The sequence below is a fragment of the Acartia tonsa genome, chromosome 4 (genome assembly GCF_053477335.1).
Source record: "Acartia tonsa isolate MP-2025a chromosome 4, ASM5347733v1, whole genome shotgun sequence".
Classification (NCBI taxonomy): domain Eukaryota; kingdom Metazoa; phylum Arthropoda; class Copepoda; order Calanoida; family Acartiidae; genus Acartia; species Acartia tonsa.
In genome coordinates this window covers 12,942,389-13,003,336 of record NC_137263.1, presented here as the reverse complement: position 1 = coordinate 13,003,336, position 60,948 = coordinate 12,942,389, and the positions used below count along the sequence as shown (strand labels likewise).

Sequence of the window (60,948 nt, the reverse complement as noted above, 5' to 3'; positions counted from 1 at the left end):
AAGTTTCAAATCGATAAGACAATTCGATCATGTTTAAATTAACAAAAAGGGATAACCGTTAAGGACGGACTTACGGACCGACCTTAATTACAGATAAGCTTCGCTTTTAAAAACAAACTAAAACATACACTCTTTGTTTTCTCTATTATGACATATGCTAGATTTAGAATATTAGAAATATTTTGAGCATGTTTTTGTTTAGTCATCAGTCTTGTTTTAATCATCTTAAAGTTGACACTTCATTTTTAGAATTATTTTTTATACAAAAAAAGTTACACAAAACGTTTAACAAATGAGGTAAGAGGAAAATCAGCCCGTGGTCCTAATCGTCTAAGGAAGCATTTAAATTGGTTTCATAGCTATAAATTTTGTTAGGGTATCACTTCAAAACTGATTAATATCCGCAGGATTAGAATCGGTTCTGAAAATACATGTATAGTATCGTATTACAGGCAATTTTCCAAAGAATATTAAAATTAAGATCATAACATTAATACCAGTCTTGTTAACAAGGGACTTCGGCCCCATGGAGCAAACAAAATATTAAATCTTATAATTTTTTAATTCAATATCCGCGAAAAGCTGTCTATAGTACGATGCGATCATGGGTAGCTATTCTGACAATCAATTCTAAAAAAAATCACGAAACCTTTTGGTGGAAGTATATTTTGTTTTTTCATATTACTGAAAGGGTGGGTAAGAAGGGGATGAAAAGGGGAAGGAGGCTGTGAGGAAATTTTCCTTTAGAGTTGTTTGTCAGTTTCCCTGGATGCGATAAAAAAAAACTATTTATTTGTAGGTTGTATCTAATATGGATGCTGGGGAGTTTATCTCTGCTGGCTATTTTAGGAAATTTATTCTTCATTTCAATAATAGATTTATTATTACTTGGATCTTACACCAGATTATCATGTACTTATTTACTCCTACTGAATGCACGAACTAACCAACAAATGACAAGGGAAACAGCAAACTAAATTGACGACAATTTTTCCCTTGTCATAATAACCAAGTATATTCTACATCCATTTTCATTTCATACGATACAATCCCAGTCAAAGCTTGAAGTTTTTTATTTACTTACATTTCAATCGTGTACATCGACTTTACAGCATTCATATGAAGTGGTCTGGGCTGACATATTACCGAATACAAAGGCAAATAAAAGGGTAGCACCAAGGAAGTTGATGAAATATTACAGAAAAGCAATCAATAATCTTTAGAAATGAAATTATATTGAAACAGTTTTTGTGTCTGGAGCTGAACAAACTCGAAGACGGCGCCAGGATTTTATAAATTTCAATAATATTCTGTATTTATTAAAATTTTAATTGTTATCCTTATACTAAAGTAACAGGGTGTTTGTCTGTACCGAAGGATCTCGCTAACCGCTGAACCGATCGGGCTCTTCTTAACAGGGTATGTTCTCATAGGTTTCAGGAAGGTTTTTAACTATTTTGGGAGAGAATTTTTTTTACGTTTCTTGATTTTAGAAAAGAGTTCAACGCAAACATAAACGTCAAACGCAACATAGACATCCTTATACTAAAGTAACAGGATGTTTGTTTGTCTGTGTGTGTATCTGTGTGTTTGTACCGAAGGATCTCGCTAACCGCTGAACCGATTGGGTTCTCCTTAACAGGGTAGATTTTCATATGTCCCGGGATGGTTTTAAACTATTTCAGGGGAGGGTACCACCACCCTCCCAAGAGAAATCACAATAAAATCGAAAAAATTTTAAATATTTTCGCCGCATAGTGTCGCTACCGTAGTCTCGCTAGCTTAGTCGCGCTGCGTAGAAGGATGAATTTAAGAGCTGATAACATAGACAAATTATTCTCAAATTAGATATTTAAAATAAATTAAAAACATTTAAATGCCACTAGAGGGCTCTAGGGGCGTAGCCGCTAGTATTTTAAATATAAAAAAAATTGCCACTAGTCCTATTATAAAGCAGTAAGGTATTTTTGTCTGTAGCTTAAGATTTCAATAAATACTAAATGGACTGAGTTCTCTAATTTAAGAAAGCTTCGCATAGGTTCCAGGAAGGTTTAGGCCAATTTAAATTTAGGTCTTAGGATGGTTTTATGATATTTTTTGCCCCTTACTACCCCTTCCAACACAGAGCCCCTAGATGCTAGAGGAGCATCCGCTAGTCCTATATTATAAAGTAGTAAGGTACTTTTGTCTCTAGCTTAAGATTTTGATAACTAATGAATGGATTGAGTTCTTACTTGATTTTCAGATGTTGTTGCGGGGCAACACTTAGTAGAATTTACCCATATATTACTTAAATTTATTTCGCTTGTTGGCTAAACCTTATTCCTGGGTAAAAGTATAACCAATTCGGACCAGCAATCTCCGAGATTTTAAGCTGCAGACAAAAAAAATACCTTACTTCTTTATATGATAGGATATTGGAATTGAAACTATAATGCCACATGGTAGGATCAGTTTGATAGAGGACAACCAGACAGTGAACAGCCTCAGGAAATTTGTCACATCAAATATTAAAATTATCCTTATAATAAAGTATCAGGATGTTTAGTGTTAGGATGTTAGTGTGTACCGAAAGATCTTGTTAACCGCTAAACCGATATTGATCTCCTTTACAGGGTAGCTTATGATAGGCCCTGGGAAGGTTTACAACAATTTAATGTTTATTTTATGGAAGGGTACCACCACCCTCCAAAGAAATCGCTCCTAGAAAAAAATTACTATCCCCCCCCCCAAAAAAAAAAACAAACTAAGATTTAAAAATGGGGTGATGGTCGAGTCCTCCCCCCCCCCCCCTTCTAAAAAAATTGGTGATTTCTCTTGGCAGGGTAGAGGTAACCTAATACAGAAAATAAATTCAGCAATTAGCAAGATCCTTCACTACAGACACATAGTCAACCTGTTACTTTAAACATATTAAATCTAAAAAAATATCCAACTCTATCATTAAATTTTAAGTGAATGTGTATAATAACTGCGTTGTTATCAGCCGATATCTCCGTACATATTGTACGGCCCCCATGGTTACAGAACATTCCCTCATGCCAGATGTCAAGAGGTTTTTAATAGTGAAGCTTCTCTTAAAGTCTTTAAAAAGTCGGTCATTGATGTAACTAGTAAAAAATTGTGAAAATATTACATTAGTATGCTGTTCTTAAAGTTGTTATTTTTTATGATACATGAGCTAAATAAAAATGAATTATGAATAACATGTTAATTTTGATTGGATCCTCTTCATGAAGACATTCCTTAAATCATTTAAACCTGTTCAGGTTCCAACAGTTGATGTATCTCTGGACGAAATAGAAGGGGACTGGTTTCTTATTGAATATGTAAACAGTCATGATGGTAAACCTACAGGTAAGTAGTAAGTATAGAGTAGGTATGCATGTGGTAAGTATACAGTAGGTTTCATAGTGAATATGTAAACAGTCATGATGGCAATCATACAGGTAAGTAGTAAGTATGCATGTAGTAAGTATAAAGGTGATCTCTATTCAAGGCAATAAGGCAGAAAATTTAATTTTGACACTATTAACCACGAAACAAAACGGGACTATGCACGAACAATTTGAAGCACCTTCCAGCAGTGAAATATTTTTGGTAAATTTACTAGGTTTATATTTAATAGAGTTATATCGACTAAAAAAATTAAGTTTATCCATGATTGTATGTAAAAAAATGTTAAGCATATTTGGATTAAATATTATCAAATGTTTTGATGAGTTCAAACTGCTTTAACACAAAACTATATTTAGAATAAAATCTTTAAATATGGCTTTTAAATGATCTTTAAATTTCTAACACATGTGATATTCAGGAGCGCACACGCCCTACCTGTGTCCAGAGGCCAGGATCACCATCGACCCGGAGACGACGGACAAGCGGATGAACGTGAGCCAGATGTCGTACGAGTGGCCAGCCCTGTTCCTGGACACAGTGGAGTGGGTACAACATCATAACAAGACTGGAGTTTTCTTTCACGAAGAAAATATTTTCTCACTGTGGACAATGAAGGTAAATTAAAAGTTATTTATCGCATTGTATTATAAACAGCTTTATCCGGATATAGAATGTACAATTATAAGATCAAAACCAGCTTTTTAGCCCCAAGATGCCGAAGGCACGGGCTAAAAAAACTGGTTTTAATTTAACATTACTATATTCGTAGAAAACTGGATATAATACGAGGCTAGACATAATATTTTTCGTATGGGTTAGAGCCGGTTCTCATCTACCGGTTTCGAATGAATACGAGAAAAATTATTTATCGCATCGTATTATAGACAGCTTTTCCCGGATATTAAAAGGAAAAATTTAAATATCCGTGGTGATAACAAAACTGCTGAAAATTTTATGATTTTTACTTTATTATTTGTAGAAAATGTCTGTCATACGATACTATACATGATTTTTCAGTATGGATAAGAACCGGTTTTAATTCAGTGGATATTATTTCCTTTTTCTACTTTAATAATACAATAATCGATTTATTATTATTTTGTATGTTGCACCAGATTTTTATGTATTCTGATAAAGTATGCTCGCAGCTTGCTAAATAAAAATACCCCCATCTGCATCTCCCACTGTTGAATGAACTGACCAATAAATGAGGTCCATTTTATTAAGCTAAATTGACGACAAATTTTCCCTTGTCAATATATCCACTTATTTTAAATATACACAAGGGGAGGGAATTACTTACACAAAGTGCTTGGAAACATTCCAGAAAAGCTGAAAAATAACATTTGTTACCAATAAATATGTGTGTTGACATAAAACTCGTATTATTTTTCGAATTCCATTTTAATTTAAATTCAAAAATAAATTATGATATTACAGGCGGCTACGCCCCTAGAAGAATCTAGGTAGAAGGGGAAAAGTTTTAAAAAGAAAAAGTGGCGGTCATTTTTTATTGGGAGGGTTGAGATACCCTCCCCCAGAATAGTTAAAAACCTTTCCTGTACTTATAATAAGCTTCATTGTAAAGCAGAACCATATCGGTTGAGCGGTTATCGAGATCCTTCGCTACAGACAAAAAAAACTTATTACTTTATATAAAAGGATTACTAAAATGCAATATAATTTGATTGTTTTTCTTTAACATTAATTCATAATTAATTTAAAGGTGATGGAATTAGACTCTCGGAACCATATGATAATCTTCCTGTGTATTGACTATACAATTTGGCCAGGATGGAATCACAGAGGAGTTTATGTCCTATCAAGACATACTAAACTTCAGGTATTATCAATAGAAAATAAAAAGGGTTATTCTTTTAAACTTTAAAATCTGAGTAGAACGCTAAAATTTGGCATAGCAAAAAAGTTTGTCTGAGATGATTCAAAATATTCCTATTTGGTGGGAAAAAGTAAAAAATTCGGCTGCCGGTTTTCACAAATCCGCGTTATACCCCTTTAAATTAAATTCACTGCCAAATTTGAGAGTTATACTTCTGTTTACATTGTCTTGGAACACATACATTTTATCTTGAAATGTGTGAAATTATTTTCTCTGCTGGCTTAAACCTTTAAGTAAAACAATAGAGGGGGAAGGATTAAATAAATTTATGTCCCCGTCTCGTGGACCGGGCCGACTTTCAATGGGGCCTTTGAATATCAGCCAATAGCGGCATAAATACCAACACAACCAACTCTCTACAATAAAGCAGAAAGCAGACAAAAAAGTTCCCAAACACTGGTACCAGGCAATTATCTTTATTATATATACATTTATTCTTAGAACAAGCTTAAAAGAATAAACAACAGATTTTTTTGGACAAATGAAGTTTTCCCTATAACCTATTTTTTTACATGGATAAAAAAAATATTTTAGAACAAACTAAGAAGTTGAAAATTTGAAATTGATTAAGGAGAAAATCAAGAGGAAGTTATCTGACAAGGCCCACAGAAGAATGAGAATGACATTTGACAGGTATATTCAATTCATTCATATAACTATTGAAAAAGCAAAAACACCTTCAGAGTTCCAATACAAGTAGTGGTTATTGTCAAGAGCCCCCCTAACCCCTTCATCAAGATTTCTATTTTTACTGGCTGTTCTACCAGAATGAATTTATTATTACTTGAATCTTAAATTAGATTATCAGAACTTGGAGCTGGCTAAAATAAGGATTTCCCCATACCATCCTGCTGGATGAACAAACTGACCAATAAATGATGTCCATGTTAGCAACCTAAATTGATGACACATTTTCCCCTGTCATAATACCCACGTATATTAAATATCCATTACTGCCAGCCATTTCAATATTAGCAGCCTTCAAAATTATCAAAATATAAAAATTAAAATCAAAATCAAAATCAAAATCAAAATTTGCTATGTCAGGCGTGTGAACACCACAAGCTGTGACCCGGACGAATGGTTACCCAACGCCAGGCTCAGGTGGCATCCACACAAGAAAATTAACAAGTAAGTTTTAGGGACATACATCTCATCATCTGACTGACAAACAACATTCATCATGCGAATCGTAGCAACTCTATAATCGTTAACCGAATGTTCTTACGTCCATTTTATTCATGTCAGGAGTAGCTATTCTAACAATCACTTCTAGAAAAAAAAATCACAAAACCTTTTAAAGTTAGAAGTATATTTTTTTCTTCATGTAATTGAATAGGGGTGGGCAAGAAGGGGAGGAAAATGGGATTGTGGATTAATTTTTAAGAATTGTTTGTCAGAATATCATTCCCTTTTCCCTGAATTCATGTTGATTAATACTTAAACTTTGAAAAAAATTTCATGCGATATAAAAATTCTGATTCGTATTACAACATGGTACAAAAGTTCTAAAAATGAAAAATATCCTTAAATATATCCCGTATTTAAAAAGTTTTGTAACAAATTTAACTACAATTTTGATTCGACTTATACATATATATTGTGACTGATTATTCAATTCTGACACTCTACACACGTTTAGTCTACCATTTCAGATCTTAACTTTTATAGATGTTATCATCATAGTTTTATCTAGGGATCTATACAGAGCTCCCATCCACCCCTACATGAGCAGGAAACACAGAAGAAATCTTAAAGGACTTGATTAAACAAAAACAGCCACTGAATAAAAGAAAAACCATGTATAAAAGAATAAAAGATGAATAAAAATAAAACCATGTATGTTCATTATACTTTAACCGTCCATTATCCAAGCAGACTAATGAAATAATTGTAGATTAGCTTCGTTAATAAAAAGTTAAACAGATATATTGCAAAAAAACTATATTCAGATTTTACAACAAAAATATATAACAAAAACTGTTTTTTCGACACAAAAAATATGACGATTTTCGACTACAAATACTATAACAAAAATTGGATTTATGACACAAAAATATGACGATTTTCGACTACAAATACTATAACAAAAATTGGATTTATGACACAAAAATATGACGATTTTCGACTACAAATACTATAACAAAAATTGGATTTATGACACAAAAATATGACGATTTTCGACATATACTATAACAGAAAAATATATGTTATATCATGTGAGAAATTAAAAAAAGGATTGTTCAAACAAGTTTAAAAAAAAAAATAACAAAAATTGTTTTTTTTGACACAAAAATATGATGATTTTTCGACTACAAATACTAAACAAACAATGATGACAACATCCATAAGTAGCGAAGCACAAAAAATATTTATAATAATTTAAAGATTAGTTGTCAAAACATGTATATCGGACCATAAACACCAAAGTTATGGAGAAAAATGTGAAAATACAAAAATAGCCTAAAACCTGCTTAAAGGCAGTGTGACCGTCATAGTTGTTTTCTTGAAACGACAAGAAATTTAATTCTGATACTATAACTGAAAAAATTTTGGAAATCGGACCATAAACACCAGAGATATGGAGAAAAATGTGAAAAATACAAAAATAGCCTAAAACCTGCTAAAAAGGGGTCCTATCGCCATTGATGTTTTATTGTTAATTGTGCTCCTTTATAATGGGAATGTTGTCAAAAATTTCAGCCTTTTATATTTTATAGGAGCCGATAAAATCACGTTTCCCCCAAACTAAGACATACGGACATTTCAAATTATAGAGTAGCTTCGCTACTAAAATGGGTTTTTGACACAAAAATATGATGAGTTTTCGACTACAAATATTTTAACAAAAATGTTTCATGTTAGAAACTTTAAAAAAGGATTATTCCAGACAAGTTTTTAAAAATATACAAAGCACTTAATTTAGTGGCGACTGTTTTATTGAAAAATCTATAATTCAGTTTTTACGGCTCATTTTAAAGAAATTCGAATTTAGAGAAGGTACGTAATTTATACAAATAAAGTTAACAAGGGTTAAATAAGGTACACTAAATTTTTCAGTATGTACAAGAAACGTTAGTCAAAGGTACATAATTACTTACATTATAACTAAAAAGCCTGGTTTGTTTCAAAAGTCACAAAAGTCCCTTTACTTCTTTGCTGGAAATCTTTCTGCTTGCTGAAACAAAACCATATTATATAATAATATTATTGCTTCGCCTCTAAACTCTAGGGAAGGAAATAGAAAGTAAAGAATAATTTGTGCAAACAACCCAAGACACATAAAAAGCCTTCTTTTATACTACTTTATATTAGACTACACGCTACTCCCCTAAAAGCGACTATGTTTTAAATATATATTAAGATCAGCTGTTTACCAAAACAATCCAAAATCCGAAAAGTTTCTTAGCACTAGTGATGGCAATCCGTCGAATTTTTGGGCCGGATTCGGATTCCGGATTCTTAAAAGAATCCGTCAAAAAAAGTGGCGAATTCCTTGCGGATTCCGGATTCTTATTTTCAACGGATTCCGGATTCTAGCAATATTTTAAAACGTTTTTTTTAAATTAAAAAATTTAGGTGCTACTTATGTCCTAAAAATTATTTTTTTTGTTTTTTTTTCTGTAATTCACTTCCGAGAATTAAACCAGATTTTAAAAGATATTATATATAATGATGATAATCTTTGCCTTCAAACAGGGGAAGTTGAAAGAAAAAACTCAAGACGCTAATTTTAGCCTACAAATTCAGAATCCGGAATCCGCTTTTAAGAAACGGATTCCGGATCCGGATTTGGATTCCAAAATTGGCCTAAAAATTGGGCGGATTCCGGATCTCGGATCCGGATTGCCAACCCTACTTAGCACATTTTTTTTTGTAGAATTGTCTTGGGAAGGTGGTGGTACCCTCCCCAAAAATAGATATCATCCTGCCCAGGACCTATAAGAAGTGCACTGTTAAGGAGAACCGATCGGTTCAGCGGTTAGCGTGATCCTTCCGTACAAACAGACAGACAGAGATCTGGTTACTTTCATAAAAGGATTACTTTTAACCAGAGAGGGACAATGGACTTATAATTACTTTAGTATAGAAAGCCCCGTTATCTTATTTGTTAGCTAAAAGCTATGGATACTTCTATAAAATTTGATTGATTAGTTACTAACTAGTAGTGTCCAAACTTTTCAACCTATAATTTCAACTTACAGAAGAAGTAATTTTGTTTATCATAATTTGGGAAGTATATAAGGAGGGTATTTTTCTCTCGTAATTCCGTAAAGTTGTATGCAAGCTTCATTATGCGTTTAATTATACTATGCACTTGGTCAATATTACGAACAGTTTGACCTAATAAGCGCATTTGACTGGAAGCTTGCACTCAACTTTACGGAATTACGCAAAAATTACCCTCTTTTCGTGCCCAATCATATCCATAAAAAATTTACCTATGTATGTCTTAGCAGAATTCAAGTTGTTGTCGTTCTTGTTCAGAAATGTAGGAGATCTTTCTTTCTCTGACCAGCCTCTTCCTTCTCTAACAATAACATTCATTAAAGGGGACTATACACGAATGGAAGCAAGTGATGTTTTATTGGTGAATATAATAGATTTCTGTTAAATAAAGTTATATCAATGATAAAAAAAAGTTCTACCACGGTTTTATTAAAAAAAAACTTTGAAATGTAAGGCGATTTTTGACGAAATGTCACCAAACGTTCCATAAAAAGCAGAAGTAGTAAATATTTTCAATTTTTCTTATATTCGTTTATCTCTCTGATTTCTTCGGCCCATAAAGACAGAGATAGAGAGGCTTGCTATCAATCCGAAACCGATTTTAAAATAAAAAGCAAATAACAAGAGTCCTGAAAAACGCAGGAACTCTAGAAAATAATTTGTTTGATTGATTGATTAGCCATAGTTTCTTAGGGTTTGGACCTAAGTAGTCATGGAGTAGGCTGAGACACTTTTGTATGGCCACTAGGGCTATCAAGCTCCACGTTCAAGCACATTATGACTTGACCCGCTATCTCATGAGAGCTACTCATTATTACCTCACCCTCGCCGAGTATGGCAGATGTCCCAAATTAAGTCACCGTAATGAATGACGCTCACCGCGGAGGAGCTAGGGAATGTATTCAACTGAGAAATTCGAGTTGCCACATGGGGACTAGAACTCGAACTCTCATCACCGTAACTCAGTGCGTTACCACTGAGCTACGACGCCCCTAGAAAATAATTTGTCGCTGGTTATGGTCATTCATGTTTGTTGATTAACAACAAGTTTAAATTCTAATTACCTGCTCTCTAATCCTCTCCTCTTTCTCCAGATTATTCTGGGTCCGAAGGGCAGCTTCCTCCTCAGCCTGTGCCCGTCTGGCCATCTCCTGTTCTTCACAAAGCATGCGTTCTCTCTGGGCGCGTGACACCATCTGTTTTTGCCTCTTTGAGTTACTGTCAACTTTCTGAGTAAAAATAATTCAATTAGTGATTTGTTCAATTTAAACAGTTTTTAAATGAGGGCAAAGAATCGCTATTCTAGAAAGACGGCTAAAGCTGTACATTAAAGTAAAAGGATAGAGGGAGCATGAGCTGTAGGCATCTCTGCCTAAAAGGCGGGGACACTGTCCCGATTTTGTTTTGGATCTTTGAAATAAGATAATAACGTCGAAGATATGAAAGTCCATTACCAACGCATCAGACTAACCCAAATTAATTGTAAAATCTCCTATATAATAAAACAACATGGATTACAAGATCCATAAAAGCGAAGCAAAATTTATAAAAATTATAAGTAAATTGGTTGCAAAACTGCACAAATACAGGATACTGTTTATGTTTAAGGACAAACTTACATTTTTAGGACTTGATTAGAGAGATGCGTCGCTTTAACGTTGTAATTTGTTGTAATGCGAATCGGTATTCCAAAAATCAGATGAATTGGATTAACAAAAAGTTAAAAATAATCATGTTTAATTGGACGTACGGACTTTCTGGTAACGAATATGGAATTGCTACGCTTTCTTAATCGTTACAGGAACCAGCATGCAAAGTTTAAAATCTATAGGATAGTACTTTCATGTCTAAAATAACGAAAAGAGCTTAGCATTACGGACGGACAAATCTTAATTATATAAAAGCTTCGCTTTAAAAAATATACATGACCTGCCAACCATCTCCATCATGAGTCAGAATTTCTGAAGGGGCCGTAACCTTTTCCCTGGTCCTTGGAGGACGGTAAGAAGGATCAGCAATCTTGCTCCATGATAATGGCTGAACAACAAAAGATTATCCATATTTATAAACAAGACTTTCAAGGCATTTGTTAGTAATTTCCTTTCAGCTTGACATTTAGGGTTGGGAGGGGGGGAGGCGATAATGCAACCATTTCATAACCATTTTTTCGATTCCTAGTACCAGCCACTGAGAGCGACCAATAGTATGATGTGTGAGAAGGGCTTGTGAAGTTTCAATGGGAAGTAGTCAAAATACGGTCAAACGGTTGAGCCGCCAGCCGTTACTTTTCCGACTTTTTGTTCGATTTAAGGAAAACAGACCTACCAAGGATTACTCATGCCAAGTTTTGTAACGAAATTCGGATTCTATGTGCCATTTGTTTACTTATTACGAGATTATTGCATTAACCCCCAGCCCCCTTTAATTATATTAAAGCAAAACTAGTTTAAATTTTGAGGAAAGGTCCATAAATAGTTCACATTCTCTCTCTCTCTCTCTCTCTGAATAAACCAAAAAAGTAAGAAAATAGATATATTACCGAGGACAACATTATATAATTCTAATATTATTGTTTACCTTTGAAGTTCCCTTGGATGCCTCGTTCGGCCCTTCTTCCTAAAACATAACAAAATTCATAAAATCCTAGATGACTTAACATCATTAGCGTTCAGAAAATGGGTGTAAACATCCTCCCTAAAAATTTTAATTTGAAAGGTTTGCCCCCTCCCGATATTTGTAGCCCCTTAAAACCCTGTACACGCCACAGCTGAAGATTATATATTTAACAATCCTATTTTAATTAAATAGTAGTAAGGGTAAGTTTGTAAGATTATTTTCTTAACACTCGCCTGACATTGTAGTTTAATAGCAAGTCTACGAGATTCCAGCTCCTCTCTCTGCCTCATCTTAATCTCTTCCATGATTCGCAACTATAAAATATTCAAAATAAATCTTTATTTAATTAATATCCAGGGGTGTATATTCTGCACAAGATTTATTTTTTTTCCCCCTGCTACAAAAATTTTTATAAAACGGAGTGAAGCTGCTAACGTAACGCAGTGTTACTACGCTTTCTAAGTTGTGATTGACCTAACCTAAATGTAGAAAAGCATATCTCATAAAAAAAATTGGTTAAAAAAAGATTCAATTGATAAAAATGGACAATTAAAGCTATTTTTTTTAACATTACAGCCATAATGTTAAGATTACGAAACCTTGTTAAATCATTAAAGTAAAAGAATAGAAGGGGCATGAGCTATAACTCTGTACACAGGCCGGGGACCCTGAATTCAGCCAATAGCGTCGGAAATATTAACGTCCCTACAAAATATCAGGAAACAAATTGCTAGCAGGCGGAAAGAATTTCCAGCACTTGAGTTAAGTAGTTGTTTTTATTATAATATACATCTTGTACATTTTTTGCTGAATCTGACGCAATACAAATAGAATACACCACACACATCCTATTACTATAAAGATAATAAAAGGGAGGAGTAGGTTGCGCTAAAAATCCGTAAATGTTGTGAGTTTTAAATTAAAAACAGTAGTTGAACGAAAAAAATTTAAGTTAAAAACAAAATTTTGTATACTTTTCAATAAGAAATACCTACACATATTTAGTGAAAATTATCGTTCTACAACTATTCTTAAGTCTTAAAACTCACACGGATTATTAGCGTAACCTACTCATTTTCTTAACCTGCTCCTTTACGGTCTCCTCACTAAACGTCATTTCTAAGAATAGATAAACTTGTCATAAAAGCCGTGTTATTTACTTTAAATAAAGAAGTATATTACTTTCTAGTATGGCTTCGAAACCGACAACCAGTGGATAAAAACCGGTTAGGTTTTGAGCCATATTGAAAAAACATATACAACATCGAATTACAAAGAATTTTCCATAATTGTTAAAATAAGTCATAAAAACAATACCAGATTTGTTAGTCTGGTCCTTCGACCGCTCGGGGCTAAAATAGTAGCATTGAACTTAAAATTTCTAATTCTAATATCCACAGAGAGTAATTAATAACTAGTTTAGTATGGCTTTCAATCCGATTATTTTTTTTCTGGAGTAGAACTGAATCGATCGTGGCCGTGTTGAATCGTGTCGTAATATTGACATTTTCCTTGAAAAAATCAAATAAAAATCTTAAGAATTTTTCTATTCCCATCACCCTACTTTAAATATATTTAAAATAAATTTAACCTTCTTCAACAAGATCGTTGCCTTGATTAAGGGCGGTGGCATTACCCTGATATTCCTTCGCCTAAAATAATAAACAAAAATATTTTGAATTAACGATTAAGTTCATGTGCAAAAAAGGCATCAAATCTTTGTTTGGGCTTAAATACATTGGTTTTTTAATGGGATTAATTGCATCAATATTTGTTAAATATCTGTCATAAAGGAAAATTCTGTATTTAGAAAAATTATGTTTTTTAGGGACGCTTTTAGGGATTGGAATATAGCTTTATACGTACAGTACAACTGTCAAACAGAAAAATATTTCGTCGTATTATATAATATATAGTAGTTTTTTTGTCTGAAACTTAATATTGGGTTGTCTACTTTGAAGGTAAGGTTCACACAGGTTTTGCGATGGATTTAATCTATTTTTCTGTCCCCCCCCCCCTCTGCCTCTAGATTCTATGGGCCTAGCCTTTAGTTTTTATTAAAGGAACACAAACCTGCATTAATATCTCGTCTTCTTTTTGTGAAATATTACAGAATTCATCATTTGTTGCACTAAATCATTAATTTCTAAAGTTAATATTTCAAATAAATTGCAATAAAAGTGACGTTAAGAACAAGAGAGACACTAAACACAATCACCCCCCCCCCCCCCCACCGTGTAATTTTTTCTAGTCAGTCGACTAAAGAAAAATACCTAAAGTCAATCTTTTATTCAATTCCCTATTGAATGGAAAAGAATTGTATATTTGTGGCGGTAACATTCCCCTTTTCAATGGAGTATAAATCTTCAAATATTTGTTTAAGAGTTACCTTTCCGTTTTGTCGTTAGCATTTTCATCCAAACTTTGGTTCATCTGTTGGACCTTGTTGTCTACCGTATTTCTTACTGAATCTTCATACGCTTGTGCAGCCTGTTAAAACGATCAGAAAAAAAGTATATTATCAAAATTCAAAAGTAAAACCATAACTTCGTTTCGTGATTTTTTTTGTGTATGTGGATTAGAGAACAAGTCGCTTTTTGCTGATTTATCAAATATTTTCCCATATCTTTGGTGTTTTTAGCCAAAAAGGGATTTTTTTGTGTCTGTGGATTATAGGACAAGTCGCTTTTTACTGATTTATCAAATATTTTCCCAGTTCTTTGGTGTTTTGGTCCGATTTTCTGAATAATATTATCAACATAAATACATTTTATTTTTTCATACCTACCCCCCCCCCCCTCCCGCCAAAATAACACATGTTTTTAATCCACCCCCTTTACGCAAGGGATCCCATGCAGAATATAAACCCCTGGAGGTGTAAATAATTTCAACTTTTTCCGAGCCCTGCCTGTTGCTGTTCAAGGGCCTTACTCCTGGCTAAATGTAACTGTGCCTCCTCTATAGCCATCTGCTGCTGCTGCTCCATGTGAGCTTTCATCTGCTGCTGCTGCTCCATGTGAACTTTCAACGCATTTTGTTGTGCGGCCATGAAGTGGAGCATATGTACTTGCTGGGCCATAGCATGACTAATTTGTTGATAGTGCTGAGCAAGCATGTCTCCACCAAATCCAGGCACGCCTGGAGCATAATTAGGGCCAGATGGAACGGCCTGGTGGGGTTCTGCAAATGACCCAACACCGGGCATTAACCCTGGAACGTTCATACCACCCAGTTGAAAACCGGGATATTGGACAAATCCTGGATTTGCTCCAATAGCCGGCGGGTTTACAGCAGGATTAATGCCGGGCACAGGCATAGTGCCTGGTATCTGCAACATGCCAGGATGAAAACCTGGAACCGGGACATTTTCCATTGGTGATTGTGGTGGAGGCATTGAGTATTTTGGATTTACTAAATTTTTATTGTTGGCCATCGGCATGGGCACGTGAAGACCTTGATGCTCAGCGGGTTCATTACGAATTGGATGGTTCTGGGGGGGTATTCCTACAGGTGACTCAGTCGGAGCTCCTTGCAAGCGCGCAGATTTCGGAGAGAATACCCTGTACGATTCCAAATGTTGGCGTGGTTCAAAATCACTGGCGGAAACGTTCAATTCATTATGAGTCGCAGGACCTTCATCATTGGAATTACAGTGAACAGCACCATCTGTTGTTCTTATCGGAGGATTATTAGCTACAGGAGCAGTGTCATTTTCACCACTCTTTGACTTTTCAGGGGAATTGTACGTGAAGGCACACTTTATGTCTTGGTACATCTTTTCTTTCCAATTGTCTTCGCATCTTAAAAAAACTAAGCATTAGTTTGGTGTAATCTCAAGGACTATGCACGAGAGCAAGAGATTTTGAGTATCTTCCATCAATGAATCTAAGTATTTTCTATCAGAATATACTAGTTCACTGTTGATCAATGCTTTATTAAGGAAAATCGTTATGTTTCAACAACACCTCATCTGGAAGAAATGAGAAAAAATTCCATCATTTTTAGTTAAAATTATATCAAACATTTTGTTGAGTTCTATGTGTCTTTAATTATCGATCGTCAAATGCTAAAAAAGACATATAAAGGCCGTTGAAGGTAGTCTGTATAAATGTGTGTGTCACAAATATCTCGGACGGTTGAATTTTAATTAGAAATATGCATTAATAAGGAAGGGGCGTCGTAGCTCAGTGGTAACGCACTGAGTTACGGTGATGAGAGTTCAAGTTCTAGTCCCCATGTGGCAACTCGAATTTCTCAGTTCAATACATTCACGCAACTTCCCCTGGTTGTGTAAGAAGGGGATTATTGAGTAAGTTTGGATACTTAATAGTCACGTACATAATATCAGTACTACCCTTATCCCAAGCTCCTCTGCGGAGAGCGTCATTCATTACGGTGACTTAATTTGGGACACCTGCCATACTCGGCGAGGGTGAGGTAATAATGAGTAGCTCTCATGAGATAGCGGGTCAAGTCATAATGTGCTTGAACGTGGAGCTTGATAGCCCTAGTGGCTATACAAAAGTGTCTCAACCTACTCCATGACTACTTAGGTCCAAACCCTAAGAAACTATGGCTAATCAATCAATCAATCAAGGAACTGCGCCAAAAAGAAAATAAATTAACCCCCTTGTCTTAAAGCAGCATGTTATAGATTTCAATTTTAAGTAACACTAAGAAAATGGAAGATGTTGCTAATTTTAAAAACTACCTGTCATCTTCGGTATTATCATTATCTTGGTTCTTTTTGTCATTTTCATTGACATCTTGATGGATTAATTTAAGAGTGGGTAGATCCTCGTGAAGATTTATCTTATTTAAATCTAACTGCATTGGAGGGCCTAAAAGAGGACTATTGGGCTCCTCGTCCTAAAAACAAAGTTCTATAAAATAAATATAGGAAGTCTAGATCTCCAAAAACTTATCTAGACCAATGGGAGCACAGAGTAGGTAAAATCTGAACACATTGCTTAGAATATGTAAATATTTTAAACGAAAAGTGATTTTAAAGAAATCTAATTATAAAACAAGATAGCTAATTTACAAATTGTTGAATTTCTTTTGATATTTACCTAACTTCAAACAAAGCATTACATTATTTAAAAATGTGTAAAAAATAACATCTTTTTCATCTATATTTCTAAAATATCCCCTCCACAAACTAGCCAAAATCTAACAGACAACCAACAACTTTATAATAAAAATAAAGACCCTTACCTGGAAGTGAACAGTTTTTACTGGTTGTTTGGGTCGGCTCACCAACTCCACTTCTTTTTCATCCATGTCGCAGTGAACCTTAAAAAACTTAATTTCAAGTTGTTAAAAGGGCAATGAACTTTATTGACCAGTTAGTTAAAAGACATGCTTTGTTCTTAGAAAACTAGCGGCTGTGCTTCTAGCACCTAGGAGCTATATATTTGAAGATGTAAGGAACGTAGAAAAATAGCCTAAAAAACCTAACTTAGATGTAAATAAATTAGGGTTGGCAATCCGTATCCGGAATCCGCCCAATTTTTAGCCAATTTGGAATCCGAATCCGGAATCCGTTTTTTAATACCGGATTTCGGATTCTTATTTGGTAGGCTAAAATTAGCGTCATGAGTTTTTTCTTTCAACTCCTTCTCTTTGAAGGCAAAGATTTTCATCATTATACATCTTTTAAAATCTGGTTCGATTCTCGGAAATGAATTATAGAGAACACCAAGAACATTGATTTTTAGGACATATGTAGCACTTAATTTTTTATTTTTTTAAAATCCTTTTAAAATATTGCTAGAATCCGGAATCCGCCACTTTTTTCGACGGATTCTTTAAGAATCCGGAATCCGGCCCAAAAATTCGACGGATTGCCATCACTAAAATAAATAGCCTAAAACCACCCAGGGACCTATCAGAAAATGGAGAACTCAAACGGTAAAGCAATTGTCGAAATTTAAGCTACAGACAAAAAAAAACATACACTTTAATCCGCATTTTATATCAATGCCTCAAATTGCAAACGAACCAAAAATATAATGTAACCACCCCTTCTAAAATTTCTTTCTTTGCAAGAAAATGCACAATTAAAAAAAATATGTACCTTACTCGTATAAATGTTATTGTTCAGTTCTTGGTCAGGATTTAAACTACTTTAAGATTACCATTTAATTAATAATAGTTAATACGATTGCATTAAATAGATATGGATAGTAAGAGACTTACTTGGTGCATACATTATATATATTTTTCTTTAAGCATAATTTTTATACGAAAATTAGGAAGCTTTTCAACATTTAGGGTCGTTGATTCCGTCCTTTCACTCCATTAAGACAAGGCGTGTTAGAATCGTTCATTGGTTTCAAACTTTTCATGATGATTCTAATGACAATAGTGTATAATCAATACCACTTTAAGTACTAAGTTAAATGATAAGTCACTATTATCTCTTTAATAAAGTCTTAAATAAGAAAAGTATGTCATTGTATGAACATGGTAAACTTTCCTCGGTCTTATCTTTGGTTTGGCACCACCAAATTCGCAAGCCTGAAATATTTTTATGGTTTAATAACTATTTTTTTAATTTAAAAACATCTTAAATAACTGATTTAGTATGGCTAATAATTGCAATTAAAACCAATGGCGTCTTTTAGAACTTAATGTCTTTATAAAAATCTACACGTTCATTAACTCGGAATCTCGTAATTGAGTTAATAAGGACACCAAAGCACCCAAGACAGCTAGAAAGAAAATTCAAATAATTCAAATTGTTAAATGTCATATAACTAATATTCTCCTGTAATTGTATTAAACTTAAGTGTTCCTGAGAACAAAATAGACCTTAACCTACGAGATCTCTACTATCAACCCCCCCCCCCCCCCCACAAAATAGTACCTGATCTTGAGTATCGTGATGACAGCTGCACACACCACCATCTTGAGTAAGAACGTTCCTACTGACAACAATAAAAATTGGTTAAAATGGATTTAAACTCTTTTTTTCACTTAAACTTTAGGATACTTTAACTAATGTATAGACCGAAAATAACCAATATTTAAAATAAACATGACGTATGTGTAAGATCCCTAAAACGTCGTCTAAAAATATTTTAAAAAGCTAAGCTTTTGCCAGATTTGGGGGGCGGTGGTTTGCATAATATCATCATCCATCCCTCATAAAGAGACAAATTTCGAGAATAAACCTCCCCCAATACAAGATAAAAGTTATTTATTGCATCTTATTATAGACAGCTTTCCGCGGATATTAAAATAAAAAAGATTAAAACCAGTTTGAATGGGAAAATTGTCTGAAAAACGATGATGTACAACATGATTTTCAGTATAGCTGAGAACCGGTTCTAATCCAGCGGAAATTTTTAGGTTTCGAAGCCATACTGGAAAAAAATAACCAATTAAACAAGAAATGACTTCCTAAGTAAACATTGTCAAATGCTATTGCAAAGTCAAAAATGCATAATATAATACAATTTGTAAGGTAGAAAAAGGCTATAAAAATGAAATTTTTTTGGACAGACATTTACATCCTAGTTATAAAGTAGCTGCGCGTCTAATACTTACTTTTTTATCTTCTTCTGTACTCTTCCGTGTAGTTGAAGTGCTCGACGTTTCATGATCTCGGCTTCCCGTTCCTTTGATACTAGGGGAGTAGACTGTACCTGTAGTAATAAATAATCCATTAGTATCTAATCTTATGACAATTATCTAAACGAATTTCAAAGTTTCCAGGACAAACATAGGAGTCCCAAACGTCGAAGTGAATAAACGTATGAGTCCCAAACGTCGGAGTGGATAAACGTAGGAGTCCCAAACGTCGGAGTGGATAAACGTATGAGTCCCAAACGTCGGAGTGGATAAACGTACGAGTCCCAAACGTCGGAGTGGATAAACGTACGAGTCCCAATCGTCGGAGTGGATAAACGTAGGAGTCCCAAACATCGGAGTGGATAAACGTATGAGTCCCAAACGTCGGAGTGGATAAACGCAGGATATTAATCGAATTCAAAGCGATACTGGGAAGTGAATTATTACATACACATACCTGCTGCTGACTGTATTGAATTTCCACGTGTTGGGCACGTCTAGCCAGGATTTCATGTTCTCCACGCTCGGCATTTAGCATTTTCTGTAACAGTTGAAATCATTTTTATATTAGTAGAAATATTAGTCAACATTTTCGTCCCTTTAAAACAGTAAGAAGCATTTAATTTTTATCCGCCCTTCCCAAGGGGGTCGGGGGTTTAATGCAACCATCTCCTGATAAATACGCAAATGGCACTTAAAATCCGAATTTTGTAACGAAACCTGTCATGAGTAATCCTTGATAGGTCTATTTTCCCAAAATCGAACAAAAAGTTGAAAAAGTAACGGCTACTCAGTTTTTTGGCTATTTTTAGGGCAAATCTGTCATAAATTACGTAGGAATCAACTTTTAGAAACATATTTATGCTTTAAATCATGTGACTTGATACCACAAACCATTTTGTAGATTTCTAGTACCAGAAAAGAGTATTTTGTGGAGAAAGGTTTCGTGAGGAATTTGTCCTGAAAATAGCCAAAAATGGCTAAACGGCTGAGCCGCAAGCCGTTACTTTTCCAACTTTTAGTTAAATTTTGGAAAATAGACCTATCAAGGATAACTCATGCCAAGTCTCATGCCATTTGCGCATTGATTACAAGATGGTTGCATACCCCCCCCCCCCCTTTATATCATGGCCAATATGTTTTATGTAGTACCCTATTTAACTTATAAGAAGACTGAAGAAAGCCATGTATAGTATAACTGATATCATTATAAAACTAGTTTCAAGTAATTGTATAAGAAACAAGAATTAGTCTTAACTCAATCATTTACCGTCTCCACCAAATTACAAAGCAAAAATTAAACTTTAAAAAACTTGAAGAGGAATTTGGATTCATTAAAAATATGAGTATGACAACAACCTCAAGTAGAAAACACAAAATGATCTGATCATGGATGGACTAAACAAAGTGAAAAGTAGAGCAGATGTTAAGTGGACTTGAAAAAAAGGAGGAATGAAAAAATCACGAAACCTTTATATATCAATATATAAATGAATTTTGTAGCATGATCGACAGATTGACGAAATAAGTAAGTTTTATAATAGATGCTCTTTTATAAGAGGTATCTTCACACAAAAAATAGCCAGTCCGTCTCTAGCGTTATGGACTTACGGACAAAATGATTCATGGAGTAGCTTCGATAAAACAAAATATTTACCTTTTCGATAAGCCGCGAGCAACTCTTGGCATGTTGGACGAAGAACTCAACAGAATACTAATAAAGTTTCAATGCTTTGGTTTTTTAAAAGTTACACTTAAAAAATATTTAAAATCAAATTATCAAATATAAAATTAAGGTTTTTAGTCTTTATCAAGAGGCGAGAAAATTTATAAGAAATTGTCTTTTTAGTCGCTAACAGACAGAAAACTGTGTACATATGTTGCTGTTTGTCATTCATGCTAAGACTGCAACAAAATACATAAGATTGAAAAGTTTTTTATTGCATCATATTATAGACATCTATCTGCGGATATTAAATTCGAAAAAAAGCCGTTTTGTTAGCCCCGAGGGGAAAATATATAAAAACATTGTCATTCATTCCTGTTCATTGCAACCGTTACATTTGATATTGCCGCCAACCCTGAAATTTGTTTAAACTGAATCATTCTTATTATTTCTAGTCCTAATAAAGCAAAAGTAACAAGTTTTTAGGTATCTTTCTTAGACGAACGGATAGACAAATGACACGATGCGGACGCCGTAGTATCTTTGATTGATTATGCTCGGTTAGACAAATTTTAAAAATAAAAGAACAATTCTTCTTGCCCTACTGTAGCAAAAGTTAATTTTTTTATATGAAAAAGGGAGAGGTAGGTTTCTGGTAAAATCCGTAAAGGCGTGTGTTTTAAGGCTTAAAAATAGTAGTAGAACGATAATATTCACAAAATATGTGTATTTCGTATTGAAAAGAACTTTAGACAATTTTTAAAAAAAGTTAACATAAATTTTTATCCTTCTACTACTGTTTTTAACTTGTAACACATAACCTTTACGGATTTTACCAGAAACCTACCTCTCCCTTACTAAGACAGACATATGGACAATGGACATGCAAATGAAAGAATGCGGACGCCGTTATGTCCTAGATTGATTGATTGATTAGATTAGATTCAATTACAAAATTTTAAAACATTTTCAAAAAAAGGCAAAAAAGTTTGAAATTCGTCACATTGACATCAACAAAACGTTTGATATTTTAATCTGGTCAACTCCGCGTCATAACAGACGTTAATAAACGTTATCTACTGCATAACATTGGTAGTCAGAGTAGTGAATATATCTTTGAGCATAAACAGGCGAAAATAATTACATTTCATTTGTTAGCACAAAAAAACTTTGGGGGCTTTTAATGTATCAAAATTGATTGGTACAAACATGCAAAGTTATTCTAATTTTCATAAGGAAAAATTTTATTTTATCCTTTTGAGGCGACAAGAAACAATAAATCCCGAGTTCTCTTTCATTTTTATATTACATTTTTATCTTAAAAATTAGGTAACTTGAATATGCTTACCTTTTGCCATCGGAAGGTCCAGGCATAGGAACTCTTACCCTGGCGGCTTCATTATCCTTAATATTTTTTGCTATCAAATATAAAAAAACCTAATAAATACTCGGGCGACGGTTAATAACAGACTTTAAATGTATTTTTTCTGTCTGTTTTATTAGCCATTAAAACATAAAAACACGTATACTATGTCCCATAGCACTAACATCCCAACCATTACCCTTTAAATGGTTTGACCTTTGTCGGGAAGTCCTAACTGCCAGTGCCAGTGTGCATGGTATTGAGTTGCGCATTTTTTCGGGCATTTCCCCTACTACTATTCTGACACAGCAACAATCAATACAACTTTTAACGTCCTTAATCAAGACATAGTTTAGACGAAGATTCGAACCCATCACCTTCCCAACGACGAGCAGATAAGTTGTATGTTACCCTACTAAAGGCCGGGTTGGAACACTTCAATTCAAGGCTTTGCGTCAAGCCAATTAATAACGAAAGAAAAAATAATCTCACCTCTCCAATAGATAGATTTATTTGCTCCTTGTTCAGAATACTTCCGTGAAGTTCTCTTATTGCCTGGTAACCAATCTTCCTAACAATTAAAAACTTTTGTGTCAAGACATCCTGATCAGGAAGGGAGGGGACAATGGGCTGCTAATTACACTAGTCCAAAGATTGTAATAATGTTCTCTTTTTCGTTGCCATAACAACTTTGGGAATTTATTGAATTTTAATTGATTGGATCATTAAGATGCGTGTCCAAACATTTCAACCACTTATTGTAATCTACAGAAGGGGTAATTTTGATTATCATCATTTAGGTTGTACATCAATTTATAAGCCATTTTTTTATCTGCATTCTTTTAGTGTTTTCTTTAAAAAAGAATCAGAATTGGCTAGGTTTAGGGTGACGGAACCAGGAAAATTAAATCTGTTAGTTAAGTCTAACACCGTTTTCTTCCTTGCCCCCCGCTCCCCCTTTTGAATGTCCTTACAAAGTATTTCATTTGGCTTGATATAAAGCTTAATTTGAGTGTAAGCTTTCGATGATCTCTAGTCCCGTTTCGTTTAACGTTTCATTCATTATATTAACAGAAGCACCATAAATGTCTTGACCTCATTGCTAGAGGTGCTTAGAATCCCTTGCATAGTTTCCTTCAAAATGAAAAAAAACATTATAAAATCTAACCTAGTATTAAATTGAATTTCACATATATTGAGTCTCAATTCAGTAAAAAAAATTCTGATGTTCCTTAAAAGAAATGACATTGAAAAGTTGGAGCATAGAAAGAAAACGAAGTTGCGGGTTTCGTCGTATTTTCACAGTAGTTTTTGGTGAGTTATTTTAGGTTAGGTTAGGTTAGGTTAAGTAAATGTTAATGATAACCCCGCAGAGTTGGAGCCTAGGGCGGGTTCATATCGGAATTAGACAAAGAGGGGAAATGCAACAGATAAAATTAACCTTTAAAACATTTCTGACCGAAAAAGAATTTTAAAAAATTGAGTTTTAGAACACGACCACTAAAAAATATATTTGATTACTTATAAATATGCAAAGACGACATTCAAAAATTTTTGAATCAGAACTATGACTTCATGGTGCTCCCTGGAAAGGCCTTGAGAAGCTGAATTAGGAACTTTTGTCCGTTTCAAAATACCTCGTTCCTAGCCTTAGAATTCACTCAAAAAACACATTTTTTAAAGGTTTATTGAGAATTGTCCAATTTGTAGAGTTTTTTTTTAAGATTATCTCAGGCTAGGAACAAGATTTTTTGAAACGGTCAAAAGTTCCTGATTCTACTCCTCAATGCCTTTCCTGGGAGCACCATGAAGCCATAGTTCTGATTCAATAAATATTTGACTCCCATTAACAAATAGCTATACAATTGAATGTCTGGTCGCCAGCGGTTTTAAGACTTAAGATAAAGGGGGGGGGGGGGGGGGGCGAAAGTGACACTTTTTGAAACCAAAACTAAAAGTCAAAGGAACTCAACTAAAAAAAGAGTTACAGGTCTGACATTTTGCATGGCAGTTGCTTTACAGGGGTACAATATGGAACTGTGAAGAAACGGCGGCGCAACCGCCGAAAACCGCCGAAAAAAGGCAAAAAAAATTCGGCGGGAAACGGCGGTTTTCGGCGGTTGCGCCGCCATTTCTTCACAGTTCCATATTGTACCCCTATAAAGCAACTGCCATGCAAAATCTCAGACCTGTAACTCTTTTTTTAGTTGAGTTCCTTTGTTGACTTTTAGTTTTGGTTTCAAAAAGTGTCACTTTCGCCCCCACCCCCTTTTAAATAATCCAGAGGTGTATTATACTCATACAAATCATTTGCAGATCCCCGCTTTGGCCTCAGAAAAAAAATGTCCAAAATCGACCCACCCTATTGGAGCCCCTAGAAATAGAAGAACCCCACTGTGAAAATACGACGAAAACCGATACTTAGTTTTCTTTCCATGATCCGAAAGGTTTTTATTGTTGATCAATCAACGATGAAAACATAAGTTGTGCCAAAAAATCGAATTCACCTTAGATAATGAGATATATCACGGCCTATTTGATTATTTATAGCATTGTAATACAAACAGCCTTCCGCAGATATAAAAATGATTTTACAATTTTTATATTCGTTGAAAACTGCATAGATATAATATGAGGGTATGCATAATTTTTAGTATGGCTGAGAACCGGTATTAATCCACCAGACATTAATCGGTTTGGAAGCAATACCGGAAATAAAATTCTTGACCGTCAAATGCCATTTTTTTCCCTTTTTATTATAGATAAACTTGTCATGTTTAATAGCTTTAGAAACAAACGATTTGTGTATTTGATGGCTTTCTAGGATGTTTCTAATTATACTGAGCACTTTAACAAAAAATCACTGCGTAGATTCCAAATTAATGTTAAACCAACAACAAGGAATTAAAGAATAATATCGTTCCGTTAATAAAAATCATGTTACCTAATATCCTGTAAAAATCTTTGAAAATGTTGCTCAACTTGAAGCTTTGTCGTATCAGGCGGGAGATATTTCAATAAAACCTTCATTTTAAACTTCCATTTGACAATCTTTCTTTAAATCTGAAGAATAAAAAAACATTAGTAGTAGACGAAAGACGAGTTTTGGCGTAAAATTGGTTTGTGTTAGGTAATCGATATTTAGAAATGGCATATTTTTAACGCCTTAAAAAATACAGCAAAACTAAATTTTCCTACGTGTAGTTAAAATACGAAAATAAACCAAGCATTAAAACGCCAATAAAACAAATAAGACTACGTTGTTGCTAAATAACATATGAACACAAACAAAATTGTACGCAAATGGATTTTTGTCCTTTCCCTAACCTAAAAGCCTTCAATAATTTTGGGTTAGGTAACAAAAAAATAAAAATACTTAAAAAAAAATACAAAAGTTAACATTTTACAAAGAAAAAATAAGAATAATAAGCGTAGTACTTCCCCTTGAGCCTAACAGCACTTGGGTTTAGACTAATCATACAAAAAAATAAAGAAAAAACTTAAAATAAATGTGTACTAAGAAATTAAGAAATTTCTATAAATACAAGATGAAAAAAAATAAGCGTAGTATTTCCCCTTGAGCCTTATAGCATATGGGCTAAGACTTACAATAACAAATTATGTACAAAAAAAACATTTTATATTTAGGAATAACATTTAGGTACTATGACAACGGAAAAAAAGAATTGTGAAGCGCTAAAATATTTTATCACCTCCATTTAACGACTGAAATCTTTTTCGAAAAGGGTGCCGGCAGCATTGATGTGTATTTTCTGTATAGGCGTATTATTTTCAGACTTTGGGCATGGCAGTTGCTCATATGGAATACAATTAACAATAGAACTGTGAAGAAATGGCGGCGAATTAGCCGAAATCTGATTTATTCCACCGTTGTGTCCCATTAAAGCAGTGTCCATGCGAAATTTTAGCGTTTAAATCTGCTTTAAAATCATATAAAAAATACGTTCACATAAAATAAGCTCAACAAATGGCGCCCTTAGTCATGTTTTTCTTAAGAAAATTCTGATCCAAAATCCATTTTCATTAGGATTGTTAATGTTTCATTTATCCAATTCCAAAAAAAAATCCTCGGATTGTCATCTCTGCTTAAAAATGATTAGATTAAGAAATATTTTAATGTGGTACAAAATAAGATTTAGAAATTCATACATGCAGTAGTTGGGTTCTTGGAACCCAACTGGAACCCAACTTTTTTTCTCCTTATGAAGGGCCACCCTAGTAAAAGGAGGGGCCATCCTCCTCACAAGGAGGGGCAAACCCCAAAAAGGAGGGGCCACCCCTCTAAAATGGAGGGGCCACCCCCCTAAAAAGGAGGGGCCATCCCTGAAAAGGAGGGGCCATCCCTGAAAAGGAGGGGCCACCCCCTAAAATGAGGGGCCAACCTCTAGAAAAGAGGAGCAACCTCTTTAATTTTAGTTCTTTAACCTATGATTCTTTATAAACAATCGAAATTATTTTCTCTTTAATGATGATACCACCCTAAAAAGGAGAGGCCAACCTCTTATTTTAGTTCTTTATCCTATGATTCTTTATGAAACAATCAAAATTATGTTCTTTTATTGTGTTACCTTCCTAAAAAGGAGGGGCAACCCCCTAAAAAAGAGGAGCAACATCTTTAATAAAGGTTCTTTTCACTATGATTCTTAATTACATGATCCAAATTATGTTCTATTTTGTGTTACCCTCATAAAGGAGGGGCCAACATCTAATAAAGAGGAGCAACCTCTTTAATTTTAGTTCTTTATACTATGAATGATTCTTTGTTTACTTTTCAGCTCCTTAGTACCGTTAGGTGGCCCCTCTCCTCCTTATGGTCATATATCCTCTTGAATTTAATTAATTATGAAGAGCAAAAAAAATTTCGCGCTTCGCGCACAAATCTAAGCTGTAAATCATATTTGGTGCCAACAGAACTTATTTCTAATTCTATAAACTAATATTTTGCAAACAAAACCAGCATAACATTTACAAAACTAGGGTTGACAATCCGGAATACCGACTAATTTTTGGACAACTTTTGAATGCAGAATCCAAATCCGCAATCCGTTATTTTAAAAGCGGTGTTAGGCTAAAATAAGCGTCTTTATTTTTTTTTTATCTAAATTTATATTTTAATTTTTAACAAAGTTAGGTTAGGTTGAGTAAGGGTTAGAAAATGTCCGTTGTAGGGTCTAGAAATAGGAGAAAAGCTACTGTTAAAATATATAAAACCGGCTAAAATTTAATCCCTTAATTTATTTTAAAAAGGCCCTTTATATTTATATTTTAAAATATTGCTAGAATCCACAATCTGGAATACGAAAATCCGGAATTAGAGGGATTGCAAACCCTAGATATAACATTCAAATTTTTAAACTTTTTGCAATGAAATTTTAAGGAAAACTATTGATAGTACTACAGATGGTAATTTATAACGTAACTCCTATGTGGGAAAAAAAATAAGGGCACTTCATACAAAATATAATAAAGTCATACATTTGAACAGGGTGTCGGAGCCGTATAATTTTGATGCGGCTCCGGCTCAGCGGAGCCGTATCTGGAAATCCGGCTCCAGCTCCGGCTCCTACCTTAAAATTAATATATCAATTTTTAAAAGCGAAGCTTTTCTATAATTAGGGTCGGTCCGTCCGTACGTACGTCCGTCCCTACGTCCGTAACGGTTAGCTTTTTCCGTTAATTTAGGCATGTTAGAATTGTCCTATCGATATCAAATTTTGCATGGTGATTCCTTTAGTAGTTAGGTACGATTTAGAAAGCGTAGCAACTCTATAATCATTACCAAAATGTCCGTACGTCCATTTTAAACATGTTGATTTTTTTACTTCTTTAACAACAAATTTTTATGTGATCAAATCATCGGATTGATCTGATTTTTGGTATATTGATTCCTGGGACAACAAAGTATTATGTAATAAGCGAAGCAACTCTAAAATCAAGTCCTAAAAATGTAAGTATGTCCATAAAAAATATCCTGTATCAAGCAGTTTTACAACAAATTTACTTTTAATTTTGCTTTGACTCTTATAAATTTATATTATGATAATTAAGTTCTAACACTATACAAGTGTTAATGTCTGTTTGTCCTACCGTTTCAGTGCTTCGCTTTTATGGATGTTGTCATCCTTGTTGTTCATTATTGAATTTGATAAAATAAAATAAATAATATAAAATATTTTGCTATTATTTGATTAAAGCTATATAAAAGTAGAAGGATGTGTGTCTATTTGTTAAGTAACAATAGTTTTTCAGTTTAATATATGGAAATAGACCGTTGCCAAATTATAATATTACTTTTAAAAATCATTTTAGCTTATCTGGAGCCGGAGCCGTTTTTAGAAAAATACGGCTCCGGATCCACCAAAAATGTTGCTGCTCCCGGCTCCGGCTCCGAAACACTGCATTTGAATACACGAAATCTAAAGTTTCTAATCAGAATATGAGTATTTTTTTTATCATATGATGTCCAGCGGATTCCCCCCCTCCCCCTACGCTTTTGATTTGAGAGACTTAATAAATACAATCTTTCTAGAAAGAACAGTTGTTCCTAAATTTGCACCTTGAGTAATATTTTTTCAATGTTTTTAAAAGCAAAGTTTTTCTATAATTATGTTAGGGTCAGTCCGTCCGTGACGATTAGCTCTTTTAGGCATGTTAAAATTTTCCTATAGATTTCAAACTTTGTATGATGATTCTTACAACAGTCAGGTATAATTTAGAAAGTCTAAAAATTTTTACCAGAAAGTCCATACGTCCATTTAAAATATTTTTTACCTTTTTAACAACATTTTTTGTATAATATAATTATCAAAATAGACATGTTTTAATTTTCATATCGATTTCAAACTTTGCATGATAATTCCTATAACAAGTTGGGCACAATTTTGAAAGCCATTGACAGAAATTAATAATCTATATCTTAATTTCTTTATTGATGTAGGACATTTTGTATGAGAAAAAAATATTTAGCGATTTTCAACAAATTCTGCCTTAAAAACCGGTTTTTCTAAAGTACCTATATTTGGAAGATTTTTGGATCATGACAAATTTTAAGAGTATGCAAAAATGCGTACATTTTAAAAAATCAAATTGCGCGGCTTGTGTTAATAGTAGAAAAATGTTATGCATATCGTTAGAATCGTCATAAACTCTAGTTTTTAGGTGTTTAAGAACTATTCCTGTGCTACGTATAGTTTAGGAGCTACGTGGTAAAATGTTCCAACTTACTTAAAATTTTCAACATTTCTCACATTTTCCAATGTAGCTTCTATACTACAAATAGCATGTATGTGTTACATATATTTCCAAAAACTAGAGTTTATGACAATTCTAACGATATGCGTAACATTTTTCTACTATTAACACAAGCCGCGCAATTTGATTTTTAAAAATGTACGCATTTTTGCATACTCTTAAAATTTGTCATGATCCAAAAATCTTCCAAATATAGGTACTTTAGAAAAACCGGTTTTTAAGGCAGAATTTGTTGAAAATCGCTAAATATTTTTTTTCTCATACAAAATGTCCCACATCAATGAAGAAATTACGATATAGATTATTAATTTATGTCAATGGCAAGTGGGTTAAATTAAGCAATACTTTTAACTCATTAAAAAAAACACCCTGTAGTTCCTATGCTTTCAAAATTGTGCCCAACTTGAGCAATACTTTTAACTCATTAAAAAAAACACCCTGTATATAATCGTTACCAGAAAGTCCGTACGTCCATTTAAAACATGCTGATTTTTATCATTTTGACAACTTTTTTGTATGATAAGATTAGGTATCCTATTCATATGATTATTGGAACAATGATTCTTAGGACAACAGGTTAAAGTAGTATAAGCCAGGCAACTATATAATCAAATCCTAAATATGAAAGTATGTTCTTTTACTGTATCCTATATTTGCACAATTTTGCAACAAATTTATTTACAATTTTGTTTAGACTGAAACTTAGAGTTCTTTAACTCCAGAAGACTTATTGTTTGTTTGTCCTTTCTTCTGATTTGAGAGCTTCGCTTTTATGAATTGTTGTCATCCTTGTTTTTATTGTGTTATTTTATAATTGTAATAACTCTTTTAGAGATAGCTATAATAGCATAAAATTTGAATAAGTGCAAATTCTTGATGCCATGATAAAAAACTAGGGGAGGTCGGGAGTTGTACACTTATAGGAAATGAAATTTAGTATCAAATTTTGCTCTGGATGGTTTGGCTTGTTTTTATTGTTATCAACCTAAACATTTTTGTAAACTCTCTTATATGATTGATCTACCTGTAAAACTTAAAAATTGAATTTTGGTACTTTCCTTCTAGGGGCTAGAGGGGCAAAAGACCCACCAAAGCACTAAAATTATAAGTTCCTGAGCTTATTTTTAACAATATCAAGCTGATTTTTTTAATGAAAACTTTTTTCAGATAACTGAACTAAGTAACCATTACATATTCCATTTTGGGACTTTCCTTCTAGGGGCTAGTGAGGCAAAAGACCCCCCCCCCCAAAAAAAAAAAAAAAAAAATATGAGATCTGAGCTTATTTTAAAATTATTAAGCTGATTTTTATAATGAAAACATGTTTCACATAAGGGAAAAGGGAATGTGATTATGACAAACAATTCTAAGTAAAACGTTCCCCTTAATCCCCTTCCCTTTTTTTGTCTCTCTTCTTACCCACTTCCCTTCATGTTACCCAAAAAACAAGTTTTACTCAAACTTTACTTTTAAACAAAATATTTAATTTTTGGCAATTTCAAATGGAAAATATTAGTTCTGAGCTTGATTTTAACAATATCAAGGTGATTTATTTAATGTAAACTATTTTACAAAATTGATCTAAGTAACTATTTCAGATTTCGATTTGGCACTTTCCTTTTAGGAGCCAGTGGGGAAACACCCCCCCCCCCAACAAAAAAAAAATAAATAAAATTATGAGTTCTGAGCTTATTTTTAAAGGTATCAAGCTGTTTTTTATAATGTAAACTTTTTTACATAACTAAACTAAATAGGGATAAGCGGGGCGATCTCGGGTGCGAAGCAAAGTCACTAATTTTCGACACACTTTCATTAAAAGACGTTTTTTTACATGTTCTAATCGACTGAAAGAAAAAATCATGAAATCAAGGTTGTTCGTTATTAAATTGCCTACAAATTAGTAAATAATGAAAATTTTGTGAGATGAATTTTTAGGGTACTTATAGGGTCTCAAAGTTGGACGATTTTTTTTTTCTTCTCGATTTTAAGGTCAGAGAAAGATTGGGTTGTACTAAAACTGGTAAGAGCTTGAGCTTAGACGTCTTTAGGGGACTTAGTAAGTATCCATTTCCATTGAAAACTTTAAAAATGCTTGTATAGTTTTTTCAGAAATTGATCTCTTTTGAAGCGGGGGGAAGTCAGTTTTTCAATTTTATACAAATTCTATGCAAAAAAGTGAAATTTCTCATACTTTGGAAAAATTCATATTTTTGTAGAAAAAATTGACCGATCTTTATAAAATTTTGTGCATGTTCTTTATTATATTTAGCAATTTAGCAACTTTAACCATTTGGGCATGCTGTAATTAAATTAATATGTCATAGCTTTTTAGAAGTTTGAAAATCGATCACCAATTTTTCCAAACTTCCCTTTTTTTCAACTGGAATTTTTCCGATAATTTTTATAATAAAATTAATTTTTTTTGCCAAAAAAGTCAAATTTCTAGTAGTTTGGAAAAATAAATTACATTTACATTACTTTAACCTTTTGGGCATGCTGTAATAAAATCAATGTCATAGGTTTTTTGAAGCTTGAAAATGGACCACAGACTTCACCTCGAGGCAGGGCAAAGTCGGTCTGTTTTTTTAGTCTAATTTTGACAAACTTCCCAAAGTCCTAGGATAATGTCCTTTGAGGATCTGTTAGACTTTATTGAGATCTTTCTAATGGTCCCATTTAAAAATAATAATTTCTTACCCCATTTAAAAAAAAAAACCGACTTCTCACCCCTCCTTACCCTAATCATTACAGATTTTGATTTGGCACTTTCCATCTAGGGGCCAGTGGGGTTTAACACACCCCTAAAACTAAAAATATGAGTTCTTATAACATTTTAAAGATATCAGGCTGCTTTTTATGCTAAATCTTTTTTACATAACTGAACTGAATCACCATTACAGATTTCGATTTGGACTTTCCTTCTAGGGGCCAGTAAGGTAACCCCCCCCCCCAAAAAAAAAACCCTAAAAATATTAGTTCTGAGCTAATTTTTACCAATAAAACACCTGGAGAATGTTTTTCCACAGTAGTTCCCAGATATTAGGTGCTCAAATTAGTTTTCTAAGTTTTACATGAAGAGTCTATCACACAAGAGATTTTACAAAGGCCCCTAGAAGGAAAGTGCCAAATTGAAATTTGTAATGATTATTTAGTTCAGTTATCTAAAAAAGTTTACATTACAAAAATCAGCTTGTTATCTTAAAAAATAGGCTTAGAGCTCCTATTTTTAGTTTTTTTTGGGGGGTAGGGTTGTTTTACCCCACTAGCCCCTAGAAGGAAGGTGCCATAATGAAATCTGTCCCAAAAAGAAAACCGTAATCGTTAGGGTAAGGTGGAGCGAACTCTGTGTCGTGCCGAAGTCAATAATTTTAGACACACTTTCATTAAATGACATTTTTCTCCATGTTCTAATCAACTGACAGAAAAAAAACATTAAATCAAAGTTGTTCCTCGATAAATTGCCTACAAAAAAGTATTAAATGAAAATTTTGTGAGATCAATGTTTAGGTACTTATTAGGTCTCAAAGTCGTAAGAAAAAAATAAAAATTTCAATGTGAAAAATAAAAAAATAGCCTAAAACCTGCTTAAAAGCGGTCCGACCGCCATTGATGTTTTATAGTCAATTGTGTTCCTTAATGATAGGAATGTTGTCAAAATTTTTTAGCATTCTATCTTTTATAGGAGCTGAGTAAATCCCATTTCCCCCATAGCATTATGGACTGACGGACAAAGTGAATTATAGAGTAGCTTTGCTACTAAAAAAAGTGAAAGGGATAGTTCTACGAAGTGCATTTAAAGAGTTAAGGTACTTGGAGTAGTGACAGTATATAAGAAAGTTAAAGTGATTTGCCACATAAATTACATGAGAATGGTCTATTTTTTTCCTTATATGAATACCTAAAACACCAGCATTAAAGATTGAATTGCCAAATAATTCACAAGAGTTATACAAAAATTTAACAGGGATTCCCCTTGAGGCAAGGTACTTAAAAAACATATAAAATAATGTCCAGTTCTTCATGGGACAGTTTTTTTTTTAAACGGATGTTATTTTTTTTGGTTTTTTAAGTACGTAAACCAGACTGTTTTCTTTATTTTTAAAAAAAATCTATAGAAAACCTGTCACATGAAGAACCAGACGTTATTTTTTATGTTTTTTAAGTATCTTTAGAAAACTTGCCCCAAGGGGAACCCCTGTTTTTTATAACTCTTGTGAATTATGTGGCAATTCATTCTTAAATACTGGTGTTTTGGGTATACATATTAGGAAAAGATAGACCATTCTCATATAATTTATGTGGCAAATCACTTTAACTTTTTTATATACTGTCACTACTCCAAATACCTTAACTCTTTAAATGCACTTCGTAGAACTATCCCTTTCACTTTTTTTAGTAGCAAAGCTACTCTATAATTCACTTTGTCCGTCCGTCCGTCAGTCCATCACTTTAACTTTTTTAGATATTGTCAAATAAAAAAAGTTCGGTCAGGTCAAAGTTAAAAATTCTTTTACATATAATCATATCTATTTAATGCCTAATATATTCTACTAAGACATATAAAAGTTCACTACTCCAAGTACCTTAACTCTTTAAATGCACTTCAAGGAACTATCCCTTTCTCGTATTTTGAAAAAATCATTATTTTTTTTTAAATTGTCTGATCTCCATAAATTTTTTTGTGAATGCTCTTTATTACATTTACCAACTTTAAACTTTAGGGCATGCTGTAATTAAATCAATATGTCATAGATTTTTGAAGCTGGAAAATCGACCATCGGTTTTGCCAAAAACTCTTTTTTTCAACTTGAATTTTTAAGGAAATTTTTATTATGGAACTAATTCTTTTTTGGCCAAATCTATTCAAAATTGCCTGAATTTTAAGGATCAGGCCTTAAAAGTCATAAAAAAGTTTTTTTCTAGTACTATTTTTATGTTTTTTAGCAAAAATAAATTTCAAAAAAACCCTCAAATTTCGTGTACTTCGGAAAAATTATTTTTTTTGGTAGAAAGAATTGACCTATCTTCATAAAAATTTTTGTGCAAGCTCTTTATTACATTTAGCAACTTTTACCTTTTGGGCATGCTGTAATAAGATAAATACGTCATAGATTTTTTGAAGCTTTAAAATGCTATACCAACTTTGCCTCGAGGCGGGGCGAAGTCTGTGCCGTTTTTGAGATCAATTTTGACAAACTTCTCAAAGTCTTAGGGTAACGTCCTTTTAGGACCTGTAAGACTTTTCCAAGATCTTTCTAATGGTCTTGGTTCCATTTAAAAATGATATTTATTTCCCTATTTTTTTCAAAAAACACAAAAAACACCTGAGTTCGCCCCGCTTTACCCTACTTAGTTCAGTTATGTGAAAAAAGTTTTCATTAAAAAGTCCCAAAATTCAATTTTTTTATGTAGATCTATTCATATAAGAGAGTTTATACTAAATTTCATTTCCTATAAGTGTACAAACTCCCCCCCCCCCCCTCCTTAATTTTAATAAAATATCTAATTCCAGTTTTTCATACGAGTCTTCTTAAAAAAATCCGCCATATATCTTTAAAAGTTTAATCATATTTCCCCTGTAAGGATAACATGACTTTAATTACACTACCAGTGACACACGGACAAAACATAAGTAGAACAAATGCACAAACAAAATATAAATTTCAGCTTTGTAGCTTGAATAAAAGCCAAGATTATAAAGTTTCCCCTGAAAACAATAATTGAATCTGAAAGCGCTACTGACAGACCAACGGACAAAAATTATTGCTTTTCTATCTTAATAATTGTCAAGAAATTCAAGTTTCATCTTATAGGTACAGACAAACAGATGGACGGACAGACATAAATGTGAGTTAAAGAGTATCTATGCTAATAAAACAAAAACAAAACTTGAATATTTTTTATGAAAACTGATGCCTTTTTGACTAAAATAATAAGGTTTTTGCTTTTAAAGCATTACCGATAGGCCAAAAATGTATAGAACAGATGGGCATAAAATATAGGAATATTTACTAAAAATTTCAGGTGCCTATCTAAAAAAGATGTTGAGAAAATCACATTACCACATCACTAAAGTTTTTGTCTTTAAAGTATGGCCGACTGACAGACAGACGAAATAATGTATAGAGTAGATGGACATATATGATAAGAATCTTCACTGAAAATTAAAATATATAAATGTAAGCTCTATTTTATGATTGAATCTACCTGTAAAACATTGAAAATTGAATTTTGGTACTTTCCTTCTAGGGGCTAGTGGGGCAAAAGACCCCTCTAGAAACTATTTTGACACAAGTGAAATAAGTAGTAAATACAGATTTCATTTCCGCACTATCCTTCTAGTGGCTTTCGGGGTACACCCAGAACCCCCCAGACACAAAGTTTTGAGCTTACAAGCCCCTAGATGTAAAGTGCAAAAATGAAATATGGGTTGGCTAATCAACTCATTTATGTAATAAAAGGTTCCTTTAAAAAATCAGCTCGATATCTTAAAAAATAAGCTCATAACTTTAAATTTTAGTGTTTGGGGGGAAGAGTTAGAATTATTAGAGTTAAAAGAATTAAGTTGATAACTATAAAAACAAGCACAAAAATCCAGGGCCAAATTTGATACTGAATTTATAATGTGCGAAGCGGGAAAAAATTGCTAAGTGTTTAATTTGGCGCGGAGCACCAAAAAATTTTGTTGTCGTTTTTTTGGCGCGTAGCGCCAAAAATTTTTTTGCAACACATAAAAGCAGACCTATAAGAGAATATATGCCTATAAGGAGGAGAGGGGCCACCTAGTGGAACTGAGGAGCTGAAAAGTACTGCATGTATGTTTAGAATACTAGAGACTTGGATAGTGAAATGATTTTCTTAAAAACTGAAAGAATTTTATTATAAAATCATGTAATAAAATTCTTAAATATTTCTTAAAATAAACAGCATTAAATCTATAGTAAAGCAATTGATAGGAGGTATGTTTTAGAAAATTCATGCAATAACGACATTTTATCAAAGTGTTCCGATCTTTTTATATGGAACATTATTGACAAATACATCAAGCAAGTAAATACCACATTTTCTTTTTCAAACTTAATTTTCATATAAACGAAATATCTATAGCAGTAAAAATAGATCAAAAAGTCTAAAAACAAACTATAATTTCCAATTCAAAAAAGCATAATAATGTTTTAGTGCGTTCTTTGCTTTAGAAGTTTGTCAATACTTTCAAAAAATTACAATTAAACTAATTTCATATTTTAATCACTGGTATGGTTTGCATCACCATGGTAACTTGATTGTGAGTCTATAAGTCTAATGTCTCCTGCAAGAGATCAGCAATTTCGACATCGTCCTTGTTTTTAAGCTGTACAGGGACTGCTTCAACTGGCCAAAATTTGTCGTCTTTACCAAAACTAGTATTTAAGAATCTGGTTTTCGTTTTTTATAATGTTAATGTCAATTACAATTATCATAAACTCGTAATTTGAATAATTTGCGATGACATTTTGTATGGCATTATCATTGCAAATTATTTATTTAAAAAGTAAAAATAAAAATGTAATGAAACACCAGGAAATGGTTGAAATACTTCAAAAGTAAGAGAGAATTATGGTTTGAAGTAAAGATCAAAAAGGGACTAGGCACGAACGAGATCAAGTGATTTTTAGCACCTTCCAGCAAAGATATTAAGTATTTTTTTTTTGTGTGAATGTACTATGTTTCATTTTAATGTCGGAATATCAACTACAACAATAAGTTTCACCATGGTTTTATATGAAAAAATAACTTTGAGCATTTTTCAGAAATGTCATCAAACGTTTTGTTGAGTTCAACGTGAAAAATAAGTGCTTAAATTAAAATATTATTCGTTTACTAAGCAAGCAAGCCAATCTTAATTATTGAAGCTTCCCTTATTCTATAATAAAACCCTAAAAGTCTGAATGTTTGATGATTATTCAATCACAATTGTCTATTGAACACCCCATTATATTATCATGTTGAGTTGATTAAACATTGAACAACCTTATTATATCGACCAGTCTTTCCTGATTTCAAAATGAGCATGCAGATCAATTTTATCAATGAGACAAATGGCCTCCATGTTGAGTCTGCTACACTTCTCGGACAGGTTCACTTCCCTGGCTAGAACTGCTTGGCACGGCAGGCGACAGTACTCGGGTCTTAGGCGGAATAGGGTGGATACGTTGACACTGTTGGTATTTCCATAGTCAATGTAGAGAACGTTGATATTGGACTCTTCGGTTGGCCTATTCAAAGTATTGTGTTATAATTCAAATCAAATATAAACTAGGTATATTTTTCATGAAGTGGTTTTTTTAATGCAACCATCTCGTAATCAATGCGCAAATGGCACTTAGAATCCTAATTTCGTTATGAAACTTGGCATGAGTAATCAATAATCATTGGTAGGTCTGTTTTCCCTAAATCGAACAAAAAATTGGAAAAGTAATGGCTAACGGCTCAGTCGTCAAGCCATTTTTTGGCGATTTACAGGGGAAATCCGTTAAAAGCCCTATATACAAATCATACTCTTTGCCGCCCTCAGACGTTTTCGACCGGTTCTAGCCGGTAGCCGCTGCACAACGGTCTAAGGGTGGAAATTTGGCAAAAAAGTCATGATCAAATTTTCTTATTTTAACTAGATATTATTGATTTACATACCCCAGCCCATGCATAATGGACAAGGAAAAGAAAAAATAACGTTTGGAACTAAGTTTTTTTTTACTTCAATGTTAGGTCAAATCAATATTTTTTGAAGGTCAAAAATCTACTTTTTATTTTCTACCTAGATATGAAAAATAATTTTTTTTTGCATAAATATCTATTAAAAACTAATTTCGTTCATATTCTTTACAAATATATATACCAAATCAATTAATAAAAACATTTTTATTATATATTTTACCTTAAAAGTGTTAATTTTATGCTTTGAAAGTAAATTTCTGAAAAAATTTTAGTCATTTTTTTACTGAAAAATTTAGCAAAAAAAATTAGTTTTCCTCATTTTACTCCTAGTTGCGCTACCGACCCCATACCAAACCATATATGATTCTAAATTTTGAGAATATAATACAACTTTAAGTGAAGTTTCCAGAGTGGGGTCGGTAGCGCAACTTTAAAAATTTTTAATCTGAAAATTGCCTGTAAAACCTAAATTTGAGGGGGGGGGGGGGGAATTACAAACCATAACAGCAATCTTAATTTCTCTGTTATTCCATTACTATTAAAGATAATTGAGTAAAACTTTTTAAAATTAATCAGTAATTACTAGAGGAACAATAATTTTAAAGGAAAACCGCGACTTACCCGCATTTCCCGCAAAAAAAGCCGCCGAACGCAGATTTTAAAAAAACAAAACATTTATTGCATATAGGTCATTTCTTTTTTGATTTTAGTGTTTAGGGAAGGTGTTTGCAACTCTAGTCCTTAAAAGGAAAGTGTAAAAGTGAATTTTGTAGTAGCGTAGCTACTTTCAAATTCGCAAAGTCAGTCAGTCTGTATGAATCGATATGTAAACATCGTGAATTTCTTTGCTACGACTCAAGACGGTTGAAAGAAAATCTTTTTATGAACATTATCTGTACAAACAACCATCTACTGTAAGATTTATTTGGTCCGTCGGACTGTTGTTAATTCTCTTACAGACATAAGATATCTGTAGGGAATATTTGATCTACTAAGCAGTTTTATTTTGTAAGAAAGCTGATTTTTTGGTGATCGTTAAGCTCACCAACAAGCATCTACTCTTTAGTTCACTTGGTCCCCTCATCTGTCTGTAAAACTCTGAGAACATTAAGATTTTGAAGACTAAATGTGTTCGTTTCTTCTTTCTTTTTTTTGTAAGATATGTTATGATTTAGCTAGCAAATACTGTTTTAGTCTATTACTTGGTCTACCGGTTTTTTCTTACTGTTCTAAAATGAATTAAATTTTGTTTGATATCAATTTTATGATGGTTATCTTATTTTTGGTTAGATAGAAGGGGGGGGGGGAGGGGGGGGGCATAGATAAAAAAAATATTTTGGTCAGTTATGAGAATACTTTTTTCCTTTTAAACTATAAAACCTTTAAAACAGTAAAATTTTAACTTCTGGTTTGGTAGTAGAAAGAGGGGGGGGGGGGTGGCGGTGTTGGCCCCTGTAGGCCCTTGAGGGACAGTACTAAATTTAAATAGATACTTTTAATGGTAAACTATACAAGTAGAAAAATACACATAAGATACTTTACAAAAAAAATTAATCAATATCTTTAATGGGAAGCTCGATTATCCAGTCTCAATATTCATTTCCTTTAAGTTTAAAACGACCTAACCTCTCTTAAATAAATTATAAATATTAAAAAGCAGTTGTAAGTGGATAGTAAAAGGTGTATTATAATACTTTTATTTAAATATATCACTTTTTTTTATTGACTCCAAACAGCCATTGAGGTAGCAAATAACACGGCGGAATTCGGCGGTAGACGGCGATTTCGGCGGGAAATCCCTATTATTTATTAATAATCGTTTATTTAGGGTAGTAATTGAATCAGGTTAAAAATTTGGTTCAATTATCTTTAAAAATAACAGAGTAGTAACAAAAATTATATTTTAAAAATCACCCCTTTTTGGTTACCCCCCAATCACATTCCTTTGCACGCACCTATACATGACCAACTTTAAAAAGTTGCCTAATGTAATATATTACTCATAACTTTTTATTTTAATGAATTCGGACTGGTAGAAGTGTAAATATTTAAATTTGATTAAAGCTATACCAAATTTCCACTAAACCCCTTAAATAGACCATAGTGCGCTGGTAATAGAAATCTAGAAAATGTTTTTTTTTTGTATCATTTCACAAATTCACATGAGTTAAAGCAATAATACGTATATAAGTATGTTTCAAAACGTTGATTCCTACGCAATTAATGATAGATTTGCCCTAAGTAGCCAAAAAAAAACCGGCTGTGCCGTTAGCCGATACTTTTTCAACTTTTTGTTGGATTTAGGGAAAATAAACCTACCAAGGATTACTAATGCAAAATTTCAGATCGAAATACAAATTCTATGTGCCATTTACTCATTGATATCGAGATAGTTTCATTACCCCCCCCCCCCCATTTAAGTTATTGGAGAAGTTGGGAAATAAAATTGTCTCCTTCCTCATTACACGTTGTTTATTAGCAAAATAGGTATGTATATGTAAGGATTTTTCAGTCGATAAATTCTAGAATATATTGCAAGACTTTTTATAACACAAACCTGGATAGAACAAGTGCCCTGTAGTATTTATTAAAGAATGGAGCTGCTACCAATTTAGGATTCCTATTCATATTTATCGCAATCAATACTCGTTAAGATTGTTAAGAAATAATTTCATAACGGATGGTTTTTTAAAGGGGGGAGGCGGATGTGCCACTTTTTGAAACCAAAACCAAAAGTCAACAAAGGAACTCATCTAAAAAAAGAGTTACAGGTCTGAGATTTTGCATGGCAGTTGCTTTAAAGGGGTACAATATGGAACTGTGAAGAAACGGCGGAACAACCGCCGAAAACCGTCGTTCCCCGCCGAATTTTTTTTGCCTTTTCTCGGCGGTTGCGCCGCCGTTTCTTAACAGTTCCATATTGTACCCCTATTAAGCAACTGCTATGCAAAATCTCAGACCTGTAACTCTTTTCTTAGTTGAGTTCCTTTGACTTTTAGTTTTGGTTTCAAAAAGTGGCACATCCGCCTCCCCCCTTTTTATCCTTAATTATAATGTAACCCAATGTTTTGTTATGAACCAGCTATCGACTTATTCGATTGGGTTTTCAATCTGAGGAAATCATATTGTACTTTTCGTTCAATTTAGAGAAAGGATTACTCATGCAAAGTTTAATAACGAAATTCGGATTCTAGGTGCCATGATTTGCACATTGATTCAGAATTGGTTGCATTAACCCCCCTTATAATGTAGCAAGGTTGTTTTGTTAAGAACTCGCTATTGACTTAATCCATTGTGTTCTCCATTTCAGGGAAGATTAAAATAAGCCCTTTCAAGTTTTAAGAAATTTTTCCTAAAAACAAGTATAATTTATAAGTAAAGTATTTTCTAAATTACCTTAATAAATATTTTCAATTTATGAACAGCTTTTATAAGAAGAAAATATCATGTCAGTACAAAAAAATTCTTATTGATTGTTTCAAATATTTCCTTAAAGTTCGTCTCTCCATATCTGTTAATTTGAAGTCTGCCCCTTCCTCGCTAAGATAAAAGCTCGTCATTTCGTTCACTAATCTCATTATTTGATCAGAGTGGTCTTTTCCTGAGCAAATATATGTAGTTTTATAAAGAATATATGGATCTACTGCAGTTCACGGTGAAATATTGCTGGTAACGAATATGGCAAAAAATCTATGAATTTTAATGGCTGCTAGCTGCCAAATGGCTGAACGTACAGATTTTACCCGGACACCATTTTAAGCGGTAGATAATCTGGAATAGCCAAGATCCAATGATGCACAAAGAAAGCTTCACTAAAGAAAAAACGCGTAAAATAGGCCTTTTTCGCGCATTTCTCTGCACTGTGAGATAATTATGCATTAATGATTTATGGCTATTCCAGATTATTTGTAGGCCTTCTTATGCCAACTAAAACAGCATGTGGGCATGATCTATACGTTCAGCCGTTTGGCAGCTAGCAGCCTTTTAAATTCATAAATTTTTGGCAACATCCGTTACCAGCAATATTTTACCGTGAACTGCAGTAGATCCGAATATATTACAATAAGAATTGTCCTATTTTATAAAGTAGTATTGTTTTTTTGTCTGAAGCTGAAGGTCTCAAAAACTGATTGGGTTATCTTTTTTAGGTAAGATTCACGTATGTCCCGTGATGGTTTTAGGCTATTTTTCTAGAATTAAATCTTAGAATGGTTTTAAGCTTTATTTCCAGCCCCTTTAAACAAAGCCTCTTGATGCTAGGGGCGTAGCCTCTAGTTTGGAATAAAATAGAGAAGTGAAGTCATTAGTACTAGTCTTATCGTTTCGAGACGATTTTGGAATTAGACATAAACAAAATGCATCATACTTCATTATTTTAGGAAGGCTTGAGCTACAACCCTCCCCAAAATAGTTGAAAACTATACAGGGGACTCATAAAAAGCTTTTTTTTTGTTATGGGGAATCGAATTGTTCCCGCCGTAAACGAGATCTTTTTTTTACCGACAAACACACGACATCCTAACATGTAAGGATTATTATTCCATTAAATGCTGTTTTTTAATCTAATTCACAGTAATATTTTATTTATAAATAAAACCATATCACGACAAACAGTCTGGTCAGTCAGCTGTAAATACGTAGAATAAATGAAAAAGTTCAAATTATCTTTTACCTTTGACTTGAAACCAAAACTTTGCTGGATTAAGAATATAACTGATGAGAACAGGACATCTGCCAGTTTCCTTTACCTTCGGAGGTATCTCCATCCGGGATATTCTGGCCTTCTCAACTTTTCCAGGATTTGTGGATCTTTACTTTTATATAACATGTGAATTATTTAAATTACTTGATATTTAATTAGGAAAAAGCTATACCTAGCCATCAAGCAAATATATTTTTTTAGGGGGGTGGGGGGCGATGTAAAGGTTGTCATTACTACAAAGTGCTGCCACCCAAATTCATGAATAAATCAGCTGAAATGACCAAATATATTTTCGAATAAGTTCCGTTGTTGGTTACAGCTGGTGTAAATAATGAGACATGTTAAAGCCAGTGGGCATTGTAGACAGTTGTCTGCGGAAACATGAATTGATAATTATCCCTATCTAGTATATTAACATTTCTATAAAACGATTCAAGGGGGGGGGGGGAAGTTCTGACACATTTGCGTAAACCTGGTGTATAGGCTTTATCTTTAGACTGAGAAGATAGGTTATTAGGGATAAAATCATTCTTATATAATGAATTTCCCCCAGATTTAAGTTTTTTAGGATAGGCCTCCAGGTTCCGAAGCTCCAGGCCTCCAGGTGGTCTCTGTACAGGTAAAATTTTAAAATAAGATTTCTTTTTTGAAAAGTTAGAGGTTAACTTATAAAACAAAATATGCTTCTTTTTGATTGTTATTCACATATTTGAAGAAAAAACATACATATTTTCTCTCATAAGCTGACATCTAACTCTTAAAATATTTTTTTTTTTCATTTTTACCTGTACATAGACCACCTGGAGGCCTATCCAAAAAATCTTAAATCTGGGGGAAATTCATCATATAAGAATGATTTTATCCCTAATAACCTATCCTCTCAGTCCAAAGATAAAGCCTATACACCAGGTTTACGCAAATGTGTCAGAACTCCCCCCCCCCCCTTATTTTCGGCTAGGTTTAAAACTGGTTTTTATTCAGCAAAAAGGCAGTGGCGTGCGAAGCACTTTGTCTAGGGGGGGGCATTTTGAAGATTTTGTAAAATTTTGCCCCCCCCTAAATCAAAGTGCCCCGGGGGGGCACTTTGCTTTAGGGGGGGGCATTTTGATTAAAAATACTAATTTTAAATAAGGGCGTTTTAAGGGGTGGGATTATTTGATTATGGGCCTTCTAGTCCTTATCCCTTCTTCCCCATCCCTGCCCCCATCCCTATTTCCCGTTTATATCCCCTATCTCTTCCCCCCCATCTCTTCTCCCCCATCCCTTCTCCCCACCCTGCAATGACCGAAGGGAAGGGAGCTTGAAAGCATCTTCAAAAAAAGTACAGAATATAATTTAACCTCCCCCTCCCCCACCACAAAACATTTTTTATGGGTGGAAGGGGATGCTATAAAATCTCAGCAGGAAGGATAAATAACCCCATTTAAAAAAATTTTTGGGGGGGAGGAGATAAAAACACTCATTTTGGAAATAATTTACCAAAAATTAACCTAATATGTAAAACTGATTTTAAATATTTCTTTATTGTATGACAACAAGGATGACAACATCTTTAAGTAGCAAAGCACAAAAAATCATTAATAAGAATACAGACAAGTAGATTTAAAGAGCATCTGTTGAAATAAATATATATTTTAGGTAGAAAAAGTCACAAATCCCTTTTCCTGCATATTGTGTGATGACAGTCAAAGTAAATTACATACTGGATATGAAAATCTCTTAGAAATATGGAAAACTTTGGGGTATAGTCTCTTTTGTGGCAACGCCTCTTAAGGGGCATTTCGTCGTATTTTCATAGTAGCTTTTAATAGGTTATTCTAGGTTAAGTTAGGTCAGGTGATTTCCCCGCAGGGTTAGGCAATTGGCCCCGCAGGAGCTATAAATAGGGGAAAAGCTACTGTGAAAATACGACGAAATGCACCTTAAGAGGCAATGTCACAAAAGGGACTATACCTGAAATTTAAAAGATACAAAAATAGCCAAAAACGTCCTGAAAAGCAGTCCGACATCCATGAATTTTTAATAGTTAATTATACTCCATAATGATGGGAATGTTATCATTAAGTTTTAGCCTTCTATCTTTAATTGCAGTTGAAAAAAATCACATTTCCCCCTTAGCATTACGTACTGACAGCCATAGTGAATTATAGAGAAGCTTAAAAGTCAACATATCCTACCCTCTTTAAATGGCACTTTAAAACTCTGTTAATTTTTCATTAAGTGGTGTTTCCAAGGATTTATAAGGGGGGTGCGTGAAGCGCACCTAAAAATATTTACTCCCCCTTTGAACTAAAATCAATTAGAGACAACAAGAGTGGCGTATTTTATCAAGTTAGGAATATAGAGTGTAGTTAGTTTTAAGGGTTTTTAATGAAAATTGCCATAAAAAACATGTCTTTTTGTAAGGGCATGTAAACAAAAAAAATGATAAACTTATCCTGAAAATAATATGACATCATATATAGTTATTCATTTAGACAGACATACAGTGTTGAGAAAAAGGCTGTTTCTTTTTTATATAAAAGAACTTTTTGATTAAATATTTGTTGTTTACTAATATTTTTATAGAAATAAAAACAAAAATACAATGCATGTGATAAAAAGCAGAAACCATTTGGAAGTGCGCGAAGCGCAATTTTTTTTCTTCAAAGGAGGGGTTTTTGGGCTATTTATTACACTAATCCCAAATACTTCATATAAAATTTTCTTATTCGTTGGCTCAACAACTTTGGGGACTTTATTGGAATTTTGATTGGTTGGTTAATTAAGTCGAGTTTCCATACATTTCATCCACTAATTGTAATCTATATAAGGGGTAATTTTGTGTATCATCATTGGGGATGTACAAAATTTCTTTGGTAAAAAGTTTATATTATACCAAATAAAATACTTCCTATTACCTGGTTTGTTATGTTCAGTGAAAAAAGATTATAACCTAATTTCTACACTAATTAAAAAATTTGGTAAGGTTAAATGAATAGTAACTGTCTGTTTGGCGCGAAGCGCCAAAAATTTTTTTTTGAGTATTTCTTGATCTTTTTTTGGGAAACTGGGATAGTTTTGCTTTTTGTAGGGTAGGGGGCAAAAAGGGGCATTTTTGTTGACCAGGGGGGGGCAAAATGGGGCATTTTTCAACATTTAGGGGGGGGCAGGGGGGGCGGTGGCTAGGGGGGGGGCAGGGGGGGGCGTTTTGGTCGCTAGGGGGGGGCGATTGCCCCAAATGCCCCCTTCGGTTCGCACGCCACTGCAAAAAGGATTAGGAACGTAAACCTCCCTATGACCTATGTGAAGATACACTTTAAAGGAGATCTTTATTGGTTTAGCCAAATACTTAAGTACAGACATATACAGATATTGTGACTTAAAGGATAACTAATTCACATTTATTTTCCTAACAATATTATTTTCTTCATCAAATATGATTTCTAGCAAATTATTCGTTGGTTTCAGTATCTCTTCAAAACTAAATATTTACAAAATATTCTGATTTTTTTTATCATTTCAGTACTAAAGATTTTGAATGAATTGTGGAGAGTTTTTTTAAAAGATGTGGGTGAAAAAAGGGGACGGCAATTTAATTTTAAGGGGGTGTTGATATCCTTCACTCCGTCAAGGAAGCCAATTCAATAACCCCATTAAAAACCTGTGAAAAGTTTCGAAATTTTCATAATTTAAATGCACAATGAAATTAACAAAGCGTTTGACGGTATGTTCTGTAAACCCACATTAGGATAAACAATATTACCATTTTAGTGGAATAAAATTCATGGAGAAGTTTGGGCACTATAGGTTGGTACAACCCAATCAAATTTAATCATAGTTAGAAACCGAATATTTTCCTTTGAAATGGATCTAATTCAATACGAACATAGTTGGCATCAAGCAAAGCTTTCACCACAGTTTTAGTTTTATATGGAAATGATTTCCCATACTCGTACTTGTAAGTCTAAATAATGGCAGATTTTAATCTCAATCAATGGTTTAAAACCTATAATCTTTTACACATTCTTACTACTTTAAACTATAGAATAACTATCGACTATGCCTCAAGTATCAAGTACTCTGCATGGGGTAAGGAGAAGGCAAAAACAGCATAAAACAACCTAATTACTTAAAGCTAATAAAAAAAACATAAAACCATCCCAGGACCAATGTAAAGCTTCCTTATAAAGGCGAACGCAATTAATTCAGTGTTTATCAAAATCTAAGCTTAAGATAAAATCCTTACTACTTAATACAATGGAATAGTTCGTTTTATACCTAACGTTTGTAATTTTTAGCATAAAAATATATTATGCTTAGCCGTTTAAGTGATATTAACTAACGCATATAGATACATCGTAGGTAGTATTTTATAATAGGTTCGGAGACTTCAAACAATTAATTATATTAAGTTAGACTTAAACAAAGTAATCGATTAAAAACCTGTAATTTTATAAATAAAAAAAACAAGCTAATAAGGACAAAATAATTTTAAAATCTGCTTTCCTCTTTTAGTAATGAAGAACTAACTCCGTCTGTATTACTCTGAAAAAATCGTATCAAACGAGAAAAAGTTAATAAATCTAACGATTTTTCCATTTTTTCTTCATCTGCAAAAAAAACTTTGCTAATATCCAAAGAATAACTATTTTTCACCAAATAATTATAATATTTCATAAAAAAACCTTTTTTTTTTGGGTATTTTTGATAAATTTTGCTTACGTGAAATTTGTTGGCCGAAGATTATCAATAACACGCTTTAAAATGGCCGCGATTTTGATAACAAGGTTGCCAACACTAAAAAGCTTTTTTTTGCAGATTCGAAATTATTGATTATATTTAGTATTTGTTTATTTGACTATTTTAACATTTTATACATGCAATTGGTAGCTATATAATGGTAATTCTTTATATTTAACAAGTTGTAATCGTATTCTTACTCTAATAAATAAAAATTGTATTAAAAAGTATATCCGACATGAGAGTGTAGCAAAAAATGTCCTAGGCCGATTTTGATGGCAACCTGTTGTTCTTAGTGTAAAGGGTTTTTGGGAAGGGGGGGGGGGAATTTAAGAGGGCAGAGGACAACCCAAGAGGAATGTGGCACATAGGAACCCCCCCCCCCATTTTTTCTCTCTGATTTCACACCAATAATTAAATTGGTTATTCTTCTTCTGCCTAAGAGGGGCGGGTAAAGGGGGGAGCTGAGAGATGAGAATATGTATGTGGTTGTTAGATCGCCAATTTTTGTCAAATCAAACTCATTTTAGATAATTATTTAGGAGCAAAATCTTTTGCATTTTACTTTTCAGAGCATATATACATATATATATATATATATATATATATATATATGTTTACCTACCCTTATACACCAACGTAGTAAGTATTTAGCCTTTTTAAAAGCGAATCTTTTATATAATTAGGGTCAGCCCATATCCGTCCGTCCAGGAAGTTTACCTGTTTTATTTAATTAAAAAGGTTAGAATTGTCCTATCGCTTCCAAACTTTGCATGGTCATCCCTGCAGTAGTTACCAGAAATTGAAATGTCCGTACGTCCATTTTAAACATGTTGATTTTTAACTTTTTAACAACAACATTTTTATGTGATAAAATTATCCGATTGATCTGATTTTTGGAATACTGATTCCTGGGACAACAAAGTACAATGTTATCAGTGAAGAATCTCTACAATCAAGTCCCCAAAATGTAAGTATGTCCTAAAACAATATCCTGTATTTACGTAGTTTTTCAACAACTTTACTTACAATTTTTTTCGGCTTTTATACATTTACATTCTGATCATTCAGTTTTGACACTCTACAAGTGTTAATGTTCGTTTGTCCTACCATTTCAGAGCTTCGCTTTTTATAGATGTTGTCATCCTTGTTTTGTCAATTTATAAGTTAAATCTAAATCAAGTCTTGTTAATGACAAAGCTACTCAATAATTCATTTTTCCTGTTTTATTTTTATAAAAACTTTGTCCTGTCTTTGTATTGCATTAAACCAAAACATTTGATCAAAAGGATTTTCTTCATTATTGATTTCTTTATTACCAGCGGTTGCACCACTAGCATCTAGGGATATTGTATTCGTAGGGTAGGGAAATTATCTGGAATAACCAAGCCTTACTGGAAAAACGCGCATTTATGTGCACTGCGTGATAACTGTGCATTATGGAACCTAATAACTATTTCAGATAATTTATAGACCTTCTTTTGTCGTAAAAATTTTGGTCGAGCATAATCTTCACGTTCCACCGTACTTGGCCGTTAAAGATCATAGGTTTTTTGAGATAATCGTTACCAGAAACATTTCACCGTATATTGCATTAGATCCAACACTTTTTTTCTATACAATTTGCTTCTTAGTTCATCTGCATATGTTATTAACATAAGCGACCTTGTTTTCTCACCTATTTTGTATTCAATAATATCTTAAAGGCCAAAGTATATACATATATATATGACATATGGACATATGAAGAATCTAGTTTGTGATGTACTATAAAGGTCAAGGCCAGGGAACCCCTCGGAAAAATTGCAAAGTAATGAGATGACCTTTAAGAAAACCCAAATGTAATCTGAGGCAAGTGCTTTTATGTTGAGAAATTTAAATTTCTTTTTTGTCAGGGGCACAGGGATAGGGTATAGGCATATTGAAAAATTTAAAAATTAGAAAATACTCTTTTAGTCTCAGGTATAGAGAGGACAAGCACAAAAAATATATTATCTTTAATAAAATCAAACAAAATATAAAAATGGCGGGATTAAAGATTGTTACAGAAAAATATGATACAGAAAAAAAACACATTTTGTTTGATTCACATTGATCTTCTTAATTCGTCTTGATTCTTGATTTTTGAACGTCTTTATTGAATGTGCCTTTCTGAGTAGGATTCAAAAGCGAATTACAAAAAAATTAAATCAAAATTTGACATAGGAATCTAAAAAATTGTGTTTTTAAAGTAAGCTTATATGGATGCTGTCATTTTTATAATGTTTTATTTTCTCGGGAAATTTCTATTTATAAGTAAATAAATACATTTTACTTAAATAATTTTTCCTTCAATGAAATAAACACTAAACCTATAAACCAAAATGATTATAAATAATTAATATATAAAACATTTTTTTCAGCTAACAGTTTTATATACATAGTTGCTTGTTGCGAAGCTTTTCTATTACTTTTCTCATCCATCCTACACTGACTGGAAAAAACACAGTTTTTCAAATCAGTATGTATGTCTTTCAATGAAGTCTCAAACTAACTCATAAGCTTAAAAGTTTCTACCAGATTTCTACACTCTATTATGATTTTACTAATTGCTGTTCTGTTTTCATATAAATGTTATTTTGTTGCTTTGCTACTTGTTAACATTAAAGATCTTTGTTTAGTTTAATTATAATTGATTTTTTTCTATCATTCACAAACTTTGAAATTTTAAAGATTCACGAAACCTCTCCAAATAAATTGAAATTGCAGCACATATGTAATACTGCTTTAAGTACTTTTTGCAGCTACACTCCTAGTCTCTAGGTGCTAGAAAAAGCTTAAAACCATCCAAAGATTTAAAACTGAAAAAAGAATAGTCTAAAACCATTACAGGAGGTTTTGAATCTTCCTTGAAATGAAGAACTTAATCGGTTCATTAGCTATTGAAATCTTAAGAAACCTTACTACTTTATAAAATAGGACATATCTATAATAGTTTTATTGTTGTACGATTACGTGGATTAGCGCGCACACACACACAAGTAAACAGGTGCACAAAGTACTAAGGAAAATAATGCCCATTAAAAAAGAACATAAACTTTTCAATCATAGAACGAGGGGTCAGAAACAGCAATAAGGTATAAACAACAAGAGAAATAAATCTAAAATGATATTTGGGGACAGATAAAAAGGTCGTCAATTTTACTATATGTTGCCCCCCCTCCCCTCTTCGACAGCTAAAATCACGTTTAGGTTTCAAATTGATTTTTTTGTTGGTAAAAGCTAGGTCAGAAAAGGGGTTTGAAATTTCTTTTTATTCAAATAATGTGATGAAGATGGTTTGCTATTATCGGAAGTATGTATAGTTTTTTTTTCAGCCTTTATGGGGGCTGTGATTCAGCAAATTAATCCATTTGATATTGATGAAAATTTGGATATTTTGTGGTACGATATTTGGCGTAAAACTTGTTTTGTTCTGTAACTAAAGGGAAGTGGATAATAAGGGGGGGGGGGAGAAGGGGGTTGTGGGGAAATTTATAATTATTTGTCAGAACCCCTATCCCTTGTCCCTGAGTTTTTATAAAAATTTGTCTAAATAATCATCATAAAAATCTATAAGTTTGAGCATTTAAAATTGGCAAGCCAACCAAATAAAACAGTTATTATCTACAATCATATTGGCTGCACATAGTACATTCAACTTCTATGCATTTATATTATTCTTGTTAAAAACTTATCTTTATGAAGATGGAGCTGGTGTGTGCGTGCGCGCGCACGTTTGTGCACTTTTTCTGCATCTACACAGAAACTTATCAATACAAATTATTAAAATTAGAACAAGGCAGATTCAGTTTTAGACGTAAAATTTTATTTAACTCAATTTTTCTTAATGGCTAAAAATACTAGGTAATTTCCAATGGAATAAACCGGTTCTACTGCTTTGTTTTATAGAAATTGTCTAAAGAAACCTAAATTAAAGTCATAAGATTTTAAAGAAAAAACAACGTTTCTTTGTTTAAAATTTATTTATCTCTAACTTAAGAGTCATTCTTATTGTAATCTTTAAAAAATGAAAATACATGCATAATTCTTCTGAATGATAAATATTTTTTTTATTGTAAAACCTTTCCCTGACCGTAGGGTTTTGAACCAAATTTTAATCATAGTTAAGATCGTGATGTGAGGTTGAGACTTATTCTTGTTTTCCGTTATAGCCTAGATATATATATATATATATAAACACACATACATTAGGGAATCCACGGATTCTACAGTGTTGCAGCACATATACCAGACCATATACCATGTATACATTAGGGGATCCACGGAATCTACAGTGTTGCAGCACAAATACCAGACCATATACCATGTATACATTAGGGGATCCACAGAATCTACAGTGTTGCAGCACATATACCAGACCATATACCATGTATACATTAGGAAATCCACGGACTCTACCGTGTTGCAGCACAGATACCAGATTGTATACCAAGTGCCTAGAGTTTTAAAGTAGACACTTACACAAACCAGATCAATTTTTGAAATGATAAAATAAATCCTTTCATAATTGTACAATTTTTAAGATCAAGATAAAAGATCTGTAATAAGAATTCAAATTGTGCTTCTTTTAATGATCCAAGAGGCCCTTGAGGTGGTGGAGGGAAACAACCTCCTCCCCCCCTTTCAATTTTAGATAATAATAAGAAAAAGTTTCGGTACCCTTTTACGAATGGAAAACCAGTAACTATATTTTTAGTATTTTTTGGCGATTTCTCTTGAGAGGGTGGTGGTACCCTCCTCAAAAATAGCTAAGAACCTTCTCAGGACCTAGAGAAGTAACACTGTAAAGAGAACCATATCAGTCCAGAGGTTAGTGAGATTCTTCGCTACAGACACACAAACAAAAGACATCCTGTTACTTTTATTTAAGAATTATGTGATCTAGTGTCTTTTCTCCTTCATGGCAAAATCACGGTGTCCCTATACGCATGATACATAATAGATTGAATTCATTTAACAAGGACAATTATATCCATTAATACCATGCAATAACAACCTAATAATATTTGTAATGTGCTAATAACTTTGAAGGACATAAAAACATACCATAGTTTTATACAAATTACGATACTTAACAATTTTTTATTGGTCCTTTTTTCACGCAAATCTCTTTTTATATTTAAAATCTACGTAGCAACTCTGTGATTGACTGCTTTTCCTTCCGAACATTTTAGTTAGAATTATTATTTAATTAATCAACCTATTTAATAGTACATTTTAGGCTAACTACATTTAAGAAGATGCTAAAATTTTCTTCAAATATAGTCAGTATGTCCATCCTTCAATAACGTATGACTTATATAGTTTTTAAAGCATATTAGAATAGTCCTTTTGATATCAAACTTCGTATGATGATTCCTGAAACAGTTAGGTACAATTTAGAATGCGTAGCAACAAGTCAATATTTCCATTTCATAGATAATAAACCTAACATATATGGTATTGTGGAGAAAATGTCTCTGTCCCTGCTCTTAAACAGACCTCCAGCAGGATCCCAGCTTAACCTAGCTTCTCTGCATTTGTTTCTCAGCCAGTTGTATTTAAATTCTTGCCACCGACAGTTCTGTCCAACTTGAATACTTGCAGCAACGATAATCTGCGTGGCTAGTCTGTAACTCTCATTTTTGCTGTACTTCTTCTGTAGTACCTAAAACCTAGTGTCTAAATCAATATCAATAATCTATCGTTTAATATTAAAAACTATTCTGCTTTTGTGTGTTTTAAATAAATGTAATATTTTTAGCAAATCAAACTGTTTTAATTAATACTATAACTTAAAGCTTCTCTATAACTCTAGTCTGTCTGTCAAGTCTCGTCTTACGACAGTATTTAGCATATTAAAAGGATATTTATTTCTTTTTTTTTGCTGATATTTCGAAGTAACATCCTGTAATTCTTTAACATTAAATGTGCAGTCTCTTTATTTTTGTTCTTCTGATTAAATGGGATTTGCTTTTATGAATGTTGTCATTCTTGATAAATTTAAATTCTAGTAATGTAACCTTTATATGCTTTGATTACTTTTCGTTTTATTCAATTTGTAGTAATATACATTACATTGTCAGGGGATGTGATATGGTGATACTTAATCAGTCAATAATGTAGAACCTAGAGAACCTAATTGTGTTATGTAATTTTGTTCCAGGATAAATCTTTTTTTTTACATGATATACCTCCTTTGGTCTCTGAGAACTAGTACATTACATATTTATACCCTCAGCAGGAAACCAATGACAATTCTTTTTAGGATTTTAGTAGCGAAGCTACTCTTTAAATCCATTCTATTCAATAACTAACGCTGTAGAACTATGTATAAGAATAGATTTGCTAGGTTGCTAGTGTAGATTCCCTTTTCTGCTATTGTAGATTATACTGACTGCTTTTGTAGAAATTCTTGGCTGCTAGTGTAGATTATACTGACTGCTTTTGTAGGAACTCTTGGCTGCTAGTGTAGATTTCCTTGGCTGCTAGTGTAGATTATACTGACTGCTTTTGTAGAAACTCTTTGCTGCTAGTGTAGATTCCCTTGGCTGCTAGTGTAGATTTCCTTGGCTGCTAGTGTAGATTATACTGACTGCTTTTGTAGGAACTCTTGGCTGCTAGTGTAGATTTCCTAGGCTGCTAGTGTAGATTATAATGACTGCTTTTGTAGAAACTCCGGTGTAGAAACTTTTATCTGCTATTGTAGATTTCTATGGCTGCAAGTATAAATTCCCTTGGCTGCAATTGTACGTTTCCTTGGCTGCTAGTGTAGATTTCATAGGCTGCCAGTGTAAAAACCCTTGGCTACTCGCGAAGATTTTTCTTGGCTGCTAGTGTAGATTTCCCTGGCTTTTATGCAGATTCCCTTGACTGCAACTAGAAATTCACTTGATGGCTAGACGGCTATTGCTAGTTTCCCTTGTTAGTGAAGATTATCTGGACTACTGGCCATATGCCCATAGCTACTAGTGTAGATTCCAATTATAATTTACTGGCTTCATTGCTTTTAAAATGTTTTTATTCTTGTTTATAATCTTCTTTATAGCAAAACAAATATTTAACATATAATGTAGTCATGACTGTAACAAAACGTGCTATTTAAAAACTTTTTTAATACATAAAATTCAACAACAAATCAATGCTTTAATAACACTTTAGAAAAATATCATGTAACCTAAAATGTAGAATATACTTGGGACGTTGCCGTTTCTACTATATACTTAACTATCTACCTATCTAACTATCTGCCTATATCCTTATAATAAAGAAACAGGATGTTTGTGTGTTTGTATGTTTGTACCGAAGGATCTCGCTAACCGCTGAACCGATCGGGTTCTCCTTAACAGGGTAGATTCTCATATGTCCCGGGAAGGTTTATAACTATTTTGGGAGAGGGTACCACCACCCTCCCTAGAAAAATTAATTTTTAAAAAAAATTTCTCTATTTTAGAAAGAGAGTTCAACGAAACATAAACGTCAAACGCAAAATAGCAATATTTTAAATATAAAAAAAACATTTAAAGTGCCACTAGAGGCCTCTAGGGGCATAACCGCTAGTATCTATAATTCTAACTATCTATCAATCTAATAATTCATATAATTCTCTAATATTCAAGTACGTTACCTATATAGACTAACATATAATAACTTAGTGTAATATTACTACTAAAAAAGAAGATTACCGCTTATACAAGATATCCATAAAAAGAGTGGAACCAAATATTTTTGTTTCTATCATATATCATCATCATGTTTATCTATTTCTTGTATTTTATGGAATACAAGTGGCTTCGTCCCTAGAAAGAGAGGGATAGAGAAGTTTTATAAAATGAAAAACTCAAAAGGTTCAGTAGTTGTTTGGATGTACTGATTCTTTAAAATGATTTATTGGTTATCTGGTATCATATATTTTTGAAAAAGCAGCGTTTTCATAGTTTCAAGGAGATGTAGTTTTTATTGAAATATGCAGTTGCAATCTGAAACTATGGGTCTACCTACGCGGAGAGTTGCCTAGAAATTTTAATTAAATTATTAAAAAGATATTGTATGGAAGTATGTTTGTTTTGTTTGTGTGTGGGGCTGTCTGTACAGAATATATTCCTAATCGATTTATTGATTATGTTCTTTTATGTCGTGAAAAAGTTTTTTTTCATCAATTTATCATCCATTGTCTTATCCTTTAAGAAAAAAAAAACACAGTTTGTTTTAATAAGATTATTAAAATTAAGAATTAACTTATTTTCATCATAAAAAATTCATGTTCACAACATAGTAAGTGTGGGTTTTGTGCATAAATTATTTTTTAAAACGAAGTTTTATAGATATAGGCTCCGCCCGTCCGTCTGTCTGTACGTTAATATATTTTGTATATATTTGCCCCTCCCATCGTAGAGACTTCAACTAACAAAGGGATATTAAGGGATGAGACAATAAATAATAAATTAATATAGATTTTCTTATCATAAGAAAAAATTACCCCTTCTGAAGATTTAAATCATTAATTGATATACTTTAGTTAGTTTAAGTTGTGATACCTAACTACATCATGGGATGTTTGATGACATTCTAATTATTGCAGACAACCAACACTTTTATTTTACGAATTTTGTCTTGAAGTTCTAACTGTGCATGGTAATGAGTTGCGCTTATTTTGGGCCAAGGCATTCCTTTTGCTACTCTAACTATTAAGGACGCGCATCTGACATAGTAGCAGCAGTAGGAACAACTTTTAACGTCAACATAACGCGGTTTTGGCCGAGTTTCGACCCAATCACCTCCCCAACGACAAGAGGGTGTGTTATCCTATAGTCGCCGATTAAAGGCTGCATCACTAATGGCTGAAATTTTACTTGTTATGCTGCGTTTTTAGTGTGAGTGTATATGTGTGTTTGTAAATGAGTAAAGCAATCAGAGAAAGATTTAAAGTGTGCATAATGCATATAAGGGCACCCCATCTAGCACATTTAAATTTGGTTAAAGATGCTCAAATTTCCATTAACTTAGAATGAGCACCATTTCTAGTAACGGCACACAAAAGAGATTTTCTAGAGATATATTGTTTATCCCCAAATTTTTTTAACTGTTTGGTTCCCTTTTCTGGTTCTAGGAAGGTTTTAGTCTATTTTGGGAGAGAATAAGTCACCCCCCTCCCCCCAAGAAAAATGGCCCGTGAATGTTTGAATCCCTCCCCTTGCAATTATTTTTCATTAAAAAGAAATTAAAAATAATTTATACAGTAACAAAAATGTCAGAATTTACAAACGTGCTTTGAAAATCTTCTTGATTTCAGCCGCCTATCTCTAGTAGCAGCTGGGTAACTCACATTGAGTTTTTAATCATAATAGGATTCTTTAAAACATACCTAACTGTTTATCTTTTAATAAAACCAAGGAAATAAAGCTATCACTGTAACCTTACGGACAGAAAAGTAGGTTTATAGAGCAGCTTTGTTACTAAGAATGTAAATTTTTATTCTATGTGTATTTTAAAATATTATTATTATTATTATTGTTTCAAACAATGTAACGGGTTCGAATCATATTGAATCAACTACTACGTTCATAAATTTCATGTGTAGATTTCTTACTAGTTGCGTAGCTAATCTATAATAATCATATTTATTTCTATTAATAAACATTAAACATTTAATAAGTAAATGATGGGATGCACAAGTTAGGGGTAAAGAGATTTCAGATTTTACATCCTTCCCCCTATAAAAAAAATTACCCTCGAGTTGGGTTTGCCTATAAAACCGCCTTCCACCTCTAATAAAATTTCTTGGGATTTCTCTTGGGAGGTTGGAGGTACCCTTCCACAAAATGGTTTTAAACTTTCCCTGCTGAACCTTCATCTAGGAAACTTACATGTAAAGGAGAACCATAAAGGTTCAGTGGTTCGCAATATCCTAAGCTACAAACATGAATACAGACACACACACATAGACATCCTGTTACTTTAATGAACAAATAGTTACATTCACCATACATGCTCTGCTCACAATCCTCCTTGTTTGTATTCGCATAAATAATACATTAATATCTTAAATATGCATTTGTTATGATATTCAAATACTTCGGCCCACACTATTTCTTATATAAATAGGCGGAGTTAATGTAAATTTTGTTTCACAATGCTTGCTGTTAAAGACAATTCAAGTGTTTTCTGAAAGCTTATCCGGAATGTTTTTGTGGCAATTAATATCAAAGATACGGTTAAATTTTTAGAAGTAAAGCTTTACTATAATTAATTATTGTAAGTTAGCCTAGTCCCCAAAGTTTTCAGTAATGTTTTCGTATTCGTTGGCTTGACAACTTTTGGTGACTTTTAATGAATTTTGTATGGTTGATTCATTAAGCTGAGTGTCCAAATGTTTTAACCAATAATTGTAATCTACAGAAGAAGAAGTTTTGTGTATCATCATTGGGGATATACATAAATTTATCAGCCATTGTCTTATTATTCGTTAAGACCTCCGGTAACCACTAAACAGATTGAGTTCTCCATTTTTGACGGCTTAACAAAGGGTATAAGTATGATTTTGTAACAAATAAAATAGAATAATATAATAAAACGTAAAAATTATTGAATAATTGCAGATGTTAACAAAAGAAAAAAAACTATTATACATAACATTAAAATATATTACAGAAGTAACACTATACAGTTAAACAAATGGGTTAGAATTCAGGGATCTAAAGGGATAAGACAATGGCCACTAAATGTATGTCCCAAATGATGATACACAAAATTAACCCTTTTGTAGATTACAATTAGTGGTTGAAATGTTTTGACACTTAAATTAATATACTAACCATTCAAAATTCAATATAGGTTCCCAAAGTTGTTGCTCCAACGAATAAGAAAACATAATCAAAATACTTTGGGGACTAGTAGAATAAACAGCCCCTCTCTCTCTGGTTAGAATTATATTCATAAAATATTCATTGCTTGTATATGGAGACTCATTAATAAAAACTTCTGTTTTGGGCTACTGGAAATTTAAGGATCCGCGGATTTTGTTCTGTTCAAGTAACAAATATTAAATATAGGTATTCTAGATGATCAACCCCTAGTGTGGCCAATTGGAACATATTTTAGGAACAATCCGAGCGCATTATTAACTAGAAAGTAAACACATTTGTACTTAAGGGCAGTTATAATTTTGATATCTTATCAAAATAACAATTCAGATATAAATAATTGAATTTCTTATGATAAAGCTTTGCTTGGACAAATCTAGCTGCTCGTTTACATATATTCGTCTTCTAAAATTTTCTCTTTAAAAATTATAAGATTTATTGTGTCTTGGACATTAAATCAATTGTTGAAGTAAATAATAGGAAGCTCAATGATATATCTTACATTTGTTGATATTACAAGTCCAAAAAATACGGATCATTTTTGTATCAGCGGACAGTTATGATCTTAAAGCTAAATACAATTTACGAAAGAGTTAATAGCTTCTTGTAATACCTTTATTCAAAGTGGTTCCAATATAATACGGTTCATATCATAAAGAATACCAACCCATATTTATTTTAGGAAATAACCCCACATTTCATAATTGGAGCAACCATAACCCACCTCCTATTTTTTCAAATATTATTTATTCCCTACCAATCCTGAGCCATGCTGAACTCTATCCCGGTAAAAATCTTTTAAAACTTTACCTTTTTAATTACACCCCTTTAACCCCTAGAGGCCTCTAGAAACACTTGGGAGGGAGGGGGGGGGGGGCAGTATCTTCAATACAGACAGACAGACAGAAATCCTAATACATTGTTAATTACAAAAAGGATTGAAACATATATTTTATGAAATTTAGGCAATGTGGATTGGGGTTGCGTTAGTGCTCTACTTTCCAAATATTTTTAGAAGGTTTTAATGAATGTTTAATGATAATTAATTACGTAGTATCTGATCACGATTATTCAGTGAATAGTTGAAGGTGATTGTCGAGGGCAGGGTCAATTCATTCTTTGCTTCTATTCAGTTTATGCAGTTGCTTTCATAAAAGGCCTTTGTTAAATAATGTTTTGACATATATTTTTATTATTAATTGTTAATTAATATTAGTTGTAAAAAAACTTGGTTATGACTGTATATACTACATGTATTCTGTTGTTTTATTTATATTGTCCACTGAAACGTAAATGATCTGCCTTTAATTGGTTGAATGTTATCTTCTTGCGGTCGAGTTATGATACATTTTGTTTTATAGACGATAACAAAAAGTTTTTTTTGAAAGAACTAAAACCTCCATCTTTTTCACTACAAAGGAAGATCTAATTTTGAAAGTGTTTGATAAAATTTTAGTTTTTTAAAAGTTTTTTTTGTAGCATAGCTGCTTTATAACATTGATATATCAGCACATTCTACTTTTCATTAGTTCTTAAAACACAGGGAGGGAGCTAAACTTGGAATGTAAAATACTGAAGCTCTGCTCTTTAACTCACTTTGTCTGTTTGTACATGATTTCTTTGTGCTTCGCTATTTAGGTATGATGTCATCCATGTAACTATTTTTTCCAACTAAAATTTAGATTTTACTTTATAGATTTTTTTATAGTTTTAAAGGGGACGATGGAATCCAGCCAAAAATATTCAAGAAGGTTACTGGAAAAGTACAACCACTTCGGACTAGTATATTTTAGACTTCAGGCAAAAAACCTTACTACTTTATATTACAGGATTACTGATTATAAAAATTATAAATTGTAGAGTATCTGTGATCCACTGTAAACTGTGCCAGCTCGTAATGGCTTAATATAGAATATATATATG

General features: G+C 32.9%; 4 protein-coding genes across 7 annotated transcripts; 1 reads left to right on the top strand and 3 right to left on the bottom strand.

Annotated features, from left to right (window-relative positions):
- Positions 1-202: 202 nt before the first annotated feature.
- On the top strand, positions 203-7,083 carry LOC145316133 (uncharacterized). Its single transcript, XM_080156453.1, has 11 exons — positions 203-297; positions 800-849; positions 1,246-1,289; positions 2,452-2,490; positions 2,987-3,055; positions 3,270-3,357; positions 3,818-4,014; positions 5,126-5,242; positions 5,871-5,932; positions 6,347-6,430; positions 6,996-7,083. Exons 1-11 carry the CDS (start codon positions 293-295, stop codon positions 7,066-7,068), a joined length of 828 nt encoding a protein of 275 aa, XP_080012579.1. The 5' UTR covers positions 203-292; the 3' UTR covers positions 7,069-7,083.
- A 145-nt stretch (positions 7,084-7,228) lies between these two features.
- LOC145316134 (uncharacterized) lies at positions 7,229-12,224 on the bottom strand. The gene is made up of 5 exons (XM_080156454.1): positions 12,107-12,224; positions 11,459-11,566; positions 10,594-10,758; positions 9,742-9,830; positions 7,229-8,477 (listed from the first exon to the last, which is right to left on the bottom strand). The coding sequence occupies exons 2-5, from the start codon at positions 11,476-11,478 to the stop codon at positions 8,434-8,436; spliced, it is 318 nt and encodes a 105-aa protein (XP_080012580.1). The 5' UTR covers positions 11,479-11,566; positions 12,107-12,224; the 3' UTR covers positions 7,229-8,433.
- Positions 12,225-12,288: 64 nt separating this feature from the next.
- LOC145316131 (uncharacterized) lies at positions 12,289-26,929 on the bottom strand. Of its 4 annotated transcripts, none has more exons than XM_080156449.1 (19): positions 25,697-26,929; positions 23,921-23,983; positions 23,245-23,323; positions 22,738-22,793; positions 21,767-21,804; positions 21,381-21,439; positions 20,181-20,264; positions 19,700-19,797; positions 19,017-19,077; positions 18,629-18,667; positions 18,225-18,275; positions 17,363-17,440; positions 16,857-17,014; positions 15,054-15,945; positions 14,535-14,635; positions 14,219-14,276; positions 13,737-13,797; positions 13,230-13,264; positions 12,289-12,459 (listed from the first exon to the last, which is right to left on the bottom strand). In XM_080156449.1, exons 1-19 carry the CDS (start codon positions 25,780-25,782, stop codon positions 12,304-12,306), a joined length of 2,253 nt encoding a protein of 750 aa, XP_080012575.1. In that variant the 5' UTR covers positions 25,783-26,929; the 3' UTR covers positions 12,289-12,303. The 4 variants fall into 4 exon arrangements, with proteins under 4 accessions (XP_080012575.1, XP_080012576.1, XP_080012577.1 ...); XM_080156450.1 differs by having other exon boundaries at positions 18,225-18,272; XM_080156451.1 differs by having other exon boundaries at positions 19,017-19,074.
- An 8,081-nt stretch (positions 26,930-35,010) lies between these two features.
- Positions 35,011-47,363, bottom strand: LOC145316130 (tudor and KH domain-containing protein-like). The gene is made up of 7 exons (XM_080156448.1): positions 47,262-47,363; positions 46,814-46,885; positions 43,391-43,529; positions 42,210-42,319; positions 41,276-41,340; positions 38,060-38,279; positions 35,011-37,426 (listed from the first exon to the last, which is right to left on the bottom strand). The coding sequence occupies exons 3-7, from the start codon at positions 43,482-43,484 to the stop codon at positions 37,316-37,318; spliced, it is 600 nt and encodes a 199-aa protein (XP_080012574.1). The 5' UTR covers positions 43,485-43,529; positions 46,814-46,885; positions 47,262-47,363; the 3' UTR covers positions 35,011-37,315.
- Between the last annotated feature and the right edge of the window lie 13,585 nt (positions 47,364-60,948).

Bases quoted from the DNA above. Each gene is read 5' to 3' on its own strand.
- LOC145316133 (XM_080156453.1), top strand. The intron at 2,491-2,986 runs GAAATTTGTCAC...CGTTGTTATCAG, and splicing joins CAGACAGTGAACAGCCTCAG to CCGATATCTCCGTACATATT. The intron at 3,358-3,817 runs GTAAGTAGTAAG...TGTGATATTCAG, and splicing joins TCATGATGGTAAACCTACAG to GAGCGCACACGCCCTACCTG.
- LOC145316134 (XM_080156454.1), bottom strand. From the start codon at position 11,478: ATGATGGAGATGGTTGGCAG. The intron at 10,759-11,458 runs GTCATGTATATT...ATTTTTACTCAG, and splicing joins ATGATGGAGATGGTTGGCAG to AAAGTTGACAGTAACTCAAA. The intron at 8,478-9,741 runs GTAAATTTTTTA...GTTTTGTTTCAG, and splicing joins TTCTGCTAAGACATACATAG to CAAGCAGAAAGATTTCCAGC.
- LOC145316131 (XM_080156449.1), bottom strand. From the start codon at position 25,782: ATGAAGGTTTTATTGAAATATCTCCCGCCTGATACGACAAAGCTTCAA. The intron at 20,265-21,380 runs GTAAATATTTTG...CAACTGTTACAG, and splicing joins GCTCGCGGCTTATCGAAAAG to AAAATGCTAAATGCCGAGCG. The intron at 13,798-14,218 runs GTTTGTGTTCCT...TTATTATTTTAG, and splicing joins AAGACGAGATATTAATGCAG to GCGAAGGAATATCAGGGTAA.
- LOC145316130 (XM_080156448.1), bottom strand. From the start codon at position 43,484: ATGGAGATACCTCCGAAGGTAAAGGAAACTGGCAGATGTCCTGTTCTC. The intron at 42,320-43,390 runs GTAAAAGATAAT...ATATTTGCTCAG, and splicing joins GTTTTGGTTTCAAGTCAAAG to GAAAAGACCACTCTGATCAA. The intron at 41,341-42,209 runs AGGAAATATTTG...ATAAATATGAAT, and splicing joins ATATGGAGAGACGAACTTTA to AGGAATCCTAAATTGGTAGC.